Below are 72089 nucleotides of genomic sequence, written 5' to 3' on the forward strand. Positions count from 1 at the left end.
CGCCCTCTGGTTCACTGTGATATCTGCTCTTGTTATATTTGTTTACTCTGAAACGCGTCCCCCGGGCTTCACTGAAGGTGCACCGAGATCCTCCGAGTCGATATTTAACCTTAAAAAGCTTTTGATGAATCCCAGATTCCACATAAAATAACAGTTTAATCTCTGTGCCGCGTTCACTGAAGTTCAAGTCATTAAGAGTTTGTCTGAAGTGGAAACAAAAGATTCATCAGATTTAAAATCTCATCTCCTGTTTTTGTTTTTAAAGAGCCGAGAGACGGAGAGCTGCAAGAAGCAAATAAGACTGAACTAAAGACTGTAATCTGTAACATTTAGTTAGCGACTTCAGGATGTAATAGAGGCCTGTCAGCGTCTCGGAGGAGTAATCAGTGGACACAAAGTGCAGCCGTGTTCGCAGACTGACAGCAAAACAACAGACTTTAAAGACATCACTTCCTCCTCTTTCATGGGAATAATTTCTGTGTTGTGGGTTTAATCTCACAGTATTTAATCGAGGTTGTAACGTTTGACACGTTTGCATTAATTACAAACTTCTAGCTGCAGAAATAAGATGCAGCTGTCAAAAAAACAGACTTCCTGAGTGTCTGTTTTTGCAAAAATGCATAAAGCGTTGGAACTTTGAAAATCCAATGATAATTTCCGTTTGTCAGGTTTGTGGCTGTGATAAATTGGAATTGAAAAAAAGGCAAATCTCTTCTGAAAAAAAGGCAAACAATTTCAAAGACAAAAATCACAAAAACAAAATTTCTTTTTTTTTTAAAGAAACCCACTATTATTGAAGTAAAAACAGTTTTAACAGCCTGTTCTCTTTCAGTAGGAGAGCTGAAGAGTCCAAAATAGAGGAAGATATTTTAGCGTGTTGTCTGCGTGTCTCCTCGCAGACTCCAAACACAGTTATGAGACAGGAAGCTACAGACGTGAGTGTGTTTAAAGCACCTCTGTGAACTTTTGATACTTTTGTGACAGAGCCGCTTTTGAAGATCGGTTGGCTCAGTTCTTCCCTTCTTTATTAAACAAACTGAAGATGAATCCTGAGAGCGAAATGCCGAGGGGAGTAAATGTTCCCGTAGACAGAGAATAAAAGTAGTTAGTGGTAGTAAGAGTAGTCCACTGAGCCACCTCACAGTTTGACTTAAGACTCACGAAAGAAACTGTTTTTATTAGATATAATAGAAATATTAGAGCACTTTTCTGGCAGCACAATGTCTGTAACACAGAGCAGCCTTAAAGCGGCTCTTTTCATCCTTCTGTGAATGTTCGTACGGAGTTTGAGACGAGACGTCAAGGACTCTAAATGTTCTTCCTCTGAGGAAGACTGCAGAGAACGAGACAAAGCGCCGTCACGTTCGGTTCCTCCCGTAGGAGAGCAGAGATGAGGGATGGGAGGACGAGAGGAGAGAGGGTGTAAAAAACAAATTTCTAATAAGAAATATAAACAAAAATAAAATAATAGTTTGTCTCCTACATCCTCCTCCTTCTTTTTATGCTCTTCTTCAGGGGTCCTCAGCATGCTTTGTTTGGGGGCCACAGCAACCCCATACATGTTTCTAGGATTTTAGACCTTTTCAAGGAGATCAAGACTTTTCAAGGATCTTGTGACATTTGTAGGATCTTATCACGTGTCTAGGATCTTTGGGCATTTCTTGGATCTTGGGACATTTTTGGGATATTAGCGTGATTTTTGGACATTTCTAGGCACCCTATTGGGGGCCAAATTTGACCTGCAGGCCGTACGTTAAGTATCACTTTACCTTCCTCTCCTTTTATCACCTCCTATTCTCCTCCCTCTTCTTCATATTTTCCCTCACATCACCCTTCGTCCTCTCCTCCCTTTCACGCCACCTCTTCACTTTTTCTGCATCTCATTCTTGTCGTGTCGTTTTGTTTTTCCAGCCCCCTCTCTCCCATCATCCCTCGCTCCTCTCCTCCTGTGTTCTCCCTCCTTCTCCTCCTGTGATTTGTTATTAATCCCCTCCTCTGCCTACGCCTATCTCCGGAGGGATTTGTGAGGAATCCTTTAATTACCCCGTGCTTACCAAAACCACTTAAAAACTAAACTTTCCTCCCTCGATAACCACCTCGCCTAAGATGGCCGTACCTCAGAGAGAAGACAGGAAGGACAGTTTTGACTGCTTTGGACAAAAGTGTTTCTCAGTCAGCTGATGATTTAAGGCTTCAAACCTTAAACATGTTTGTAGTTTTTACTGAATGTTAAAGAGCCTTCTCTGTGGCCTCCTCTGTGTTTCTGCAGAGAGTGGAGAATATTGAAGTGATCGCCTGTTTGAATAATTTATAGCTCGAATGAAGCAGGCTTCAAAAAGAGGAAATAAGCGTGTATTTAAAGGGTAAGTGTGTGTGTGTGTGTGTGTGTCTGTGTGTGTGTGTGTGTCTCTCTGTGTGTGTGTGTGTGTGTGTGTGTGTGTGTGGAGCAGCAGGTGCATCAGTCAGAGCCGTCCTGCTGACTGACATTTCACGACCATGATTTACACACACAGAAAGCAGGCTGATGGATTCTGACCCACCCAGAGGATTATAAACTCATGAGCGCCTCCACACACACACACACACACACACACACACACACACACACACACACGCACACACACAGCGCCATTAGTTCACACACCACGCAGGACTCACAGTGTGTTTCTGAGTGTGTGTATGTGTGTGTGGCAGGAGGTTCATGTCAGCAGTATTTTTATCGACCTATGAGACGTGTGAATGGTAAATGGACTTCACTTGTATAACGCTTCTCTAGTTTTTTGGCCACTCAAAGCACTTTCACACTACGAGTCACGTTCACACATTCACACATTGGTGACGCGGCTACCGTGCAGATGCCACCTGCTACTCAGTAACCATTCACATTCACTCACGCTCCAATGAAGCAGCATCGGGAGCAATTTGGGGTTTAGTGTCTTCCCCAAGGACACTTTGACATGTTGCCAAGAGGAGCCGGGAATCAAACCGCCGACCTTCCGCCACAGCCTCTGAGCCCGTTCTCAGTCCAAACTCATAAACTAGCATGTATAGGACATTTCAATCAGAGTGTGCATGTAAACGCAAATATTAGTGAAATATTCAACTTCCTAAAAGCTTAGTAGGAACATTTTTTGTCAAAATAAGGGCAAAAACTGGAATACTTTGTGCATGTAAAGAAACACGGTGCACAGACATATTTTTCTGACGTGTTTTTTCCAGAATGATAAACACCAACTTCACATAGAATAAATATGTATCCACTTACTTATACTCCCAAGAATTATTTATTTCACCTCTTAAAAATGTCCCCGTAAAGCAAACCAACCCAGTTTGGTCCTCACACACACACACACACACACACACACACACACACACACACACACACAGTAACATAAATGGATCAACAAACATTCATATTGTATCATACAGGCTCAGATTAAAGCTGACTTTGTAATTATGACTATTCAGTGTGTGTGTGTGTGTGTGTGTGTGTGTGTGTGTGACTGAGCTCTTGGCCTGCACTATTTTAAACAGCAGAAGACAGATGGGGCAAAGATGAATTCTTCACAAAGACAAATTGGATGGTTGGACAGAACTTGCTGTGGGCGAATCAGATTAACACAATGTCTCCCTCTCTCTCCCTCTCTCATTCCCCCCCTCCCTCTCTCTCTCTCTCTGTCTGTCTCTCTCTCTCTCTCCCTCGCTCTCTCTTTCTCTTTCCAAATTTTCATCATAAGTTCCAGCTTGTGCTCTGACTGTATTTCAGTCTTAAGATAAATCATCAGTAATGAAGCAGAGGAGAGGAGGGTTATTAATATAAAGGCAGTGGTGTGTGTGTGTGTGTGTGTGTGTGTGTGTGTGTGTGTGTGTGTGCGGGGGGTGTTATTGTTCGGAGAGGACATTCTGTTGTTGGCAAAGCAAAAAAAAAAAAAAAAAAGGCGCCTGAAAATAAAAAGTAGAAACTGTAACCGAGTCAGTTCTACTCAAAGAAAAACGATTTCAGCCTGTTCTCATTCTGAAGTCATCACTTCGTCTGTGACTTGGGCATAAAACAAAAGGCTGGTTTCCATTACAGATTTGCACAAAACGTAAGTGATATTTTCAAAATTTCAATTAAACATAATTACAAGCTGACTGTGTTTCCACTGAGTGATGTTCTGCAGCTTCTCCTCTGCTGATAACATCCCAGTAACCATGGCGATGGATGTTCAAAACATCAGCAGCTTTATTTCTATTGCAGCCACCAAACTAGCCGTCATTATTTCCAATCCAAGGCCACGTAGGCGTGTTATGGAGCCATGATGGAAAGGCGAGCCCCTTATACGTGGGAGCGGCCACGTATGAGGGATTTCTGGGAGATGTAGTCCACGATTTCACAGAGGAATTGTGGATTCAAAACTTTCTCAGAGTTATGTGATGCAATAACAGCTTTTGTAGCTCCTGCTGCATCATGAGGGAGCCAGTTCATACTGACAAGCACACAGACACAGCATCATGTGACCTTACAGCATCATGTGACCCAGAAATGATTAAAAAGTGCTTCCATTAGGTGTGTTTTATATGTGTAATTTCAATTTGCACAATTTGAGGGTTAATAGAAACCTGCCTCGTAAAGCAAAAAGCCACCTGTCTTCCTTTGAACATATTTGGAGCATTTTGAAGCACAACAGAGACTCCAGACTGCTGACACACAGAATTTGGACATTGATGAAAATGGACTTCAAAAGTTATTGTCCTCTGTAGACGTACCGAGTGTTGTTTAGAGAAAAGCTGATGTCACACAGTGGAAACATCCTCCTGTCATAACTTTCTGAAATTCACAATGAGCGTATTCTTACATAAACCGACAGTTCGGTAGTTTGAACATTACATATCTTCTGTCCTTGGACTGTATTCAATTGAATATAGATAGAAAATGATTTGCAAATCATCACATCTTGTTTTTATTTGTGTTTGACTTTTTTGGAATTGGGGTTGTGTGCTGAAATACTGTAGTTTGGTGGTGAATCCTGATGTGTTTATGTGGGTCAGCCTGATCCACATACTGTAAGTCAGTTTTCACACATTCATTAAAAAAATATTCTGTCTCCAACCAAGAAATAAAAACATAGGAGAGAAGACTGGAGCATCATCCATTATTAATGCACCATAAAAACACCAGCTCTGGTTCAAAAAGAAGTGTTGGACGAGTGTAAAGACGGGTTTTTGCAGTCAGCGTGTTTCTGCAGAACATGTGAACACTGTCTGCGACTTCCTGTCCTCCGCCTGGTTTCTCCCAGTGATCCACTTTATTCAGCGTCTGTGAATGTGTGTGTTTGTGATGTTGCTTTAAAACACCACCGGCTGTTGTCTCTGAGGATCTGAGCTGGAAGTTATTTGGGTTCAGGGACTTCAAAGACCTCGGGACTTAACAGCAGAGCTGTGCTGTGTACAAACCTGGAGCTGCAGACCAGTACGGGGCCTCAGGACATCTGCTGCAGGGCCACAAATGAATCAGCAAGAAAGGTTGAATAACAACTGTATAACTTTTTATGCCGAATCTGCATTTATTACCTTGAATTTTACATTTTTTATGCCGTATTTTCACTGTCGCTCCCTCAACACCAGTTCTGGAAAACAGGGATCCAGCTTAGCGGCAGAAATTAACTCAGTGTAGCAGCTTTTATGCACGTGTTTGTCATGGCCAACAGTGAAATTACATCTGTCACATTATGTGACACTATAATACTTTTTCTGTAGGCTTTTATCCTGAACAAACAGCCCATTTTTTCTGAACTTGTAAAGTAGTGCCGTATTTTTGGTGTTGTATATTTTCAAATTGCATATTAGTTTTATAATTTGCAGTGTATCAGAGCGACTGTAACAAACCACAGTTTCCCCCTTCAGGGATCAATAAAGCTTTTCTGATGGTCCAGGGGTTGAAGGATTTTAAAGAAGATTTTGTTTTCTTGGTTTTTAGGTTTTGTGTTACTGCGCTCTTCCCTTCCTGTTTACCAGCTGCACAGCTGTCCTGCGTCAGCCTCATTAGTCCCTCCTGCTCTTCTGCCTCATCACCTGAGTCTCTTCACCTGTGCGTCTTCGCCTGTATTCTCCGGCTGCGTTTCATCCCCTCGTCAGTCCGCTTTGTATTTAAGTCCTGGTTTTCAGTTCAGACTCTGTTTGATTCTTGATTTGGTCGTAATGTTCAGTTGCTGTTTCCCTCAGAATAGACTGTGATCTTTTTGAGTTCTTGTTGGCTGCCATCGTCTGCACTTCGGTTCACCTGCACAGCATCACATGACACTCTGAACCGTTATTTTTCATATTGTCCACCACCGCAAAGAACGACTTCACTGCCTCTGCTTTTTACTTTCCATAGTAAAAGACCTATTTAAGTAGGGGTGGAAGATTGAGAGTCCAAACAGATATTTTTATTCCCATTTAAAACCCCATAGAAATACATATAAAAATGTCTATATATCGTGCACAGTGTCAGACTGGAGCAAGAAAATCATTGAATTATCATTTTTCTTTTTAAAATCTGTATTAGAAGAGTCTGGAAAATGTGCGTATGAAAAATGATTAAGATCTGATACTCCTAACCTATTGTTTTGGATGTGTTTTTATGGAAAATCAAAAAACAAGAAACCCCTTGAGATCAACAACAAAAAAAAAGTATGTGATGAAAAACAGGCGCTGTAGCTTCATACATTGACCGGTTTGAAAAATTCCAGCTGATATGTTCTTAAGGCAGGCTTTCTCTGTAATGTCCCTAGAAAATGTGAAAAGGCTTTTGAGATGGCATCATGCAATTTTTTTGCGTAATTTGAAAATTTTCAACTTGCATGAATACATTAGTAGTGTGAATTTTGCATGATCACGTCATTTAAATCACTTGTGTCGCCTGGAAAAAATTTACTTCCATTTGAATTTTTGCATGACTTTTTCTGTGCAAATTTTGGCGCATGCAGTCCAGAGAGACATTTTGTCTGAGTCGAGGAGGCTTGGATTCTTTGGACCAGCAGAGAACGTTCCAGCAACATTGACTAACATTACATACAAACTGCAACAGTATTTCAAAGAAAATATTTTAATCTCGTGTTCAAATAACATATTAAGGATGTTTATCTAATCAAATAATATTCTTGTGAAGTTAAATGTTCTTTTATTAAATTCAATTTCAATTTTACATGAGAACATTTGAAGAATGTTTTCAAAGCTTCATTCAGAACATGCTATTTTTAAATGAAAAGTTAATGTGATAAATTAAAAGAAAAACATATTCTGAACATTTTTTGATGTTTATAGAGAATGTTTCCCTAACTTTAAGATGAATGTTCTGGAAACATCATTACGGCATCTAAGCAGATTTCCTGCAGCTCCTGTGGGCGCAAACATAGTAATGCATGCACATTTATACTCTGCCCCCCTCAATGAAAATATGTTCCTGCATGCATGATCAACCCTGTTAACTCTTTTTTTACTCCAATATTTATTCATGCTCTGAAGTCTTGAATAAATAAAACTCTTACACATAAATGTTTCGTCTCCAGTTGTTTTACTTTGACAGAAAAAGGGAACCTGTTCCGCACAGTTGACATACAAAAGAAACGTGACTGTCACCATCAAACATCAATTTCCAAAATAGACACTAGTTTAAAAAAACAAACTAGAGTTGGGTTTGTGGGTCCAAAGTTACGTCAGCAGAAAAGTGTCATCACTGCAACAGCAAAGAGAACTACACAGAGAGCAGCTACGTCATCAGTGGCGGTCAGATCCATCAAAATCCACTAAATGGATCAGAATTAAAGCCAAAAACAATTTAAAAATATAAAAATCAACTGAATTTCTGATTGAGACACCACACACAGTTTTCTGGATCTAATCTTTCTGTGTAAACGCAGGTCGTGACTGAGCAAAAGAAAAAAGCATCAGTGCTGAATGGTGCTGTGAAACTAAAAGCAGCCGCCCGCTGAGCTCATATTTCTCCTCCTTCATTACTGTTGTTTATGAGCAGCCTGAATCTGTTTGTGAACCACAGCTCCCCACCTGCTGCCGGGGCGACGCTTTACCTCCACATAACTCACGGTCACCAGGCGGGTTTCCATTAACCCTCAAACTGAAATTGCAAATACAAAATATGCCTAATGGAAACATGTCAATATCGAGAAAACTCCTGTTTATCGCAAAAAAAGATTTTACGCTCGCATGAGGTGGTGTTTCAGGCAATTTGAAAAAGCCGTATTTTGTAAAACTGCAATGAAAACACCTTTCTTGCTTCAACAGCTCATATGATGTGCAAGAGCGGGTGGCGGTGATGCAACTTTATGGATGCCAACCGAGATCATCTTAACGGTTATACGAGACAAAGATATTAATTATAAGATTGGCCTTTTTTTGGCTGCAATAGAAATAAACCTGCCAAAGTTCTGGACTTCCATCACCGTGTGTTATATGAAATGATATCACAAGAGAAAAGTCATGCAACATTTTCAGTGAAGACATCCCTCAATGGAAACGCTGTCATCTCACAATTTTGTTTTATCCAAATTTGGAAAATATCGCTTAAGCTTTGTGCAAATCTGTAATGGAAACCTGCCTACTGTGTGCGACATGTAGTGCAACTCTTTGTACACCCTGAGCTTGCTGTCGCCTTCTCATCACATGTGAGGAGTTCTGCTCCAAAAAGTGACACTGATGTGAGATATATATATATATATATAGACACACACACATATGAGCCAGTTTGTGTTGCATCTGAGTTTTCTTTGACTTTGTTTGCAGTAGCTCAGCATCTACAATTCATGTGGTGTTCAGATTCAAATGCAGCTATGTTTAAGTCTATTTTGAGTTCTGGTCTGAGGTGCAGATTGTGGTAATACATCGATGGCTCATACATTAATCCATCGTCTGGCCTTCCTCCAGGTGATTCTGTCCTCAGTTTCATATCAGCACATTTTAAAATCATATTAAAACATGTGGCAACCAACTGCCAAACTGTAGAAAGACTGAAGAAGAAAACCCAATATTTCAGGAAAAGAAATGTCAATTTGTGCACGGCTCCTCTGAGGAGAACACAATAAAAAGTGACTTTTACAGTGAAAACATCTGCAGTTTGGTGCTCTGCCAATGTGAACTCATGTTCAGTCTTCATACTGCATCACACCAGTGACAGTAATCCTCCTGTCACCTGTAAATAACAAAAACCTCAACAATCATATACATTTATTCACATATATCTGCACAAAATACAAATATAGATCGATTTACGTCGTCTCTCTGTAACATCAGCAAAGAATATTTATTCTTCTGGTTATTTTCAACAGAAAATTCAGAAGTAGCGGGAGCCTTTTCTTCCCTTTTTCATATCTGACCTCTGTGAGGGTCCTGAGTCTCGCTGTGAGTCAGGCTCATCCTGGATCTCCCCCCTCTGACTCCAGCTTCTGATAAAGTGGCAGGAAATCCAGTCTAATCCCTGCTGATCCACCCAAAGGTATGATGGGAGGTAAAGGCCACCTGACTGATGCCAGGGAGGCGGCAGATTGAGGGGGGAGCCGAGGTCACCGCGGCTGAGCATCCGTGGAAAATGAAAAAAATGTGCGTTTGTCCAAAGCGTTCTTGACAAAGTGGGTAAATTTTGTTGCTTTTCTTATCGGCCAAAAAGCATCTCACGTCATTTCACATACCACCCCTCCTCCTCCTCCTCCTCCTCATCTCTCAGACTCAAAGATATCGACTCAATAACTTTAGAAAAAGATTAAGTGGAAAATAAAATGATATGTTTTGCTGGCAGTGTGGACGAGACTCTGAAACCTTAAATGCCTTTAAAGCCCCAGTGTGCAGGATTTAGAGGGATATTTTGTCAGAAACTGAACAGAATCTAATCAGTTTGCTTTCTTTACTGTATAATCATCTAAAAATGAGTGGTTGTGTTTTCATTGTCTAAAAATGAGCTGTTTATAACTCTCATCTTCTTCTCATCTTCATATAACGCCATATTGCACCGCCAGAGCGGACAAACCACACCAGCGCGTTCTCATTCCCAGCTCGTCAAATAGCACCACTTGGTCAGTGATTTTGGCGTCTGACACTCATGAGGACGTCTTTTTCTGCGTTCACGTGATGTCCAAAGATCGTAGTTTCCAAGTTGGAAAATCATTGTTCTGACTCGGTTGTATTCATGTGCTTTTAATGTGAAAAATGTTTAAACAAGAGGTTTTGTGCTTTTGGCCTAAGATCCAAAATGCCAAAATTAACCTTTGCATCCACATGATACGTGATACTCAGACTTTTGCTTCCTGTCTGAATGTGATGTTTTTACACTTCACCACGTGCCCTTTTTGCCTAAACATAACCACGTGCTTTTGCAGCAACATGTGACCACTTGGGATGAGAACACGTTGGCCATCCTCACAGCTAAATCCCTCTGAATCTGACACACTTTTCTTTAAATCCATGAAACAAGCACTGATCACATTATTATTAAAAGGTGTTTGTTGTAATTCAGCTCCAGATTCTGTCGCTGAGGGATCAGAAGCACTGAAATCTGAAGGTTCAGACTTTTTATTTTGACATGTTCGTGAACTCATGAGTTTTTTTTTTAATCCTGACCGGGAGGCACTTTGTCTTTGGCACTTTGACTTTAAACCTCTCTCCCACGTTTGATGCGACCACAGAAGTTAAAGGTTTGATCTGATCTGTGAGTTTCACGGGATGGCGTTCACACACAACTCTCGTCTTTCTCTCCGCAACTTTTATCCGGCCTACACTTCTCTGTTTCCTGTCCGGGTAAAGAGAAGTCCTTCATCTCGTTGCTAGAATGCACCACGCCGTTTCGTAACTTCCCGATGTCGCCGAGGGGCAGCTGGGTGGAGCTGTACGCCAGCGGCGGGATGGTGTTGACCAGTATGAGCTGGAGAGGCTTCTTCTCCGGCTGGTACCGGCAGCGGACGTAGCGCAGGAACGCCGCTCGGTATGTTTTGTTAAACAGCGTGTAGACCAGCGGGTTGACCGCGGAGGACAAGTATCCGACCCACACGAAAACGTTCAGCAGGCCTCCCATGAGTCCTGCGTCGCACACCGCCGGGTCGCACGCCACCACCAGCACGTTGGTGATGAAAAACGGACACCACATGACCACAAAGAGAAAAAACACCACCCCGAGGACCTTGGACGCCTTCTGCTCGTTGCTGATTGACTGCATGGTGCGGCGCCCAAACAGCGAGCCGGAGACGCTCCCGCGGGCGCCTCCAAGTCCGCCGCTGCTCCCTCTGCCGCCGGCCTCGCGACTGATCGAGCGTCTGAAGAGTTTCTCGGAGGACAGCGAGGTCTGCGGCAAGAAGCTCAGCGTGAACGTCGTGCTCCATTTGGGCCGCGGGACCAGCTGGTCCAAGCAGAGCGTGGCTTCGTTCTGCAGGGCGTTGATGGTCAGGAAGTACGTGACGACCATGATGGTGAGGGGCACGAAGAAGGCCACGAAGGAGCCGACCAGCACAAAGTTGTTATCTGTCAGCAGGCAGCTGCCATCTTTGAAGACCTTGGAGTGGTCTCGCAGTCCCAGCACGGGGATGGGCATGGAGATCCCTGCAGAGAGGAAGCAAGCAGACGACGAGAAAAGCTCAATATTTGTGGCTGTTTGTGTGAGAGGAGATTTAAACCGCTGAAACTCAGATCCTTTAACCCTTTAACAGGCATCGTTACCGCACAGTGGACATTTTTTGTGATCAAATTCATTTACTAAAAATCCAATTTCATTTTGTACAGATGTTTTTTAACGATGCGTTTTAGTATTTTGATTATTCCGTAATTCTATTCAGTTCTTTTTTTATCATATTAAATTGACTATTATTATTATATTATTTATTATTATTATTATTATTTATTATTATTATTATTATCAACAGATTTTTTATGGATTAATTATATTTGTATGTATTTTTGTTTATTTCTTTATTTCTTTTATTATAGAACATTCAGAATTTGTATATTTTATAATTTTTTGTATCTATTCATTTTTATATTTTTATTGTATGAAGTCACTTTTATTTTCAGATGTTTTATTATATTACATTGACAATTGCACTTTTTACAATGTATTATGCTTTTTTTTCTTACTGCTGCATTTTGTCAAAATATTCTGTAAACGCATTTCTTAGTGTGACTGTTAAAAGCTCTTAAGCATCAGCAGTGGAAAATTTCTCAATTACAAGTAAAAGAAAAATGTTCTCACACGTCTGTATGAATCTGCACGACATTTTGAAGCATTTTGAAGATGAACTTGTGTGACGAGTGAGAGGTCATATAAACCCTCTCATTACGTGTGCAGACATTTAATTAGTAGAAGAAGTGTCTCGGTGTAGTTCTGCTAATTTCAGAGTTCTTTGATTACAAAACTTAATAATGCAGCAAAATGACTTTCATACATCACAGTAAACGACTGATTTGCATAATTTAACAGTAATACTGTGCAGATGCTCTGTATTGCAGTATATCGAGATCATCATAATAAGAAGTTAAGGAGAAGTTAGTTAGAAGTTGGCTTGATGTCTTAAAAAACAGACATGGGAAGAACACAATGAGCAAGAACAGAAGAAATCACCCAAAAAATGAGCCAGAAGTCGTGGAAAAGGGCTCTGTGCACTGAAGCAGCTTTTTAGTTTGTCAGCATTTACTAATTCTACATTTTTTTTAAGTATGTTTATTATGAACCTTAATAACACCCTAGCCCAAAAAAGCATTTCTATCAACATAACTCTACCAAACATCGACTCTTGCTGTGTGTTTTCTGCGGTGGTTTCTGGCAGCTAACAGCAGCAGCACAGGTACAGTCTGTCAAATATTTCGGCAGAGGAGCCCTGCTATTACCGCTGCACTACCTGTTCACTCTTACATGTGTCAGATTTTCCATTAACTGCTCTGAAACTGTCCGTCTGTCTGTCTCTGAGTGGGAGGAAGCTGGTGTTTGGCCTCCTCGTCTCCCCGTCTGCAGCCTGTGGTCACTGCACCTCTTTGGTCTGTCTTAGTGTCTTCTACCAGTTTCTAACCTGCATTTTGATTGATTGATTGTGTGCATCACCCAAAAATAAAGAACCCTCATGTGTTTATAAGACATCAAAATTCATCACATTTCATTTCATTAAAAATGATTTTACAGCTCAGTCTTAAACAGAATATTCTGCCTTCTTTCCCGAATTTGCAACAGAAAAAGTTTCCTCCCTGAAGCACAGCTCAAGTTTTTTTTGATAATCATCTAACCTAAAGAAGTCTGCATAAATTGACGACATTTTAGTAAAAAGTACATTTCTCAAGTCATCGTGAACAACGCATCAAAACAAAAAATGAGCCTCATTCTCAAAATCACCCACATAACCCGACAAACATAATCTGTCCTCCTCTGGAGTGTCATTAAACCTACAGTTAACGGAAACGCTCCTGAACGTAACTGCACACAGCGATCTTTGTCCTTTGCTTAAATTATATTTATTTACATATTTTTCTGCATTTTAACCATCCTTTACAATAAGTCCTTAACTTTGGCTTGTACCATTTATCAACAGACCACTTTTCTTATGCATATGAGACATCTTGCTCCTCATCTCCTGAATATCAGAGTAATCTGTTCTGGAAAATATTATAAATATATAACTATATATAATATATTATAATATATATATAATCACGAAAAAAGATTTTAACTCCATCATCCAGGGATGACAATGTGAGATTAAATGTCTTTTTTCGTGAGTCTCTGATCAGACATCTTCACAAGATGTCTGATGTTTGGACGTTTCCATCCCCTAATCTCCACTAATGGCCAAAACTGAAGTAAATTTATGGACTCCAAACATCAGACATCTTCACAAGATGTCTGATGTTTGGACGTTTCCATCCCCTAATCTCCACTAATGGCCAAAACTGAAGTAAATTTATGGACTCCAAACAGGAGCGAACAGCTCTATAATGCACAGTGTTAGAACTTGTTGACTCCAGAAACACACGAGATGTAAAGTTGTGTATAAGTTTATAAAACCTAAACTGTCACGACCTTTAACCTTGTTTAGTAGAGATCTCAGAGCTCTATTTCTTCACGGGGAAGTCCAGGAAATAAGGTTACTTTGAGTCCAGATCTCCCCCTGCTATTATTTAATTTTCTCAGCCTTAAATTTCGGTTTTCTCAGATTTAATATCTGCAGTCACACATTAGCATAAATCTCATGATAAATTACCCCAAAAACTCCTGGATGAAGGTGAGATAGATATTCGCTCCACAGCAACAGGAAGCGGGTAGGAGGAGATAAACGCTGTGTTCTCATTACCTGTACCGGTAACAACCATGAGGGAGGTGAGAGAAAGAGCCGGAGGAGGAGGAGGAGGAGGAGGAGGAGGAGGAGGGATTGACAGACTCAGCGAGGGAGGACAGAAATTGTGGCTGCACGTCGGGAGCAGAGGGGTCAGAGCCGGATAATTCTCATTAAGTCTGGATGGTTTGACAGAAAAGCAGCCGGAGGGTCTGAAGGTTTTTCACTTTCCAGCCTCATAAACAAACATTTATTTTCCACCTCGGAGGCCTGATTCATTCTGGACAGAGAGACACCGTGAGAGTCTCCGGCTGCTGCTTCTGTAACGTGAGGACCAGTGCTGCCACATTGGAAATGTTAAACTATCGTACCAGAAGCTCAAAATGATCGTTTTTTGAGAAAAAACATCGTACCCCGGTCACAGTTAAATTAATGAATTTAGTTAACAAGTATTTTAACGACTTTTTGACACATCTACAAATCTACCCACTGCCTCAGAGAGAAGCTGTTTCTACGTCTTCATGGCTCGGCGCACAGCTGACGTCAGGTTAGTTTTCCCAAAATGCTGATTGACGTGATTGGCTGTAAGGAGATCATGTGATAAGTGACGCGTAAACACAGATCCAGGAGTTAAAATGGGACGTGTGAACTAAACTAAGTGCTTATTGAGAGCGTCACTTTGGTCAAATTATCGTACATTACAGCAATTTTGGAATTACTGATCGTAAAGAGGGTAAAAAGGTCCTTAAATCATAAAAATGTCTCAAAGTCCAAGAAACATGCTTAAATCCAAGAAATGTCATAAAATCATAGAAAAGTCCTAAAAATGTTCTAAAGCCTTAGAAAAATTCAAAAACCCCATAAATGTCATAACATCCTATTTGTCCTTATGTCCTGGACATGTCCGTAAATCCTACAAAATGTCTTAAAATCCTACAAAATGTCTTAAAATCCTACAAAATGTCTTAAAATCCTACAAATTTCCGAAGATATTAGAAATGTCCTCAAATCCGAGCATCGTCAAATCCTAGAAACGTGTATGGGGTTGCTGCGAGTGGCCCCTGAACCTCCTGTCAGTTTGGAAAAGTGGCTCCCAAGAAAAGACAGCTGAGTCTCCGTGATGTGTAAGACGGAGGACGTCATGGTCCCGCCCATGCTGTTTGATTGACAGCTGATGGAGAGACAAGAGTCATCTGCTCTTATTTAATCTCCACAGTGAAAATATTCAGACTGAGGTTGACTGTGTGAATACAAGCTGAAAATCAGACGACTGATGGCGGTCACGATTCATCATCACTCTCTGAAAGCTGAGCGGCTGACAGACTGAAGGTGAGACGGAGCAGGAAACACACAGAGACAGAAACTACCATCACTGTCTGCTCTCTATCAGCTGATCAGATGTTTTTTGTAGAGGTGACACTGTTGATACAAGCGTCTGCGTTCTTCAGATAAACGCCCTCGAGCACCCATCACACCGCGCTGCTGCACAACCCACAAATCAAAAGCCAGTTTTTGTCAGTTTTTGGGTCTTCCTCTCTTTCTCCCTGACGGCAACTGGCTGCTCTAAATACATGAAATCAGAGACATGAGACGGAGGAGAGAGGAACTTGACAGAAGTGGGTGAGAAGATGAAAGGGGATCAAGTGAGAGAAAACAGAGAGGAGGGAGACGCTGCAGACACAAAGGAGACGGAGGAGGCTTTCATTTCAAAATGCAACACAGGAGCTTTGAGAGAGAAGCTGCAGCCTGAAAACTGACCCTCATCATCCTCATCTCATGTCTTTTTATTGATTTAACTGCACTTTTTTAATGCATTTAAGTTGTTTTTTTACTTGACGGTGAGATCCACTCAAAGTTTCAAGGCCACGCATAACAGAAAATAAAACTCTTGAATGTTTCAATCAATTTTCACTTAAAACTCTTCATTCTGAGAAAATCACTCCTCAAAGTGCTTTTTATCGCTCTGCAGTCATGTTGTAAAAGCTGCCATTCGTTTCAGTTTTCTGTTGTAACGTCGAGGTGATTCACACAATCACATATTTCATTTATTTTATAAACCAGAGGGAAAAAAGACGATTCTAACTGCAGAATTCGCCTGAGAATCATTGTGTTTTTAAGTTTACAGGCAGCGTCACTTGACAATGTTGGCAGATGAAACCTTTCATGTTCACGTGATTCACCGCTTGATGGCATCACGTTGAAACGCTGCCAGAAACACCATAATATGAAAAGAGGTCCCTACAAGGTGGACAAGAGGCGGCGGATGGATCCAACAAACCCTGGACCTTCACCGGGCGGGTTTCCATTCCAGATGTGAGCAAAACTTAAGCAATATGTATTAAATGTCGATAAAACTCAATATGGAGCTGACTGTGTTTTCACTGAGTGATGTTCTGCAGCTTCTCTTCTGGTGATAACATCCCAGTAACCATGGCGACGGATGTTCAAAACATCAGCAGCTTTATTTCTATTGCAGCCACCAAACTAGCCGTCATTATTTCCAATCCAAGGCCACGTAGGCGTGTAATGGAGCCGTGATGGAAAGGCGAGCCCCTTATACGTGGGAGCGACCACGTATGAGGGAATTCTGGGAGATGTAGTCCACGATTTCACAGAGGAATTGTGGATTCAAAACTTTCTCAGAGTTATGTGATGCAATAACAGCTCTTGTAGCTCCTGCTGCATCATGAGGGAGCCAGTTCCTACTGACAAGCACACAGACACAGCATCATGTGACCTCACAGCGTCATGTGACCTCACAGCATCATGTGACCTCACAGCATCATGTGACCTAGAAAAGACTAAAAAGTGTTTCCATTGCAATTCTGCAAAATATGGCTTTTTCAAATTTGCCCCATTGGGCATATTTCATATTTGCAATTTCAATTTGAAGAATTTGAGGGGAGATGGAAACCTGCCTGATCAGGAGTCTGGTGTTCGCTTCCCATCTGAATATGATTCATGTGTTGACATCATGGTAGCAGCATCCCAAAACATCAACACAGACACAGACAGATACCTAGAGCGTAATATGTAGACGTGAAAGTCCACTGCAAAGCAGCAACATGTGATGACTTGGGATGAGAACACGTCCAGCTGCCAGCGACACACAGCTATGTTTGCAAGTGAAACTCAAATGTGAATTTTGGTTCCACATCCTGTGCATCAGTCCACAAACAGTTTATTCTGTGTGCAGTTGCATGTAGCGGACCGTGACCTTTAGGCGCTTACGGTTCTGCACGCACACACAAACTGTCACAGCCCTAATAAATACACTGACACCTGATGCACATCATGCACACTCTCACACACACTGACAGAAGGAGACACAAACATTTGCAACAAAAACAAACTTCAAACATCCAGTTTGAAGAGTTTTCCTCTTTTTTCCATCCTGATGAAAGAAATCAGTTTCTGGGTCATAAAAAGGAGGGATGGAAGGAAGGATGTAAAGGAAAGGAGAATTTAAACCTCGCACGAACACAAAAACTCTAGAGAGCCGAGCAACAAATACACACACACACACACACACACACACACAGAGCGGCCTTGTTTCTGTGATTGCCAGCCCTCAGCTCTGTGTTGTATCTGCCAGCCGGTGCGATTATTAGACTGTGGGGGTTCAGATCTCAACGAGCAGCCGCTCTGGACGGATTACAGCTTTAATTCCTGCTGTACAAATGTGCTCACACTCAAAGACGCTCTGATGACAGAGGGCCAGTGTCGCTCTCTTATTGTTTCAGCGTGAAGAGCTGGCAGCCTCCACTCCATCTTTCTGATGTAAAGTCTGTTTATTGTCCTCATTTACACGACGGTAAATGCACCGACTGCCCTGCCAGATTCTGTGAAGCCTCACATAATGTTCAATTATAAACTTCTTTTAAGATCAATGCCAACATTTTTGAAACTCTTTCAGCATTATCTGCAGTTTGGTGAAGGTCAGGGAAAGATGCCACATGCTAATTAGCTGTCTGAGAGTGAAATGTCCTCATGTTGGAGTATTATAGAAATATAATAAAGCAGCCTGTAATTCAAAATACACTCAAAATACATATGTACTACTAATGATAAAAAAAGACTTCCATCAATGAACTTCTGACATGCAATACGATATTTTGTGATTTTCAGCCAATTTCAACCCTTTGAAACCTTGACAAATTAGATTTCTTTGAATAACATGGATAGAAGGAAATGAGCTACTCAAGAAGAAATTACCCAAAATTTAGCAAGAAAAACAAGAGCTCACGAACAAAAAAAGTGAATGTTAAAGGAAATGCCCTGAGAAAGTACTTAAGTTGTGATAATTCTGTTAAATAATTTTAAATACACAATTATGATCATTATAAATATATCTTTTAGTTTTAGATATTTCTCCCTAGTGTTTAAAAAAAAAAAAATTTAATTGTTAATTTCTTACAAATTGCTTATTGTCTTTTCCCCCAAGTTTTCCACAGAAATTAAATCAAATTTGCTCATGTTTCAAAGGTTTGAAGGCTTATGAAAGGTGTCTGAATGCAGCACAAGAAAATAAATGTTGATCCAGATTTTAAAGGGTTAAATCAAATATGTTTTTTAGTCATTTTAATAAATAAAAATATGAACTATCTGTGAGTCAGAACAACTCGAGTAACACAGACGAGTACAGTATATGTCTGCTCATCTGTTTTCTTATGTCCGTGTGTGTGTGTGTGTGTGTGTGTGTGTGTGTGTGTGTGTGTGTGTGTGTGTTGGTCTCCTTCCAGTTTCTGGATGAGCCACTGTAACGCTCCCACTGGGAAACACTGAGCCGTCTGTCTGCCTACACACACACACACACACACACACATACACACACACACACACACAAACAAACACACACACACAGAAACAAACACACACGCACACAAACACACACGCACACACACACACACACACACACACACACACACACACACACACACACACATACACATACACACACACACACACATTGATGTGAAACACCTCTGTGCTGCTGCATGCAGAGTTTCACTCGGTTCATTAAGTCAAAGACAAACTCGGATCCTTGACTAAAGCAAAAGTGGAAATACCAGCCGCCCCTCTCCAAAGGTATCAGATACTGATGTTTTTGCAGTGATTTTGGCATGATATTATTGGGTGGTGTCAGTTGAGAAGGCGGCCGGACAGCCAGACACTACCGTCCACGGCAGCATGATATGCAAACGCGCAGCATCAACAACAACATCAACAGCAGACGCAGGAGGATTCGTGATGCATCATATGCAGATGTAAATGGTACAGACTAAGCTGTGACATTTGATGTTGGTTTTAGAGAGAAAACGGTGAGCTGGGAGGAAGTTTGGGGGTTTGGATTTGATGTGAAGGTTGATGTGGTGCTGCAGGAGTCAATTTACATCTCTGAACACACACACACTCACACACATTATGAATTCAGCAAACCGAGGCTGACAGTGTTTGTGTTTTGTGGTCAAGGATGAAGTCTGCCTCTGATGTGTGCGTCCTTGTTCACTGTGACGCTGTCCTCTCTGCAGAGGGACGTTCAGAGTCGCTTTGTTTGAACGAAATATAATGAATTCCAGTCCTTTGACTTCATAAATCGGCAAACCGAATTCTGTCACAGAAAGGAGAAGAGAAACTGTGAGGGGGAAAACAGAGCGGGCAGACCCTCTAACAGCGAGAGAAAGAGGGCGGCCGGCGGCTCCGGAGGTGTAATTTTCCCCTGTTCAAGACAAAAAGTGACGTTTATGACTCCATATAATTTTTATGGAGGTGAGGGAACAATCAGGTCCTGATAATTGGCTTCTGGCTGCCTGGCTGCTCTCCAGCTGAGCAGGTCAATGGAGCTAGATGAGCAGGAAATGTAATGATGGGGCTGCGGACGGTGGAGGTGGTGGGAGGGACCGGCAGAGTGCACATTAGCTCGCCGGCTGGAGGAAAATGCATGAAAATGTATTTCAGTTTGAGCTGACAACATTTCAAACTGCAGAAACAAACCATCACTTATCGTTTGATTGAAGTCGAATCATCCAAAAACTTTCCCACTTTCCCGACCTGATTGATTTGTTTTGCTGGTTGTTAGCCGACATGCTTTCACACTAAGCTAATTAAGATGAGGAATGGAGGAGCGCTTCATTTTTATCCAGGTGGCAGCGCGCCGGCCCTCAGATCGTATCTAATGAATGGATGGCAGCAACATCACAGCGTGACGTCAGCGCTCTTAATGACCTGACGGATCCTGATTTCACCCGATTAAAGACGAGCAGCGCTTTGTTCAGCAGAGTGACGCACACTTCAAATCTGCAGGAAGGAAAAGTGATATATGAAGAAACATCAGCTCAACAAATCACTTTTCATTACTGATGACAGGGGTGAGGGCGAGCATGCCTTGCTCATGAGTCACAGAGATCTGTTAAAGCTGTTCCTTTTGTGAGTTTTTTGTTGGTTTAAAATTTGAAATAGATGTGAAACAAAAAGTGATCAAATAGTGATCAATCCGTCCTCCCCAGAGTGTGAAATAAGTACATAAGAATTATTGGGGGGGGCAGATTACAATAACATAAATATTGTGACTTTTGGCATGAAAACATAGTCCAGCAGAACGATTATAATGAGTCCACTGAAGTCTGTCTGTAGGACAGGACGGCTAAACACGTCCAATTAAGCAAGTTTAAAGACATGATTGTGTCAAAAGCAGCTCGTCTTGTTCCCTGTCAGGGCGGAGCAGGTGAGTGGAGGACAGGGTCAGTGAGAGCTGGAAAAGTCAAAAAGAGCCAGAAAAGGAAACAAAATAACCCTCTTAAACTAAATCTCCCCTCCCCCGCTGACTGTGTGTCCCCCAAACTTTATTGACCATAAACAAACAGCACTAATTCGCTGTCGGCCTCGCCTGATGCCTGCGAGATGCTCGGCGGCCCCGAGCTCTGTGTTTGCTTCCTGTTGCCTCCACTTCATTAGCTCTGTCATTCTGCACTGTGGCTGCTAATGACCGAGCCACGCCGGAGCTGCACAGCGCTAATTCAGCTTCCTTCCTGCTGCAGATCCAAACGCGATAGCTGCGAGTCGCTCGGCGTTTACATTCTCCTCCATATTAATTAATGCAGTGATGTCATTCATCAGAGATCTGGAGATAAGTTTGGCTCCTCTGTGCAGATATAAGCACAGAAATACAAAACATTGGTTGAGAAATATTTAACTCTTTAACAACTGGATCGACATCAGTTTTCTTGTCCTGCATTCAGACGCCTTTCAATTATTTTATCCTCTAAAATGTGAAAAAACTGATATGATTTCTATCAAAAACACAGAAAAAGCGTTATTTATGAACTTCAATCGCATCGCGATTAACACGTTAATGCTAACAGCTCTACTTACCATCCATTTACCCTTTAAAACCTGGACTAATTGGCTTGATTTCCTTAAAAAAAAAAAAAACATGGAGAGAAGGCAAGAAATTAGTAAAAAGTACAAAAACAATGCCTAAAATGACATTTCTTGTCAAGTTGCTCAATGCCTTTTTCCACGTTAATGAAAAAAAATGCAACTTCAGAAAAGTGATGACGATTCAGGTTTAAAAGGCTTCAAAGGCTTAAAAATGCACTTTCATTCATCCACAAACACGTCACAACTCGTGAACTCTGAGACTCAGAAGATTTCCATTCATGAGGTCCTGAATACCACAAGAGGACCGCGTTCATGTGGCCTCTCCCGGTGAACTAATGTGTGAAATTAAAACTGGTCCTGATCACAGCTGTGTAACGACATACAGATGAATGAAATTATGACGTGAGCGCTGCGAAGGAGGAAAAACGAGCTGCTGCCTGAAGGCTGGACATCAGTCTGCAGGCTGAAGTTTCTCTGCGGTGACTCTCAGCAGTGAAGAGCACAGCTTTAGATAATTGGTACAAACAGCAGCACGGTGCTTCGATCGCTCTCAGTTTGTTCCACAGTAAAGTTCTCTTGAGCGGGAAGCTTTAATTAGTCCAGTTTGGATATTTTTGTATTCAGTCAGAGCGTCTCGGGTCTCTCTGACATCTTTATTTTCCTTAACGCTCGCTGTGAGCGCTGTGTTCGAGGCTCTGAGCTGATTCTTTGTTATGTTTCTAACATTTAAATAGCTGCAGCTCCACGGAGGCGACAGGAGGAAGAGTGCAGTAATGTGATGTCAGCATGGTGAGCGGCGTCACTGCAGGCCTCACGATACGCTGCATCGCCCACCAGCCCGACCAGATTATCTCAGGGTTCGTGTTTTAATTTTTATTCACACACACACACACACACACACACACGGCCTTGGTTTCCTCCTCGGGTTCGTCGTGATGTTTCCTCGGGGGAGTGCGGCGGCTGGCGTCAGGTCAAGCCTGCTCATGTTCCCGCAGTGAGTCGTGGTTACACTGTGATCTGATTGGACGTAACATCAGGACTTACACTTTGTTGCACAGAGGATGAGAGGGACTATATATACACACACACACACACACACACACACACACACACATGCGCACACACATGCTGACATGCATGAATGCATGCTGGTAGTGTGTGTGTGTGTGTGTGTGTGTGTGTGTGTGTGTATTTCTCCGAAATTACATGATCCAAACTGAAACGTTCATGCACTTCTTCATTAATGTGTTTCTCTGAACCAAACACCCTGACACACACACACACACACACACACACACACACACAAAAACACAGCTCTTGTAGCATTTTATCTGTTTTTAAAATTAAAAAATTTACAGAAGAAAGAAAGCAAGTGCTGCCTTAACCCTTTGAAACCTGGTTGGACATCACTTTTCCTGCTCTGTGTTCAAATGCCTCTCAAGTATTTAAACCTTTAAACTCTGTGAAGCAAATTGGTTTGGTTTCTTTTAAAAACATGGGGAAAAGGAAATGACTTGGTAAGAAATGTCTTGCAAATTGCATGCAATTAGATTTAGAAAATTATTTTTAAAAAGAAAACTTTTTTTCTAATTGTCACAAAAGAGAGTTCCTCTCTAATACAAAGAAACCACCCGATTTAAAACAATAGAAGTACTGAATAAAGACGTTTCACATTAATATCATGTGTGTTTTATAAAACAGTGATCAGTCCTTCTGATTTATATCATTATTAAAATCTTAATGTGAACGCTGAGCACTATAAGCAGAATAAGAGTTTAGATATTTCCACCAGGTTCATGCTGGCTCTCCTGTAGCACAGTGTGTATGTTTCTTGTCTTGTTGTGTAAGGGATCTCAGGTTAAACCATCAGCAGGAGGTAAAAATAAAAAACCTGACTTGCAGAGAGACGCAGATGTCTTCCTTCAGACTTCACCGAGCGGAAAAGTGAAAACAAGCCTCGCAGGAAATGGTTTGTAATGAATGCAGTTTGTGTCAAAAGACGTTTCCACTCCAGTGCATCAATATTTGTCATGTTCAACAAGCAGTGCTGCAGATTCACAACAGTGTTTTCACTTTGTTGTTTGTGCTGCAGCAGCAGAAGGAGCCGCACACTCGCACACGTTCACACACATTAACATGTTTATTACTGTCAGCTGGGAGCTTCAGCGTTTCCCTTTCCTGCATCCTTCACTGTCTACTTTCAGAAAAAAAGTAGACTTGATAGTGGAAAGGGAAGGAAGAAGGATGCAGGAAAGAGGAACCATGATGCTGGGACATCAACAAAAGCACGTGCTTAAAATTAGGAAACAAGGCACAAATGGTTTGGTTTAGGCAAAAGGGCACATGGTGAAGAGTAAACACCAGACTCCTGGGTAAAAGTCCAGGGTCTGTTTGATGCCTTTGTTACTGACAGCGTTTCAAACTGACACCGTGTCATACACACAGGACAGGATCCATCTGGCTGCATTCTCAAATGATGCCAACATATAAAATGCTGCCGCAGCAGGCACAGCGTAAAGTAACACCATGAATACTTTTGTCTAGCAGCATTCTCAGCTGACGAGTTCCAGCATCGTATCATGTGGATGCAAAAGGTGGAAATCACACAAAGCAGCAGTATTTGATGACTTTGGAATAAGAACAGGATGATCTATTAACTTGTGCAACAAAAGCAAGTGGATGGCTTTAGGAGAAAAACACACTTTGGCTCAGACACAAACAGAGGGGTCCTGGGCGCAAGTGTGCGGTTTGTTGGACCCAAGTCTCCTCCTGCTCGCCTGTTTCCATTGACGTTTCAAACTGATGTCATCCAGCTGCATCATAAACTTACACCGCTCGGTGCTGTATCATACCACTGTGAAAGGTGCAGTGTTGGTTTGAAGCCACCAGCATTTTAAATGTTCAGCAGAGCTGTAAACTGATGCTGCCTGATAGCATATCATGAGTCTTGGTATTTGATGAGTTGGGAATGAGAGCGGGCTGCTAAACAAACTCGTTGTATAAATCTATCTGTGTGTCCTCGTCTTAAAGACACATATAGATTTACAGACCTTTAAAAGGTAAACTCTGCAGGATGCTCCCAAAAAAAACATGAATAGACTCATACAGAAGTCATTGCTCTAAATCATCACAATGACCCACTAACAGCATGAGGACAATCTGCTGTGTGGAAGTGTTTGTTTCTGTATGTGTTTGTGTGTGTGTGTGTGTGTGTGTGTTGTGTGTGTGTGTGTTTGTGTGTTTGTGTGTGTGTGTGTGTGTGTTGTGTGTGTGTGTGTGTGTGTGTGTTGTGTGTGTGTGTGTGTGTGTGTGTTCTTACCCACTGAGATGGTCCACACCGCCATGATCTTGATGCGGGCCTTGGTGTGGGAGTTAAAGCGGCTGTGGTGGATCGGGTGGCGTATGCCGATGTATCGATCCAGAGAGATGGCGCAGAGGTGCATGATGGACGCCGTGGAGAACAGGACATCCAGGTAGATCCAGATGGGACAGAGGTCAGAGGGCAGCGGCCACCCGTAATCTGCAGGGGAGGCAAAGAAGAATATATAATATTCTGCACCTGATAATGATAATAATAATAATGAAAGCAAGCAGCAAATAACTCCTCCTGATATTTATAAATAATTCCATTCAAAGTCAAAGACTAAAACTGAAACAAAATAATCTGTTGAAGCCAAAAGAAGTCATTTTCCACTGCTGAGCATTTGACTGTTTGCTAATTCAGACACTTGCTGCTGCTACCTCTCTCACTGCGCTAAGTGTCGGCTCATGACCACTGATCAGCTGTGTGATCAGCTCCAAAAAAGTGTTATTTGTCTTTAATTTGGCCTATTTGTTCCTGAAAAATAGTCTCACTGGAAGAGGCAAAATTAAACCAGCCATGTGCTGCTCTTCAACGGAGGTTGAATACCAAAACTAGCTGAACACACACCTGATTAGGCATACTGAAAAATTAAACACACAGCACCTTACTGAATCAATATAAGATGCAATTTGTGACGTATTTACGTGCACAGAACTGTTAGTGACAATAATGTGGATGAATTTGCCCAAAATATTGTCAATGACCATGTCCCTATCGTCCATATGCAGACGTCCTTTAACGTAGCAGTAGCAGCTCTATCGCTCCATCTCTCTGTGTAAAAAGGGCTGGTGTCAACACAAAACAGACCAGAACTAAAAGTCCTAATTGAAGGTTTTGAATTGAATTAAAAGTGCTTTTTTCAGCTGGTCTCTTTCATATGAGCGCTCAGACACGCCGCGCTGGAGCAACATTTGTTTTAGTCTCTGCCTGTATTTGTTTGAATGTAACTGCTGCCTGTAATAAAAGGCATTAGCGGGGCCTAACTCATGCTTTTCATGGACTCGCCGGCCGTCCGCAGCCTCTGAAGAGCTAATTACACAGTGGCCACACAGCCATAAATGTACTGAGTCATACAGATGGAACATGGCCGAAGGCTTCAAAACCTGCCAACACGCTCCAGATACATCCACACGCTCCGAGCTGCAGGTGCATGGGCTGGAACCACGCATGCACACACATGTTACTGTCACATATCATACACACGCACACACACACACGCACACCAGCATTTCTCCCTGATGGCCGCCTACAGCAGCCGGCTCTAAATATAGTCCTGCAAATCGCTCTGAAACCATTCAACTGCAGATGGAAATGACTTTATACAATATTTTGAATGTTAATGTTAACGGAGGATGATTCTTTACATCAAGGTGACGCGCGTTTATTTATAGAGGCCATTTCCCACAAGGCCTTTCAGAGGCGCAGAGTGTTACAAATCACAGGAGGATAAGTTCATAAGAATTAGATTTTCTTTATGAAAAATACATTTTACAAGTTCAAAAGTGTACAGCCACACTCGCAGCCCTGTGAGGATGTAACACTCACAACACTGCAGAAAATAAAGACCCACTTTGATATCACACACACTCATATCACTCAGCACACAAAATACGCTTTTCAAAATCAAGCTTTAAAACATTTTTTTCATTAATATCATTTTCTACTTTCATTGAGGTATTTTTTTAACCATTAGTCTTAATCATAAATATCAAATATTCATTCATTTTCAGAATTTTTACCCATTAAATGCCACGTTTTTGTCATCGTGCCACTATGTTTTTAGATGAAAAAAATTATTTTCAATAAACTACATGCTAAGTAGATTTTTTTTTTGCTGCTGACAGTCTGGGATATGTCAGTGATCAGCAGCTACATTGACTGTGACAGGTCACCTAGTGGAAATAGCATGTATTTCCTCCATATGCCAAATATGGTCAAAATGACAGTGGATGGATCAAACAAACCCTGGACTTTCACCCAGAAGGCCAGAATATGTAGACGCAGAAGTCCACTGACAAAGCGGCAACATGTGATGACAGAATGAGAACAGTTGGTAATGTTTATGTCCACAGTGCTGTGTCTTTATTTTTTTGGGGACATTTTCATGGCAAAGGTTCTTGCATGAAATGTTAAAATTTTGTTGTGGTCTGGCCTTTAATTTACACCACAATGGTGTTTTTGGGAGCCTGAAAGCACAAACTTTTGAAACTGATTCAAGAGTGTAACCTTTGAAAAAAGCAACGCCGTCTGTTGCTGTGTAAACTGACGATGAGAATGGTGACGTTATAGCTGCTTTTTTGTGTGTGTGTGTGTGTGTGTGTGTGTTCTTCTGTGCTGTTTCATTACAACATTACACCACCAGCTACCAGCCTGGTGTGCATACTACAGCATTTTCGGCTGTTTCTGCAGATCTGTGTACTAAAGGATCGTTTTCATAAAGTTACCATATGAATGCAGATTTTGTTCAGCGAGGCAGCTTCAGATCGGAGCGCTAACACAGCAGAGTGTAAACACACAGAGACATTTTTTGAATTCAAACTCAGTCCGAGCAGATGAATGAAAAACACCTGTCTGCAGACGAGCCGTCGCCACCACTGACGGTGTGGACAAAAATAGAGCCGGAGGCGAGAGGATTAGAGGCAGAGCATCAGGGTCAGGACGAAGCATTTCCTCCTCCTCCTCCTGATTCTGCCGTCCCCTCCGTGAGACAGGTGAGGGACGACCTGGTCCAGCTTTTATTATTTGGGCGGTGATGACTCATCCATGTCGCTCGATGTCACCATGGTCACCGCCATTCTCAGCCTCTCCTCCTCCTCCTCCACCTTATCTCACCCGCTCTCTGGTTTCCTCTTTTCTCTCAGATTTTCATGTAATCATCCTCTGATGGTCAAATGGAGTTTGTCCTCCGTTTCTTTCAGCTTGTTTTCCATCTGCGAGTCTCTTTTAGTTTCAGACTCATTCAGTCATAAACAGCCTCCTCTCTTTGTGTCCTCTGATTCTCCTGCACTTCAGTCTGCATTCAGTCTGGGTTTAGTTTGTCCTCGTGCACTTCAGCTCGAGACATCTGGGTTGTTTTCATGTTGTTTACTGATGCATTTGAAAAAAAGGTTTTTTAGAAAAACGTACAGCCTAACCGAAAGCTATTTTAAAAAGAGTCCAGAAGTGGAGACGTTGACCTGGTGGTGCTGCTTGATAAAAAGTTACCACAAGTATATACATATGTATATACATACATATATATATATATATATATATATATATATATATACATGCAGCTCTCTACGAGAGCTGCATGTACGTATTAGAAATATTGCTTTGGACTATTGCTGGACATATTTTTGGCAGTTTGCAGGACATTTCTTACTAGGTTGCTCATTATCTTCAGGTTTCAGAGGTTTAAATGCTTGCAAATGATGTCTGACAGGAAAACCTGATGCTGAGTGTTTGAGGTACCTTGTAATCATGTTTGCTGAACCTAACCACAGTAAGTGTGTGAAACATAATATTTGTGGGGCACTTATTTCTGGGATATCATATGAACCAATGTTTAATTTAGTTTTCCAACTTACACAACTCAAATATACACAATGAAAGTTATAATAGTATGTCATTTGTTCGTGTCAGAGATCCACAGAGATCCTAAATCCAGGTCCCAGGTGTCCTCAGTAATCAGGAGCTATGTGGTGCAGCTGTGATGTTCTCCTCAGCTGCAGGTGATCGGCCTGCTGGGAGGTTTTATTGGGAGGTTTTCCTGCTCACTTGGTTTTGTGTCTCCAGAGAGTCGACACCTTCAGTTGGTTCTCTGTGTTTTTTCGTTTTTAGTGGAAAGTTGAGTGTGTTTGGAAGTGTGATTCTTTTGGCCGCTCATTTTGTTTCCCCCCTCTTCAGTGACTAATTTTGTTTTGAGACCAATTTTTCTGTTTTTCTATCATTTTGATGGAATCAAGAGACCACATTTTAATGATTTTTAAACATGCCTATAAACAAAATATTGTATTTTTTTTAAATCTCAAAATTTGTACTTTTCTCTAACTTTTTACCCCGCAAAAATTTAAAAAGAAAATTAAAAATTAAAAAAAAAAAGAATAAAAATCACCAAAAATGTTTAAAGAAAACACACTTTCCAAATATGTTGTTTAAAAAAAAATCAAGAAAAAACATTTTCACTGTTTATACAAGTGACAAATCACCAAAATGTTTTAAAAAAAACATGTCCCCTGTGAAGGATGACACTAAATGTAACTGAATGTAATTTAACTTACTGCAGACAGAAAATTTCCATGACTTTTCAAGTACTCTTTTTTTCTTGCTCAACATTATTTTAAACACAAGATTCAAACATAATTTCACAACACAATTTCAGCATCCCTCATGATGTGTTCAAGGACTCAGAAATGTGAAAATCCAACAATAATTTCTGTGTTTCTATTATAAACGGTGTCCTTTTGGTGAAAGAAGAAAGAAAAATGAAAAAATGTAAAGAAAACGTGCCCTCCATGAAGGGCGACACTGAGAAAATAAAGAAACCTTTGTGATGAACAAAAGAAAAAGCAAAAAGTGTCACATATTAGATCCACGTTTCATCGTCAGCTACAGAAAATGAACTCAGCGTTATGTTACATTAATGTGATTTACTTTACAGACAGCAAATTTCCAAAACTTTGAGTGATTTTTCTTTTTTTAACTAGTTCCATGACTTTTCCACGCCTGGGAAATGTGATTACGAAATTATAAGACTTTTCCAGTTTTCCGTGAACATGGGAACAATTAAAGATTACGTCATCATGCGTCATCATTTCTTCCACAAGAATGAACGTTGGATGTCAGAGTGATGACGGATCACTCGTGTCAGGCAGCTTTAAAGCTTCTGCGTGCAGATTTTCTCGGGATTGACTGAAATAAATGGCTGCACGGACGAGAGGAGATCAATTTAAAGTTTGGCGAGCTAAAACGTGCACTAACACGAGTTTGGTGCTTCAAAGTGGCCGACTCGTGTTTGTTGTTTTCACCTCTCTCTCTCTCACTCTCCTTCTGCGGATGATCCCGTGTCCTCAGTTCCCCCATCGAGAAGCACAAAGAGAAACGAGAACTCCCCCTCAGGGACTCATGGAGTATCACGGTGTTACTGATGCTGATGACCTGGAACCAGACTGAATTATCGCTCACACACACACACACACACACACAGAAAACTCCCACAGGAGCTGCTGAGACGGGACTTTTTGCTGCTGCGGTTTTACTCTCAACTCGTTGTGGCGTTGTCACCTCGGCCTTGTTCCCCTCACAGAGCCGGGGGCCACTTTGTGCTTCCTCGGCTTGTAAAAGGGAACGACTGCGACTGTCTCAGTACCTGACTGCAATTAGAGCCAGCCAGCTCTGCAGCAGGTTCAATCTGAGCAAACAAGCTCCTCTTTTCAGAGTCAGCGTGTTACAGACATAAACTGTGCATTTTATACAGGAGGCATCATTTAACCCCTTAAAACCCTGAACTCTGATCAAAAACATGTGAAGCAATGAAAATCTCCTTTACAGTTTAGTGTTTTTTGTGAAGAAATCTGTTGATTTAGCAGCATTTAAGTCTCACTTTTGTCCAGGGTCAAAGGTGATGTCTTCAAGTTGTGCACCAAAGATTTTTAAAATGAAAAACAAGAGATAAATAAATGTATAATAAAATAAATAATAATGTAAAAAAAGAGACTAAATAAATGAAAAATGACTAAATAAAATAATAAACTCACAACATAATAAAATGATAAAATTATGACAAAATAATAAAATTCCGACAAAATAAAATAATACAGTTATGACAAAATAAATTATTAAAATAACAATAAAATAATATAATAGCAAGACAAATATTTTCTTCCTTTTTAAATTCAGAAAATGTAAAGTGTTAAGTTACGGGTCACTGCAGTGCACAGTAACGTTTATTTGACCGTCATATAGTCATTGTCATCAGGTCAGATGCTTTACATCGTTGATCAGAGGCTGCAAGTTGGTGTAAAATGTGTCTGTCAAACCCCCAAATGGCAAATTTGCTCTTTTCCAACTCCAGAAAAATGACATTGTATCTTCGGTCATTGAGGCAGGCGTTTGGGGGCAGCAGTTTCTTCCACAGTAAAACTATTCTCCGTTTGGCTTTTAAAGAGTTAAATGAGATGACATTTGTTTGCCTTTTGGACCTTGTTGGGATTTCTCAAAGTCTTTGAGTCCCTCTAACCACGAGTTTTCCTGTGGTCAAACACTTCCTGCAGTTCCAGGATGAAGCCGAGGATCCAGCGAGGACAGCAGGGTGATTTTTGAGGATTTTCTGTTGGAACAGTGAAGGTGAACAGCAGGTCAGCCTTTCAGGTCTCCTCCAGCTTCAGACGTGTCGAGCCCACAGAGGGGAAGAAGCAGAACAGAGCGCGGCGGATCGATCTGATGAAGAGATTCGATCAGTTGTAGGTCTCTCGGGGTTAAGATCTGGGTGAGTGCAGACGGTTAATCACAGCTGAGCTTTCATGTGACACCACCTGCTGTGAGCTGACTGTAACTCTGCAGCTCTGCAGCACTTTGAGCCCCGAGAAACAACAACTGACAAACACGGAGACCTTTCAGCTCCAGCTACATACACACACGTCTGTGTGTTTTCTGTCCGTCCAGTTTTACCTGAACGTGTGCCAGCTGGGAGTTTTAAACGCAGCCAAAACTGCTCTCATTTTTGCATTTTTCAACTCGTTGAACTCGAGTTGCACCGAAACAAAACAGAGTGTGAAGCTGCGGTTTTGATCTGTGGGAGAATCAGAAGATTCACCAAGAAAAGAACATTTAAAGGAAACGCAGTCCAACCGCTGGAGACAAAGTTTCTCTTTCTGGAGCCAAAATGTGCAGTTTCCTGTTTCTAGGTAACCTTTGAAATTCAGAGGGACCTTGGTTTCCTTGTGCTGCAAGTTTTTCAAACTTTTTGAAACCTGAAATTGTCTTCAAAAACACATAAAAAGGCAATGAACAGATTGCAAGAAATTGGCAAAAAGTGACAAGAACATAACCTTAAAATTAATTTTTCAAAAAGTAGAGCAATACCAGAATATTATCCAAAAAATATCATTTAGTATTTTTATATAATATTATTATATTATTGTGTACTCAAAATGTGTTAAAGAGTTTTGTTTGTTTTTGTTTTTTTCAGATCATTTCACCTTTTTTTGTTTTTTACTGTTTCTTTTTTTCACGCAATTTTTCAGGTAATTTTCTTGTAACTTTTTTTTACTTATTTGTTGCTAATTTTTGCCTTTCTCTCATGTTTTTGAAATAAACCAAGTTGAGACTGATTAGAAATGGATCATGATTTAAAAAAGAAGTGTGAATATCGTTTTGGCTGATTTTCAGCAGCGAGAGGACACACAGAGCGAAGGCTCAGAGACGGCCTTGTGCACAGCCAAGTGTGCACGCTTTCAAAAGCAAAGAAATGTGAAAATAATTGATAGAAGAAGAGTGGGACTAGAGAGCGGGGGAATGAGTTCCCATGAGGGCAGAGAGCTCACAGAGACGCTGATTGGATGAAAGAAGAGCAGAGAAAAGATGAGAATCTGGAGAGAGAAGAAAAAGGAGGAGGAGGAGGAGGAGGAGGAGGAGAGATGAAGAGTCTTCACACACTCAGCATGTCGTCCACACACTTAACACAGGACTGAAAAGAGTCATGAAAAACCTGGAAAAGTCATGGAATTTGTAGATAGACCTGGGTAAATTTTGGAAAACTCAATAACTTCTGCACATCTTTAAGATGTTGCATTTTTCTTTATTTCATGCATTTTATATTCTCTGTTTGTATGTTTGTATTCTCTATTTTTATGCTTTTTTTATTAATAATGCCATGTCAATGTTTATTTATTTTATTTTCCATTTTATTTTATACATTCTGTGCAATCAGTTTTTATCCCTGTTTTATCTTACTTTTACTAAAATTATCACAAGGGTTTTATCCATCTGAAAATGCACTCTGTGTTTTCTATTCTGATCTTATTTCATTTTTACATGCAGGTTTTATTATGTCTTTTGTTTGACATGTTAAAGGTGCTATACAAATAAAGTTTATTAGTATTATTATTATTAAGGTTCTGGAAAAGTGTTTATTGTCAGGCAGAGAGTCTGAAAATTAAAATTCTGTTAATATTGACAGAATTTCAGAGAGAAAATGTTAACAAATGTTACAGTTGAAGAACAGCAAAAAATCTGTGCTGGTTTTGCATCAATTTTTCATTAATCTCTGAGTTACGTCAATGAAATCACGTGCCGCGAGCGCACTAAAGTGAGTTTGTGGAATAAGCTTTTCCTCTACAATCAAAGGCATTTTTAAGTAGCACTAATAAGTGACAGCAGATCACCATTTTCAAAGTCATAAATGTTCTCTGTGTTGTAGCTGTTACACAGTCTTCACCGTCTGAATTTGTCCGGACTTTTTACATGAAGGTGGAAAAAAGTTAAATTATCAAGCCAGTTTCATTACTTTACTACACCTTAAATTTTGTTTTAAATCAATTAACACAAAAAATGAGTTTAAATTTCACACAATATGGAGTCTGTGTAACTATCAACATTATAATGTCAACATAACTCTTCTGTATCTGCTGTTAAAGTTCTGGGATGAACTTAAAGTTCCCAACTCGCTGCATGGTGCCGCTCTGTCAGTGACCTTCTGCGTCTACTTATGACCTTTTAGGTTTCCTTCTGCATCAGCTGTTCACGTCTCCAGGATGCCAACAAACACACATGATGGGATGATGCAGCACGGTCCTTATGTTTACTCAACAGCACATGGTGAACAACACGGACCATCACGATGTGTAGGATTAGGCAACAGAGTCCCGGAGTGATAGGTTTTAGCAAAAGAGGCACATGGTAAGAAAAAAGCACACATCCATACGGGAAGTGGACTCTGCTGTCCTGCTTGAAAGCTGACCGTCGACCTCCCCGCCCGCCCTATAAGAGCACTTGCGCTCCTTATATTCTGTGGTTACGGGCAGTGTTATAACTGAGGCTGTTCTTCAGCATTTCATGCACACGCAACCGGATCCAACCGGCCGTGTTCTCAAGTGATGCAGTGATGCTGCCCGTGCACGTTGCATGTGAACGCACCCGGTGCCATCCAAACATCAGCTGCCGTATGATCGTATGGTTCTGTCTGAGTGCGTTCTCATCTGATGTCATGCAGCCATGTTCGGGTTGGACACAGGAGGTGGCTTTTGGCGTCACACTCGTACGCTGAAAGCAGTGACAGAGCGGCAGTATTTGACGAGTTCGGATAAGACGGTGTTTGGGAAACACCGGGTCGCTGTATGAAGCGTGCACATGTCCGTGGTCGCCTATTGGAGGATTTCTGCCAACCTCTGCTTTAATAAAGTGTTTCTCCTGTATGTCTGTTTGGTGCATTTTAAGCATTTTCAGTCTTCTTTTTGCAAATAAGTGGATACCTTCTACCAAAGAGTCCCTTAGGGGTTGTTGGTGAATATTTCGTTTTTCAGGCTGCTGACTCAGCTTCACATTCAGGTGTTTTCTCAGAAATGGGGCTGAAGAAGCTCCAATGAAATCTCCTTATTTAATTGTTGTAACTCGCAGCAGAGCAGAGAGACGGCCTCAGCCGGGTGGGAAGCGCCGCTAATTATTGTTCCATCCAAAGTATGTTTGTGGCGATAAAATAAGTTGATTATGTTGGTTTTTCAAGAGCGCTGGCTCTCCCGAGGCGGTGGGATGACGAGACGGCAGCCGAACAATAGACGGCAGAGAGCCGAGTGTGAAGAGAGGAGGCAGGAAATTAAGTGCTATCTTCACTGAGTTCACATCCAGGTGGCAAAACTCAAGTCAGAATCTGAAGCAGACAAAGAAGACACCAAACAATGCAGGTGATTAAAAACTCTGAGCAGACGCGGACGAAGACAAAAAATTTAAGATAAAGTGAAAGAAAAAACTATTTTCTCCTGTTTGGGAACAGTGATGTGAGCACCAGGGGGACAGGTAAAAGGATTCAGGTCTCTTTTTAAAGGATAACTCTGGTACTTTTTGATTTTCTTTTTTTAGTACCAACAAGAGGCGAAGTAATTAAAATAAAAACAACAATGGTAATAATAATGGCAATAGTCTTAATTTATAGAGCACTTTTTAAGATTCACATCACAGACTGCTTCAAGAAGGAAGAAAATTAAGTTTTAAGAAATTAAGAAACAAAACTGTTTGTTGCATTTGAAAGAAGTCCAGTGAAGATGCTGTCAGTCTGAACTTTGTCATCAGACAACATTAGCAAACATAACAATAGCCCACAAATGTCATACAGATCTGCAGCTTTCAATGTAATAATCCTACAAATGTAATACATTTCCCATAAACATAACAGCAGTTGCCTACTGTAAACTTAAAAAAAACAATTCCTGCAAATGTAATAGCAATGTGGGAAGTTTTCACTTTATTTTATGTTGCAGTTTTATGCTGAAATAAATGTGCACACACTGAGTCGCACATCATGACATGTGAGGACTCGGGATGAAGCGTGTTGTGCATCATTAGTGACGATGGGACTCAGCTCCTCTATGATCAGGCTGCTTTTCATTCTGCTAACTTTTGTTTTCTTCTGCCCTCTTTTCTTCCACAACCCACAGATTGTTTGGGATTGAGGAGACTTTTTAAACTCAAAGTCCAGGCTTCAAGATTTCCTGCTCCTCCGCCTCACTGACAGCAGAACATGGAGCTAACTCAGCTGTCAAAAGAGAAATAACAGAATAAAAAAATAAAAGTGCTTAGTGAAGCTTCCTTGAATATCTTTAAAATAATCTCTTCCTCTCTTTGTCTCGGCTCCGACAAAGTCAGAGGAAACTGATGTTATTAGACGAGACGTTAACTGACAGAAAAATGATTCAGACGATGAGCTGTCAGAACATCAGAAACAAAACGTGCAAACAAATGAGAGAGAAACTCCGCTGAGAGCAAAGAACATTTGTATTTTAACCACAAAGTTGCAGATTTCAGCGCCTGTGACTAAGAAAATGTATGCAAACTTTTGAGGAGAGGCTGCTGGGTTTTTGTTTTCCCGCTGAATGTGCATGTTAAGTGGTCGCTGTGGGTGGAAAACATTAATCTGTCATCACAGCACTGTCGGCACGTCTCTGTTGTGGCTGCGGCTCGCGCTCTTCTGATTACAGTCATCACAGCTGTTATTTGTGCAATTACATTAACACTTAGAGAGTGGGCTGCGAACTTTAGCATGCAAACAGCTCCGACTGCAGATGGAGAGAGAAATGACGAGGAGGAGGAGGAGGTTCAACACTCAGAGATCCTGAGAGAGTAATCACAGGTTTATAGAGACTTTCAGGTCAGAGGACGTCGAGACTCGAAGAATTACACTTTAAAGCTTCTGGAAACAATCTGGACTACATTTATGACATATGCATGAACACACACACAATTATCACAACATGAAGGATAAAAAGCGTGTAAAATGCACCAAACAGTCTCTAAAGGGTTAATCCTGATGATATCCAGCGTTAAAAACACACACAGTGTTTAAATCCAGATGCTACAGACAGAACAGACTTTCAGCTGTAAAATCATCTCCAGCCTGCAACATGGCCGCTTCAGTATCGCCGTGGTAACACTTCAGATGCACTCTCTCAACCTTCATCTCTGCAGAGTCCAGAGCTGCACCGAGAGCCAAACTGCAGTCTGTGAGCCATACAGTGGTCACATGACTCGCTCCCACTCACCTGATCCATTTATTATAACCTCACATACCTAGTGTGTGTGTGTGTGTGTGTGAGAGAGAAGCTACAGGAACTTTGTCATCACGGCGCTGGCAACTGTCTTTGTTGTAACAGTTCAGAGCCAAACAGGAAAGATGTTTCCACAATATCAAACCCATAACTAACTCACAGCGATGCAGCAGCCGCGGTTCAGCTGATGCAAGAGTTTACACAGTGCTGCTACCTCTGTGCTTCATGAGGCGAGTTTCCATCACAGATTTGGACTAAATTTTAAGCAATATTTTCAAAATACGGATAAAACACAACGTGGAGCTGACTGTGTTTCCACTGAGTGATGTCATGTGACCTCCTCTGGTGATAACATCCCAGTAACCATGGCGATGGATGTTCAAAACATCAGCAGCTTTATTTCTATTGCAGCCACCAAACTAGCCGTCATTGATTCCAATCCGAGGCCACGTAGGCGTGTTATGGAGCCGTGATGGAAAGGCGAGCCCCTTATAGGTGGGAGCGGCCACGTATGAGGGATTTCTGGGAGATGTAGTCCACGATTTCACAGAGGAATTGTGGATTCAAAACTTTCTCAGAGCTATGTGATGCAATAACAGCTCTTGTAGCTCCTGCTGCATCATGAAGGAGCCAAAGAGCCAAAAAAGTGTTTATAATACAGTTTTGTAAAATGTCTTTTTTGAATCGCCTGAAATACCACCTCATGCGAACGTAAAAACTTTTTTGCGATAAATGGGAGTTTTTTTTCAGAACTGATGTGTTTCCATATACTTTATATTCACAGTTTTGAGGGTTAATAGAAACCCGCCTCGAGTCCTCTTTATGCTCCACAGCATTATCTTTTGTAAATGTGTTTTTCACTGTGTAAGAAAATGGAAGTGTGGCGTGCAGACTGTGGCGTGAAAGCATGTGAAATGTGTCAGTTGCATTACGGTCAGTGCGTGAGCGTCTGCAGCTGCACCACATTACATGAAACGGGTGCATGTTGGACTGAAAATCATAATCATTTTTCTAAACTAAACTGAGCAGTTTTGTTGATTCACAACTTTACAAAAGGTTCATCTTTGCAGAAGATGTTTGCTTCTCATTTTCTCAAAACACAACAAACTGGAGGACAATCATATCTTGTTGATTTAATTTGGTTTGTTGGTTTCTGGTTTATTCTATTTGTTTGGGATTTTCTTTTTTTTTTTTTTTTTTCTTACAATGAGACAAAGCAGCTCTTCCCCTCAGAGACGGAGACATGTCCAGACACTGTAGCTCCACTAAAGACACAAAGTGTGTAATATCTGTTCAGTGGGTATTAATGAGTCGCTGGTTGCTGTTGTGTAAAGAAGCTGCTTCTGTAGCTGCTCGTCTCTTCGTCTCTTCAGAGTCTCTGTAAACACTCTGCAGCAGCCAACACGGAGCTCCATGTGTCACGCTGAGGAACATACCGAGTGCAACAAACAGTTCACACATGAGGACATTATATAACCAGCGAACACAATGACCTCACACATTACAGGAGTTCAAGGCTCTGCAGACTGTTTATTAAAAGATCCAGTGGAGGACCCCCCCCACAGGCCCCGACAGAGGTCCTGGCTTAGACCCTGATCAAATCCCAGAAACGTCCCAAAATCCAGAAAACTCCTGAAATCTGAGAAATGTCCCCAAAACTGAGTAATGTCCTAAACATCCTGAAATCCCAGGTACGTCATCAAATCCCAGAAACATCCTAAAATCCTAAAAATGAGATACATCCATAAATCTCCTAAAATCCCCAAAATGTCCCAAACTCTTACAAATGTCCCAAAAACTGAGAAATGTCCTAAAATCCCAATAACATCCTGAAATCTGACGAATGTCCTTAAACCTTGGTAACATCCTAAAATCTAAAAAATGAGCTATATCCAGGAAATCTAAAATCCTCAAAATGTCCCAAAATCCTAGAAATGTTCTCAAATCCTAGAAACGTCCTAAAGTCTAGGAAATGTCCTAAACTAACTGAAAACTCCTAAAATCCTTAAAATATTCTTAAATCCCAATTGAGTCTTAATTAAAAGGAAACAGTCTGACGGCAGTTTTCAGGCAGAGAAACTTCACAGCTGCATAGTTACTTATAATACAAAGAAATACGGCCTTTGTTGGTGTTCGTGTTTGCACCGAGAGAAGCAGAGAAAGGTGAAGAGGTGCAAGCACAGAGAGAGATGATGTCATTGCTTCACAGCAGCTTTACGGGCTTTTTTTTATATAATCATAATTAGAAGACTAACAGCAGCAGCGGTGATTAGAATAATCAGGTCCATATTTATTAGAGGAGCTGAGGGGAAAGTGTTTAACTGGAGTCAACGGCCGAATGTTCCTGAAGCAAAACACAATCCGGGAGGGAGCAACATGACGGGGCAGCAGAGACCAGTATAACTCAAATACACATGATTAGAAAATACCAGTGAAACCTGGCAGAGTGGAAATATGGCGTAGTGAAGGATGCGGCTGTAAACAGGAAAGTTGCTCAGAGAAGAACCGAACGACTGGAGGTCAATGAATCCACCAGATCCTGCACGCACCTTTAAACTCACTCATGGTGAAACGGTGTTTTTGCATCTGAGCGAGGAGCTGACGGGCGTCTTCAGTGGACAGAAAAGTGAGTTTGGGCTCCTGAGACCAAACCAAACGTGCTCGATCGAAATTACAGCGTGCCGCAGCAGCGTGTCATCATGAGCTCTAATTATTCCACATTAATTACACGCTGCTCTCACAGGACACAAAAGTTTCCACACGTGAACGTCTACAACCGTCAGCTGGGAAGACAGAGTTTATTTTACTGCAGTTTACACTTCAGAGGAAAAGGACTGTTCAACACTTTTTTAGAAATACGCTTTGTGGTGCTAGTGTTTTTTTTTTTTTAAAAGAAAAGTAATTTTTTTAATGCTGAAGTCAGTTAACCATTGTTGTATTCAGGTGCAGACGGATTTCTCAAAAGCAAAACTAAATTATTTTTACTGAGCCTCTGAGACGCTGCATGCCGTCACTGTCTCCTTCTAAGAAATCTTTACTTTGTTATATATTTGAGATTTCACGCTGAGAGACGAACAGCCCCAAAATAACGAATGCAACAAACAGTTCACACACACAGAGACATTATATCTAAGCAGAGGACACAAAGACTTCACACATTACATCAGCTCAAGGCTCTGCACTAGACTGTGTTTTTAAAAGTGCAGTGGAGGAGGAGGACCTAGCTAAGACCCTAATGTCCTAAAATACTATGTCTTAAAATTAGGGCCGGGACTTTAACGCGTTAATCACGATTAATTAATTACACAAAAATTAATGCGTTAAAAAAATTAACGCATTTTAATCACACCAATTTTTGCACGGCGGAACCTTTCTCACTTGATGAGTTTCCGGGGGACCGATTATACTAGCGCACCACCTACCGTTCATGACTTCAGACCATCCATGCTACAGACAACAACAATGAACGAAGAAGCGGATGAGACCGCTTTGGTTGGCCCCATGGATGGGAAATTTCGTTTTAAAAAGCGGGCGGATGGTAGCGTAGACATATGCGATTAAAATGCGATTAATTTCGATTAATTAATTACAAAGCCTCTGATTAATTAGATTAATTTTTTTAATCGAGTCCCGGCCCTACTTAAAATACAAGAAGTGTCCTGAAATCCTAGAGACCTCTTAAATCCAAGCAGTGTCTTTAAAAACATCCTAAAATCTTGGAAACTTCCTAAAATCCAAGAAACGTTCAAAAAACCTAGAAATGTCCTAAAATCTGAGAAACAGGTATATTAATGAATTAAATATATAATGTATAATATTACATCTTGTCTGCAGAGTTAATTATAACTTCAGTCTTTGTGTATCAGGTACATTTTAAAAATACATATGATTCTGTTTCTCTCAACCTAAACTGCGTGCTGCTGGATCATGGATTATATCACTGAGACACACTGAACCACGTCTTTGAATGCTGTGTTATGTAACCTGTTAGCTGTTTGCTGTGAAGCGACTTCAGAGCCTCGTCTTTATCTCTTTTGTGTTTGGTGCTCATACTCCTGCCCCCCCCCCCCCCCCCCCCCCCCCCCCCCCCCCCCCCTCTTAATTTTACATTTTCCTTCCACGTGGTGACCTTTTGGCCCGCTGTCTCACATCTGGCCAGCAGAGCCTGATAATGGCTCTGCCCTTTTGTTTGCATCTGTTTCATTTTGTTCCGTCTGCTCATGCGAGAGAGGAGAAGGCGCCCGCTTTGTGCTCCGCTCTGCAGCTCCGACACACAAAAACAGAGAAATCTCCTCCATCTCGAGCAGTTGAGCACAAACACGATGAGCACAATGCCGGCTATTTTCCGCTCGGGACTCGCTTTGTTCCCAAACCCACTCTTCATCTTTTCTACTATCAAGTGAGGAATTAGAGGTTATTGTTGCTCAGGGCGACGGCCTCATCCAGTGTCGAGGAAACCAGCGAGGAGGACGTTCTCTCTGTTGTATAAGACCTGTTCCAGCCGCCCTACTTCTGGACATACACTCCAGAGGAACATAAACGCTTCATCTATTTAACCTCCTCTGCTTCTGTCATGTTCAGTGATTCACCTGTTTAAAAGTCATGTCATCATGTGATCACTTTATGTCTCACCGACCGGCTGACAGAGAGGACGATAATGGACGCCTAATGGAAACATGTCAATTTTGAAAAAACTTCAGTTATTGCAAGAAAGTTTTCACGCTTGCATGAGGTGATGTTTCAAGTGCAATGGAAACACTTTTTAGTCTTTAATAGGTCACATGATGTTATGAGATCACATGATGCTGTGAGGTCACATGATGCTGTGTCTGTGTGCTTGTCAGTAGGAACTGGCTCCCTCATGATGCAGCAGGAGCTATAAGAGCTGTTACTGCATCACTCTGAGAAAGTTTTGAATCCACAATTCCTCTGTGAAATCGTGGACTACATCTCCCAGAATTCCCTCATACGTGGCCGCTCCCACGTATAAGGGGCTCGCCTTTCCATCATGGCTCCATAACACGCCTACGTGGCCTTGGATTGGAAATAATGACGGCTACTTTGGTGGCTGCAATAGAAATAAAGCTGCTAATGTTTTGAACATCCATCGCCATGGTTACTGGGATGTTATCAGCAGAGGAGAGGTCGCACAACGTCACTCAGTGGAAACACAGTCAGTTCCACATTGTGTTTAATTGATATTTCAAAAATATAGCTCAATTTTTTGTGCAAATCTGTGACTGAAACCCACCTTGGACGTGCATGCAGGTGCATCACCAGTGTGTCTCACTAATACAGAGACAGGCGTTTTTATAAAAGCACATACTAGCCAAGAGTTCGCCTCCCGTCTGAATGTGATGGTTTTTTAACGTCCCAGCATCCGTTGCCATGTGCTTTTGCAGATATGCTTGCTGTTGTAGAGGTTTCAGGTTTCAAAGGGTTAATCGAGATTGTTCAGTCTGTCCCTGATAATAAATCTAAAATCAGTATATCATAAAACTACATGAACAGCAAAGAAACACAGAATAGAGCAAGAAATGCATCAAAATAAACTCCAGAGAAGACAGCTTGACGTCATCTGACTGACAGCTGATCTGAGAGGAAATAAAAACAGATTTCCTGTTTGGCCTCATGTGAGACGATTTGTTCCTGAATATCTTCCCAGGATTTAAAGGCAGCGCTCGCCTTAAAACTGCAGAGATTTGGTCTGAATCACAGAGAAGAAACGGATCCTAATCTGCTCCGTAAATCTCATCCTGCACAGCTGCACAGAAAGAGGACAAAACCCGAGAGCTACGAGACTCAAGCGTTTGTCTTCTGTGTCACACAGAGAGGAGAGCCAGCAGCAGGCGGAGTGACGGATCCACGTTAAGTCTTATAGGACATTAACCCTTTGAAACCTGGATCGACTCCAGTTTCCTTGTGCTGCATTCAGATGCCTCTCAGAACCATTAAAGCCTCTGAAACCACAGCAAATTGCTGTAATTTTGATTTGGAAAACATTAAAAAAAAAAAAAAAAAAAAGCAAGCAATTATGAGACAAGAAAACCACCTGGAAATTAGTCTTTAAAGAGAGAGAATTATTTTAAAAAATAGTTGCTTTTTTGTTTTTTCTTTGAATGGGGAACATTGACCAGAACACTTTATTTAGGATTATTATAATAATATATTTAAATTATGTTACAGAAAATACACATTTATGTATTTACTGGATTTATTTTTAGCACTTTTTTCAGTAATTTCTATTTTCTTGCTGATTTCCAGGTAATTTTATAGCAACATTTGACTCTTTTTGCTAATTTTAGGGTAATTTCTTGTTAAAGTTGCTCTTCTTTTCATGTTTTCTAAAGAAATCTAGCCAGTTTGCTCAGGTTTTAAAGACATTAACGGCTGACAGACATCATCAGCTCAGAGAGAATCAGGTTTTATGTGTCTCTGCTGATCAGAGGAGGGACCGAGCAGGAGCAGAGCTGGGATCTGGCTGCCTGGAGGACTCAGCGAGCTTCCATTGAGCTCAGGCTGGAATACCATGTTCCCTCCGCTCCTCTGTTTTTTCACTGTTGCCTCTAGTGACCGAAGCACCAAAAGGCTGAGAGGCTTTACAGCGAGAGCCGCTGATTACTGAGCAACTGAGTCACAAAGGCTGCGTCCTGAGTGGAAGGAGGCGAGGGGTGGCAGAGTTTATGCTGAAAGCAAACTGTGTGAAGAGGTTTGCAAATTCACCTCAAACAAATACAGTTTAACAGCTGCAGCTGTTTGTTCTCCTCGATGAATCAGGCTGATTCAGGCTGCGTAATCTAAATGATGATTTCACAGCTTCTGCAGTCTCTGATGGCATAAAACAGTCAATGGGATTTAGTTATTAAAATAAGAAATAATTAAGAATATGTAAATCTTTACATAACCTGATCAAGATCAAGATTACAGCTGAAGTGAATTTGCAGCTCAGCTCCTACAATAAGTCTAAAATACACTGTGGAAACTAAATAGTTACATTCAGACTGTTCAGGTCAAAAAATGCTCCATTGAAACCCATTCAAACTGACATTTTTGATCCCACAGCCATCAGAGCAGAAAAACAGGACTTGTATTATTTCTGGGTGTCATTCTGGGCTTTTGACTCTGAATTTGTCATTTTTTGCCATTTTTGTCATTTCCACTAGATGACCTGTCACAATCAATGTAGCTGCTGATCACTGACATATCCCAGACAGTCAGCAGCAAAAAACAACAACAAAAAAAGCATGCAGTATATTAATAAATAATTCATTTTTTGTGTTTTTGTCATCTAGAATATAGTGGCATCATGACAAAAACCTGGCATATAAAGATATAAAATTTGGAAAATTAATATGTATTTGTTAATTTCTGATTAGGACTGATGCTGGTTTAAAAAATAATTCAATGAAAGTAGAAAATCATATTGAGAAAATATTGCCAGAAATAAGCAAGAAACAAACAAGAACGTTTTCGCCCCAGTCGTGGAACTGTGGACCAGCTCTGGACCCTTGGCAGGATCCTTGAGGGTGCATGGGAGTTTGCCCAACCAGTCCACATGTGCTTTGTGGGCTTGGAGAAAGCATTCGACCGTGTCCCTCGGGGAGTCCTGTGGGGGGTTCTCCGGGAATATGGGGTTTCGGACTCCCTGATACGGGCTGTCCGTTCCCTGTACGACCAGTGCCGGAGCTTGGTCCGCATTGCCGGCAGTAAGTCAAACTCGTTGCTGGTGAGGGTTGGACTCTGACAGGGCTGTACTTTGTCACCGATTCTGTTCATAACTTTTATGGACAGAATTTCTAGGCGCAGCCAGGGTGCTGAGGGGGTCCAGTTTGGTGACCTCAGGATTGGGTCCCTGCTCTTTGCAGATGATGTGGTCCTGTTGGCTTCATCGGGCCGCGACCTTCAGCTCTCACTGGATCGGTTCACAGCCAAGTGTGAAGCGGCTGGGATGAGAATCAGCACCACCAAATCCGAGACCATGGTTCTCAGCCGGAAAAGGGTGGCGTGCCCCCTCCGGATCAGGGACGAAGTCCTGCCCCAAGTGGAGGAGTTTAAGTACCTCGGGGTCTTGTTCACGAGTGAGGGAAGGATGGAACGAGAGATCGACAGGCGGATTGGTGCAGCGTCTGCAGTAATGCGGACTCTGCACCGGTCTGTCGTGGTGAAGGGGGAGCTGAGCCGAAAGGCAAAGCTCTCGATTTACCGGTCGATCTTCGTTCCTACCCTCACCTATGGTCACGAGCTTTGGGTAGTGACCGAAAGAACAAGATCGCGGGTACAAGCGGCCGAAATAAGTTTCCTCCGTAGGGTGGCTGGGCTCTCCCTTAGAGATAGGGTGAGAAGCTCGGTCATCTGGGAGGAGCTCGGAGGAGAGCCGCTGCTCCTCCGCGTTGAGAAGACCCAGATGAGGTGGCTCGGGCATCTAATTAAGATACCTCCAGGACGCCTCCCTGGTGAGGTGTTCAGGGCACGTCCCACCGGTAGGAGGCCCCGGGGAAGACCCAGGACACGCTGGAGAGACTACGTCTCACAGCTGGCCTGGGAACGCCTCGGGGTCCCCCGGGAAGAGCTGGACGATGTGGCCGGGGAGAGGGAAGTCTGGGTTTCCCTGCTTAGGCTGCTGCCCCCGCGACCCGACCCCGGATAAGCGGAAGAAAATGGATGGATGGACAAACAAGACAATTACCTAAAAATTAGCAACAAATTAAAATGTCAGAAACAAACAACAAAAAAGGAAAAAAAAAAAAAAAATTTTAAAAAAAAGTAAAAGAATGGGAAAAATTCTTCAATGATTGTTATTCTGTAAAGAAAAAAATGTTTAATATATAATTATTTAAAATTGAAATGATACAGTTAGAATCAGCGGCGGTCTGTGGTGCTGAATGGACAGCTCCTGGAAACTCACTTCACTGTACATGACGTGGTTTTTATCTGCAGCTGCTTCGTCCTTGTCGCTCTAACTGAGGTTGTTAGGGTTAGGGTTAGGGTTTGTTTTTTGTTTTGTTGCTATAGTGCTACTAAGGCTAAATTCACATTAAAAGCAAAAGTGTCCAAAATCTGATGTTTTTTTGTTTGCTGTTTTTTGTTGTTGTTGTTCAGGAGCGCTGCTGGAATACATATGCTGATTGGTTATATATAAGTGCAGCAGAATATCAAGCATATTAAAATTGAAAGTGTTGATTCTGCTGAATCTAAAACTTCACTTTCACTTACAAACAGCTGCTCCTCTGATCCTTCTGTGAGTGACAAACTGCTGCAGAGGAAAAAACAAAGCAATGGGAACCCTGCTGCTGCGCTGTGTTCATGAACCCGCAAAAACGTTGGATTTTAGACTGAACACAAAGAATGATATGATCATATGCTAATGATTTTTTTCAAATGTGACATTTTTTTATGTTCCAACGTGTGCGTGTGTGTGTGTGTGTGTGACGTCATTGGTTGCTTGTGAGGTGTGTCAGGGCAAAGATCTCTTCACCATGTTCAATTAATGTTTAAAATAACCCATATGTGACATCAGTTGAGGCAGAAAGTTTGGATCTCGGGGGAAATCAGAGGCGCATTAAGTGCTGTAATGTGAACGTAGTCTAGCTTCACTATCAGAGTCAGTGTTGTCACTGATCAGTCGGTTTAGAGCAGAATGCAACAAAAGTGACCAAAAATCAACACAGTGAGGTTTTGGAGGGATTATATTTGAGCTGACCTTCCAACACAAGAAATTCAGAACAACTCCGGCACGGTTTTTATTTGTGAGTTTCCTGTTTACAAGTCAAGTTTGCCAATTAGCTCGAGTTTCTCTGAAGGATTCTTTCACACTGCAGCAAATTAACCTCAGCTGAGTAACTGAGATTATTTCTGCCTCCAAAAGCAGCTCAGCCGCCGACAAATGTTAACAAACGGGATGAACTGCAGAAATCTGCTGACCTGAGTCACAGCCTGACTCACTGAGAGGAAAAAAACGATTTCCAAGTGCACTCAGTGTCTTTGGGGGAAACTAAACGTGGCCCCAAAATATGCAAAAAGGAAAGGAGCCGATCACAATCACACAGCTTTGGAAGCTCCCAACGGTATGTCTCCAACTATCATGGGTGCAGATCGTAGCCAAGTGAAACGCAGAGTTATTGAGCGGAGCGTCGGGGGGATTGTTTGAGGTGAGACGGCGCATCAGTCTGTGGAGTTTATGTTGACAGCTCGTCTCCGGGGAACGCACCGCGAAAACAAGGCGACAACGGGGAGAAACAAACCAGAACTCCACAGCAGGGGAGATGTTTGCCTTCTGTATTTTAATGCCTAATAGACAGGAGTCAAACTCTTTGTCCACGACAGTGTCCACACATTGTCCACGACAGTGTCCACAATGGTTAAGAGAGTAATCCCAAATTTCCCAGGATGCTCGAAATGCTCGATTTAGAACTGGATCTCTAAATCATGGCTGGGAAACCTGCCAAAAGTGGGCAGACAAGACAAACACAGCAGCCAAAATGTATCAGCATGTGGCTGGTAAGCTGATTAGTGTTTGACATGCTCAATATGTCCCCTCATATCGGATATGACTGTACTGCCTCAATGACGGAGAATAATCCCGACGACAACAACAACAGCCCTCATAATGTGTCCCACAGTGAGATTTATTCAGAGATGACACAGTTTGGGAGTACAGAAGGTCTCTGAGGTCGATGTTTGACAAGAGAAATCTGTTCAGTGTTGGATAGTTTTTAATTAGCCTCTGCAAAAACAAGATTAAAGGGCCGCCCACGCCGAGAATGATAACTACAGAAATATATCCTTTAAAAACTGTACCAACTTCAGCAGATGGTGGGAGTCGACACAATAACTGCTACAAGAGAAAGATGTCGTTGGAAACATTTCAGAGCGATTTGTTGAGTGATAGAAACTCAGCAAAAATAGACCTTGGCTTCTCACTATAGACGGCTTATAACTTTGACTTTTTATTTATTAAAGAGCAAATGTCCCCAGAGAAAATGAATGGGACATTTCCGTCCTCTAAAGGGCAGCACACATCAGCGGTGTTTCCTGTTTCTGAGCATCGATGCACATCAGCTCTCCAGGAATCCGACAGCCAACAAGCAGGGAACGTTCCCACAACGTTGGCTAACGTTACCTACAAGTTGCCATTTTAAAGAAAACACTTTAATCTAATGTTCAAAGAATGTTTTAAGGATGTTTAAATGCTGGCTAAGATGTAACGTCTGAACAGCAACACTCTGAGGATGTTTTGGTGATGTTGAGAGGAGACAGATCATAGAATGTTCTTTTATAAAGCGTTCCCACAATGTTACATGAGAACAAAGGAAGAACGTTTTAAAAGCAACATTCAACATTTTTTTATGTTTATTGAGAATGTTACCCAAACTTGAGGAAGAACATTCTGGAAACCGAAAGAAAACTTGCAGCAGAACACTATAACATAGCATGGGTTGCATTGTACCTTTCTCAGAATGTTTTTAGAACCAAAAATTGCTAGTTGAGCAGTTGCTGTAGACATGAGGGGATTCCTTCAGAGCTCAACAAAAAATCTGTTTGTTTGATTGAACAATAGGGTTTTTTCTCTGAATACTTAGAGAACTGCAGTTAAAATTCTGTTCTCCATATTTACTTTCACAGGAACAGCATGAGTCCAGCCCAGGGGGGTTATTAAGAGAAAAGCTGCAGACTGAAACAGAGATGAAGAGCCTCTCCAGCTGGAAGATGCTGTGGTTTCGGTCTGCCAACAGGAACATTGACATCGAGCCCTTTGGAAACAGTTCTTACCTGTAATCACTTTTTTTTTTTTAAATGTCCAGGAACAAGATGTTCTGTTTGGAGGTGGAAATGTTTCTTCACCATTTTGGTCCAGAAATCTCAGCAACCATCTGATGGCCATAAAACATGCAGACATTCATTGAAATATCTCGTTATCTTTTACGATGATTGGGACCAAATTTGGTCGAAATGTTCATGATTCATTCGTGACAGATCATAGAATGTTCTTCTATAAAACGCTCCCACAAAGTTACACGAGAACAAAGGAAGAACATTTTTTGATGTTTATAAATAATTTTATCTGAACTTTAAGAAAAACATCCTGGTAACTCAAACATTGCATTGTACCATTCTCAAAACATCTTTAGAACCACAAATTGCTAGCTGGGGGCGTAAAAAAGAAAAAAAAGCATGCACCCATCTTCTCCGTCTGTGCTCTCAGTCAGCTGCAGCTCTGATTGCTGATTCCTGACACCTGGTCTGATTACCTGAGTTAAAAGCGGCTCCTCCTTCAGCGGCGGCAGCAGCACATGCTCCTCTCAACACCTGATTTTTCATTTTCCTGTTTTTTAAACAAACCTGAGGTTTCTGTTTCTCCCCCTTGAGCCCGAGCCTCAGCGACCTGCTCTGATGAGTCCGAGTCCTCCGAGTCTCCCGAGTCCTCCGAGTGCCTCGTGTCTCTGAGTGTTAGGAGTCGACCGTGGTGAGCTGGTCGTTGAGTGGGCCAGCTGAACTGCTCAGTTTCTCTGTCAGCCCACTACTTTATTTTTTGCCTTTTTTGTTTTGAGGTAGTCCTGGGCAGAGACCTCGGTCTCTGGTGGGGGTACGCTTTTAAGAACCGTAGGTCTCTGTGGGAGGCCGCCGGTTTCTGGAGTTCAGCGTTCAAAGTCGCCTCGAGCCCGGCTCGCCTCACAGAAGCCGGTCAGGCTCAGTCCGTGTGCGCAGGCAGGAGTAGGAACCAGGGCGACTCTACCCAGCTTCAGGTTCTGGTTAGGGCGGCAATTGACCACTCGTCTCACGGAGCTCGCTGGAGGGAGGACGGAGAACTTTGTGTTGGTGCTCTGATCCGCAGCAGTGACTCTCTTTTTGGTTGACAGATTTTGTGAGGCATCTATAAGAATAATTATTGAGGTATTTAGTGTTTTTATGCCTCCACACCGGCGACAGTCAACAGCAGAGGCTGGATCCCAAGTCCCTTAAATTGCATCCTTGCTTCCCTTGCAAGGAAACCATGAGAGGAGAGAGGAAACGAGCACAGACGGTTTTAAGACACGAGACATCTTTTCCTTTGAAGCATCATGTTAAGTAATGCCATTTCTAATGAACACAACAGCAGATCAGCTGATTGGGCCACTACTGGTCTAAGCATGATGTCCTGCTCACCCAAAACAGAGGAAAAGTCACAAAACTTTACAAACTCTGCATATATGTTCCACTACAGCAGAACTGTAAAACTGGCATTTTCAGCCACTGCTCTGCAGAGGAACATGTGTCTGCATCACCATTTCCCAATTTCTCTTACACCCAAAGACAGAGCGTGCACATCCTCCGACACTCAAAAAGAGGGCGTGTGAATTTTCTTTAACCCAAAGAAAGAGCGCACACATTCTCCGACACCCAATATAAGAACGTGCACATTCTCCGACACTCAAAGAGATAGCGTGCACATTCTTTCACCCAAAATAAGAGCGTGCACATTCTCTGACTTCCAAAATAAGAGTGTGCACATTCTCTGACACCCAAAATAAGAGCGTGCACATTCTCTGACACCCGAACAAAGAGCGCGCACATTCTCTGACTCTGCTCGCTTAGAAAGTCATTTCACACTCCTGCTGCTAGAGGGCGCCAATCCTTTGGAGCTGTGATGACGACATTTACAGTTGCATTTACCTTATTTACCTTATTTATAATATTTAATCAGATATGATCTCAACTGGTCTAAAATAATGACGGCATCACTGAAACGATCACCTGTGACGTCACCTGCTATTTCATGCATGAGCGCCTCTGACCTCATTAATGACCTCATTAATCATATAATTTTCACAGCTATGACATCAACCACAAACTAATCTATAACCTCATTAATATCCACTCACGGCCTCGTCTCTGGATCCCCCTATAATCTTCTTTTTGACATCGATAATAACCTCTCTGGTGGTTGCCGCCTCTCTGTGTGATATTACCGCTGCGCCCTCTCACCCCCGACACAATGCTGTTTGCTCTCTGAGTCGCTGAATGAATGTGAGGCTCGGCGACCGTGCAGCAACACAAGAGAATAAATGCTGTGTGTGTGTTTGTGTTTGGCGTCGGCGTGGCTAATGACTTCTTTTGTCTTCTCATTAAAGGCGAGTAATAAGCACTGGAGGTCGTTCTTTTTGGAAGCGCTCTTCCTTCTGACTAATTTCCCGCCGCTCGTTCTCATGCAAATGAATTTGCTACTTAGGGCTTAAAGCTCCTTATGTGAGCAGCGGCTCGTGACATTTCCAGAGACACGGAGAGGAAGCTGAGGGAGGAAGAGGAGCAGATGAGGACGGGCGGCAGTGAAGGACAGAGAAGGGGGTGTGTGTGTGTGTTTTAGAGGTTTTGTGTGAGAGTGTGTGTGTGTGTGTGTGTGTGTGTGTGACAGATAAACAGAAAATGAGGAAACATTCAGCCTCCTGAAGCTGGTCGAGGGAAGCATTAATCACCTGAAGCACCAGGAGAGTTTTCAGATGCAGAGAAGAGCTGCGGGATCTGAAGTTATTGTTCCCAACTGTAAATTCAAACTTTAAAGATTTATCCACCGTGGTTTTAGGGATGGCAGTGTGAGTCTGCCCACAACTTTTGATCAAGACTGAAATATCTCAACTGTTGGATGATGTTTCCTTGAATCTCCCTGACTTTTCTTCAGGTGTTCATATTTGTGGCTCAGAGTGAAATATCCCGCCAACTTGGATTGCAACAAAATTTTCTGCAAATAATATTTGTGCTATATAATATGTTTATTATTTTAACCAACATCAGTCCTAATCATGAATATCAAATAGTCATTGTTTTGTTTTGTTTTTCAGAATTTGAATACTTTAAATGCCATTTTTTTCATGATGCTACTCTGTTGTTGGATTTTAAAAAAAACACAAAAAATGAAATGTTTTTAATATACTACATACTCAATAGAATTCTTTTTAAATTCTTTTTTTTTTGCTGATGACAGTCTGGGATATGTCAATGATTTGCTGCAACACTGGTTGTGACAGTGCACCTGGTAGAAACAGCATGTATTTTCTCAATATACCAAATGCCAAATTTATGCTTTGATGGCTGTGGGATCAAAAATGTCAGTTTGAATGGGTTTCAATGGAGCATTTTTTGACCTTAACAGTCTGAATGCAACATTTAAGTTTCCACAGTGTGTTTTAGACTTACTGTAGGAGCTGAGATGGAAATTCACTGATTACACTCAAATACACAACTTGCCAAAATGTTTGACATATGCATGAACACAGCAGAAATTATCAGAAAATAAAGAATGAAAAGTGTGACATGCATCATACAGTTCTTTTTCTTCTCTAATTTAAAAGCTGCAGTTGCCCCTCAGATAAATACTGAACTTGGTCAGACTGCCCTCCACTACTTTTTTCCTCATTAAACAAATCAGTTATAGATTATTTTAAAAAAAAATCCCACCAGACCATTTAAACTTTGATCTCAGAGTCACATCTGTTGTCTCTGGTGCTGCTTCTGTATGTTCTGTGTTTTTCTCTCACAGTGAGACAGCCTGATTAAATAAAGGTTATTTATATCCTGCTCTGCATTTTCTTTATGCAAAGGCAGAGTACAGAAAGTGTTTACCCCCATATGGACTTTTGCCTCAAGGCAACGAAACCAACATCTGGTTGCTGAGAGGAGGTACTGCATTATTAAAGCAGCGACAAGAGTTTCTAACTGGTTATGAAACAGCTTCAGTTTAATTCTGATGCCTCTGAATGACCCACAAATAAGAGCATCACTGAGCAGATTGGTCATCCTGCTCCCAGGTCTTCCTGCCAAATCAGAACGATTTACGATGAACCTATTTAAATTTCCACAGACAAAGTTTGACTGTGATAACCAGTTAAAAGTAGAGGAAGATTTTTCTTTATTTTTTTACGTTTTGTGGTTATGGCTGATACTGAAATAGAGTCAGCAAAGAGAAAAAGAATTAACCAAAAAACAAAAAGCTTAAAAGGGCAGTTAGGGACCACGGGTGAAAACGTGAGTCAACCTCGGTCCCTCATTCAGCACAAGGAGAGAATTGATTTTAAAAAAGGATGTTCCTTTTTTTTGCCTTCAATCTGAGTTTATATTGATTATCTGGTGATACCGAGACCCATTCTAATGCTTGGATTACTTTAGATAATAAAGCTGCACAGTGCACACTTTAATGAGGTTTCTTTAAAGTTATTGAAATCATTTGGATGTATAGCCTTTGCATGACCATGTGAATAAATGAAAAGCTCTGCAATACATCAGCTTTTTATTTACTTTTTCATGAAATAAAGTACAAAATGACGAACCCTCCCTTTATGTTTTTGGCATCATTGCTGTTAAGAAAGCATTCTTGGTGTTTGTTCCTTTCGTGCAGCCTCTGTCTGAGTTACCTGAAAAAACTGCATTCAGCTGAGTGTTTATTTCCGTTGCTCGCACATCTTTTGAGCAGATGACGCTTCGTTAATGCATGAACCGTGTTGGTGTTTTGCTCGCACACCTTTTGTTGCACTTGCAGAGGTGTGGTGAGTGAGGTTGCGCTGAAATGAGACCAGTGCTCAAAACTTCAGTAAAAAATGTAAATAAACAGCCTTTATGACTTATGACTTTCACAATCCTAAAAAATTCTGAAAAAAAACTGTGAGTATACACTAACTGACAGGCTGCCGGTGATTTTTTTATGACGACTTAAAAACAGTCGATCATATATGTAAAGACTACGCCAGAGGACTGAACACAGACATGGCTTGTCACTCCAACTGAAGTCAACTGAACCTCACCAAAGTCTCATAACAACACTTTCGAGAGCAAGAGTAAACATAAAACTGTCATGAAGAAGAAGAAACAAACATGGATGCAAGACAGGCAGCAGCAAAAGAGACTCCACAGACTGCAGACGTGCATGAAGGCATAACAAGAGAACGTACATTGACTGTTGACGGTACACGTTTCCCAGTTGGGTTTGTGACGAGAGTACACCATACATCAGCGTCCAGAGTCTGCTTTGAAAAATCAAACATGTTTGATACGCTCCAACTAATGACTGTCTTACAGATTTCTGTGCCAAATCGCCACGCCAACCGGCCACAACTCGTGCTGACTACAGCAGACTAGGACAGAGTCGTCACAATGGTGAATCCTGTAAAAATTCCTGTCAAAAGCTGTTGTTTGTATCCCCAGCTCAACAGGTACATCTGGAGATCTTTTCCTGCCACCCTGTGTCTTTTATTTTACATGACACTGATTTTTTTTTTTCTCAAGAAACTTTCTCAAGTATTGCAGCCACATCGTCCCGTGGCCCCTTCATTCATCCCGGTGTGACCTCCGTCTTTGTGCACTGAAGCAGCTCTCTGAATAAACACATCACTGTCACCAACACTGAAAACCTCCATCACAGAGTCACAAGTCCTGACACCACTGAGGTCACATCAACACAGTTCACACAGCTGATCTCAACACACGAGAGACGCCAAAACAAAGGAGATTCAATTTCTTTTTATGGTGTTGTCACTACCATCAGATCTGTCCCACTTTGAGAGGACGGAGTCCAAACATGCCAGCAGGTGGTCACTCAGAGAACAAGTCAGACACTTCAGGGGGGAGAAACTGTGCCGACTCGAGTCAGCAACACACCAAATGTCAACTCAATAAAGCCCAATATCAGCGTCGCTCGGAGCTTACCGTACAGAATGGTCACCATGGAGACCGGCATGACCAGGATGCCCAGGAGCATGTCAGCCACCGCCAGGGACATCAAGAAATAGTTTGTGGCGTTCTGCAGCTTCTTCTCCAGAGAGACTGCCAGGATCACGAGGATGTTGCCCATGACCGTGACGGCAATGACGATTAAGATCAGCAGCGCCGCCCAGTTCTTCTCCACTGCCATCTCCTTTTGGGGACACTGAGAGCCGTGAATCCTACCAGCCTCGTCGCCGTAAACTCCTCCGACGTTTCGGTACGACCAGTTCCCTAACTGCGCGTCATTCCCGTGACACCCTGTCAAGTTATTGAATCGCAGGGTGCCTTCCTCGAGTCCACGTGGGGACCAGGTGTTGGACTCCAGAGCGGTGGCTGCTCTCACTGTGTTCGACATCAACTCTGACACGTTGCCACCACGCAGGTTCATGGTGTCGACTCGGTGACGGCGTCACAGCCGGAGACAGAAGTGCCTCAGGGCTGCCGCCTGGAAAATGGGTCAGAGTAGAGGAAGAAAGAGGAAAGTCTTGTCATCATGCACTCGCGCTCCGTTTCCTCTCCCCAGGTGAAAGCCACAAACATAACACCATTTATCACTTAATCGTGCTTCAATATCTGCTATTCACGCCGTCATCTCAGAGGAAACTCTCTGTCTGAGCATCAACAGATCGTCTCCGCACGGGGAAACCAAAATAGCAGACTGCTGAATTCAGCACAACAAAAAGAGCAGCTGTTCATTTTCAAAGAACAATGCTGAATGGATGAAAATGAAATCTCCTGGTTAATATGGTGACCGTGCAGCCTCGGCCCACAGTCCCGTAAAACTGACACACACGTTCCCGATGAGCAAAATGTTACAGATGTTGGAGAGATTTTGCCTCACATGTTTTCAGTTTTTTTTGAGAAACTCTTCTCATCTTCTGATTATAGAATCCATTTGAAGCCGGAGCACCGGGGGACACAGTTGCAGGTTTCTCATCCTTGAAGCTGCGCTCATGATAAAAACATCAGGCCCATCTCAAGTCTTCCCGATCTGAACCAAGTCTCTCCTCACACAGATGGAGTCTGAACTTCAGGCTCTCAGTTTCAGGATGCAAACAGACGAAAACGTAAGAGAAGAAAATCTTTGCATTTTTAAAACTTGTATCAGTTTGCTGCAGATTTGAAGACTGTGTCAAGGTGTTTCCTCTCCACTACATACTTGCACAGATGACATCACTGTGTGTGTGTGTGTGTTCATGAATGAGTGTGTAAATCCTCGAGTGTCCTTGCCGTCTCGTCTCAGCTCATCCCTGCACCTGTGAGAGTGCGTCGGCAGCTGACAGAGATTGATGATGAACATGATGATATCTGACGTGTGCGTGTGTTTCCCAACTCGCTAACTTTCTCCTCTTCCTCCTCTGCTCACACACACTCAGTTTGGCGATAAGAAAGTCCTGACTCATGGCAGAAATATTCCCCAAAACAATGACAGCCCCTCAAGAGATCTTAAATATTCCTTTTAATGTTTCCTCCTTCTACTGTGTGAACGAGCCCTCGGTGGAAAACGTCAGTCACTCTGATTCAGTATTCGTTCAGCTCCATAAATCTTGAGTTCTGGGATATTTCCACGTCTCTTTCCTGAAAGAAAACAAAAGAAGAAATGTTCCAAATGTCAACACCAGACGCGACACAGACGAGGTTTTCGTGCAGGTTTCCAGATTGAGTCTCTAAGTTGTTGAGTCGTCCTCAGAGCTGATCAGGAGCTGAATGATTTCCTGCGTTCACTCTCCTCTCTGCTCCTCTCTGCAGCTCTCTCGCTCTCCGCTCTCTCTCTCCCTCCTACCATATTGGCTCGCTCGCTCTCTCTCTCTCTCTCTTAAGCGCCTTTTGGTCTCTCTTGCATTCATTGCATCCCTTTCTCTCTTTTGCTGAACCTCTAAGTCCTGTTCTCGCTGCTTTTTCTCGCTCCTTAAGTCGGCTGCACTCTCTGAACCCTTCAGAGTCTCTCTCTGCCGCTCCGGATGAGTTTCCGTCCGATCGTACCGACAGAATTTACTGAAAATCTGCAAAGAGCGATGCTATTGTTAGCTCTCATCACTGTTGTCTTATTAGTCAGGTTTAAATTCAAATATAGGTTAGATTTGAAAGGATTTCCAGGCAACAAAATGCAATTTGTTTCCACCTACCAAATAACTGTACTGTTGCAAGACAGCAGGCTTGAATTTTGAAGGACACATGGTTAATTCTTTACTGTAAATAAGGACTTGGGAATTGGATTGACTTGCATTTGTCGAGTACCTCTCTGGTCTTCACACACACTCATACTCGGAAGACCTAAAATCTAAAATCCTAAAATCCTAGAAATGTCATAGAAACCTCAAAATGTCCAAGAATTCTGGCAATGTCCTAAAATCCTGGAAACGTCCTAAAATCCTGGAAACGTCCTAAAATCCTGGAAACGTTTGAACATATTATTGTTTCTGTCCTTCTGCATCTGCTGTTGATGTTCCCAGATGCTGCCACCGATGTCAGGATGTCAACAAAAGCATGTGGTAACCAACACTGCGATACAACAAAAGCACAAACATGGTAAGGTGTAGAGAAAAACATCACAGTCAGATGGGAATCGAACGCCAAACTCCCACATGAAAGTCCTGGGTTTGTTGGATCCATCCATCGCCCCTCCCTCCAGCCCGCCCTATAGGGACATTTGTGCTCCTTATATTATGTTGTTACCAGCAATGTTTCAACCGCACGTTGTCCAGTGGAGTATCGTACAGACGTGACAGGTTCCATCGGGCTGCGTTCAGAATTGGCACAAGACCGTGTACGGATCATGCTGCTGTGGTAGGTGTCGTCCAGCCGTCCAGCAGCGTATCATAACACCACAAACAGTTCTTTCCAGCTGCACTCTCAGCTGACTCCACCCAGTAGTGTACCATACAGCCACAGAAGGTGGTTTTTGATGTCTGGATCTTATGCCGAAATCACTTCAAAAGTCGTATTGTATACACCAATGGTACCGCCTCTGTGAGCATGGAGAGGTTTTGGCATTTAGCATCTAAAGAGACACACATTTCCCTCAGGAGACGGTGGAGACCAAAAACAGAGCCAAAATAACCCTTAAATTGCGCAAATTGAAATTGAAAATATAAAATGAGCCAAATGAAAAAATGTGAGTTTCAAAAAAAAAAAATTTGCGCTCCCATGAGGTGGTATTTTAGGTGACAGGAAAAAAAACAAACACATTTTTCCAAACTGCTGTGGAAACACTTTTTAGTCTTTTTTAGGTCACATGATGCTGTGAGGTCACATGATGCTGAGAGGTCACATGATGCTGTGAGGTCACATGATGCTGTGAGGTCACATGATGCTGTGTCTATCTCTATCGCTATCTCTTTAATGACTTGTTGCAGGTTTTAAAAGTGTTTTTTTGTTTTTTGAAGCATTATTTGTGAGACTGCTGCTGTCCCCCCAAGAACTGTAAAATAATATATATATATATATATATATATATATATATATATATATATATGAATATATAATAACCACCACCATATATCAGGACTTGTGTAAGAGAATATACATAATCCTTGTTAGCTGAGAGCCGGACACGACGCTGTTGCTAAGATATAATTAGTAGAAATGTATGTCAGTGTGAATTCGTCATGTGACCTCAGCATAATGAGCAACCAGCCTTATTTGTCGGTGGTTAATGGCACCTGTAGCTGTCTTCCTCCAGGACCCTCAGATGGTTAATTAACGTCTTCATCACAGTCAGGCTCTTTGTATTTGGTGTCTCAGCTTCTACAAACTGCCTATTTAAATCATGTTATTTTGTCTCTGCTGACATGCTCCTTTCATTTCCCTTCAGGTGAAGTAAAATGTGTTTTACGCTCCACAACAGCTGCCGGAATAAAAAGCCGTCATCAGACAGATGCTCTTCAATGAAGCAGAAAGCAGTTTAAATCACAATGAAGATTATAAAACCTTTCCTCCTGTGACTCACACACTCTTAATGGATGCTATGTGTCTTCACTGACGCAACAGAAGCTGCATTTCTTTCCTTTTTTTCATCGTGTATTTCTCTATTTTTAAAAATATATATATGTTTGAAATAAAAAATATTTAAATTAACATTTAAAAAATAGGACTGTAGTTCATTCAGTTTGTTTCATAGTGTACACGAGTGATACTCAACTTATGGCTCACAGGCCAAAAAGTGCCAGTGGGGATCCCTCACACCCTGACGAGGTCCTAGCTGAGACCCTACTGTCCTAAAATCCGAGAAATGTCCAAAAAACTTCCTAACATCCGAGAAACAACCTTAAATTCTAGAAAAGTCCTAAAATCCTAGAAACATCCAAAAATCTCAGGACTATCCTAAAATCCCAAAAACGTTCCAAAAGCTTAGAAACATCCCGATACTCTAGAAATGTCCTAAAATCCTAGAAAAACCTGAAAATAATAGAAATGTCTTAAAATACTGGGAGAGTTCTAAAATCCTAGAAACTTTGTAAAATCATTGCAACATCCAAAAAACACCAAAAAATCCCCAAAATGTCCTAAAATCCTAAAAACGTCCCTAGATCCGAGAAATGTCATAAATCCTAGAAATGTTCTAAAATCCTAAAAACATTGGAAAATCTAAAGTCCAAAAAGTAGCATGATTAGCAGCATGATTTACTTATTGAAAAAAAACTTTATTTTTGCTTCTTTTTTTTTGCATCAAATTCAGCTTTGGAGAATTTTGATTTTGTGACATTAAACATCTTGTGTTGTTTGAGAAGAATCCAAAATATAGGAATCTATCTTGGCCTGTGTTAGCATTGCACACATTGTCTTTATTTTAAATTTGTGACCTATTTGCATATTTGTTCTCGTTTCACTCTTCCCTCGTTGTGCTGTAAATGCTGCACAGCAGTTTGCCCTCAGAATAAATAAAGTCAAATCTACTGGCTTGTTGCTGCGTCCACCTTCACTCTGCTGTCTGTCGAGTCTCAGCTGCTCCACAAATGTCCAGCAGACTCTTATGAATACAAATCTTGACATGATTCCTCAAACTGCTGCATATTCTGCTGATGAATTCAGATTTTTTTCAGTTTAAAACCACATCAGGGACATTAAGCATGACTCAGAGTGGATGAATGAAACGGTCTGACGGCGTCTCTCTCTCGCTCTCAGTCTGAAGGGTAATTACTGTCTCCCTCGTTCACTCGCTCAGAGTCTCTTTCTCTCTCTGTCATTCACTGAATCTCCCTCTCTCTCCAGCTGACTGTCTGTCTGCCTCTCTCGCTCCGTCTCTCTCCATTTCCATTTTCTGATGTTTCCTGCGTCTCTCTGCTGTGCAGCGACAGCAGGAATCAAACCATTAAAGAGCCTGAGAGCTAAAAAACTTTATTCATGGATCAATCAGCTCACATCGTGGCCATGACACTGTTTACACTCTCTGATACAGTGTGTGTGTGTGTGTGTGTGTGTGTGTGTGTAAGAGTGAATGTGCACCACATTCAACTACAAAGTTGATTAATGATTACGGTGACAGATTAACAGCTTAAAATGTGAAAAAAATTCTAAATCCTAGAAATACCCTAAAATCCTGGAAGCGTCCTAAAACATAATAGAGATGTGAGAATTGGCTTGATTGCTTTCAAAAACATGAGAAGAGGGTGACAAGTACTTTAACAAGAAATGGCCGAAATAAATAGCAAGAATGAGTGAAAAGTAAGAAGAAAATTACCTTAAAATAAAATTCAAAAAAGTTGAAAAAAGAAAAAAAGCACAAAATGAATACGTTTTTCTGGACATTTTCCCTTTTTTCCCTTTCTTTAAAATATGTATAAATATTACATACCCCCCCCCCCCCCCCCGCTGATGATTCAGGTGTTACACGTTTAAATGTAGTACTTCCTGTCAAGTTTCCCACCTTTGTGATTGCGGGCCCCGCCCCTGACATGTTGCACCTGTGCGTGATTGTCTCCAGGTGCATTTAGTCTGAGTCCTCCCTTCGTTCTGCTTAGATCTTTGTCTCGGTGTCGCATCTCCAGAGAAAACCTTGAAACCTCCTGCTGCAGGAAAACCAGAGCAGCCTGAAAACTTACGCGACGTCTCACATCATTTTTATAACGTGAGCAGAGCAGCTGCACAGCGAGGACTGTCAGGAGTTTGGGTCTAACATGAAAGACTCAGACCAGAGATTTCCAAACTTTAGATCATGTGAAAATACCTGAAGGACAGGTACAACTTCAACTCCTGAAGGCGGCCATCAACTTTACATTTCTTTGCTGTAGTCATGTCTGCTATGTAGCAGGAAGAAAAAAAAAAAACAGAAAAATAATGAAATTAAATTAAATTAAATGGTAAAAAAATAAAATGAATAAAAAGAAATAAAATACTATAAAATAAACAGGAATGATAAAATAAAATGATAAATGAAATGATAAAATAAAAATAAATATAAATAAAATGAAACAGCAGGAAATGTTTGCTGCTAAGTAACTATTCTGTTTGCCTGTTTGTGAAAACACATACTTACGCCTGTTTGGTGCATGTTTACAAACTGCATTACAATCCTGCCACTGTGACGTAAAACGAAAAATGCAAAGTGATCTCCCTTGATTAACGAATGTCGTGCATCAGGTCACATATAAGAACACATTCAGAAACACAAGCCATGGGGCCACAATCGGCCCCCGACCTGGAATTTGGACCTGACTGACTCAAAGAAACGAACTCAGCAAGACGATTTTAAAACTTTCTGAAACATTACATTATTACATGAGCATTAGATTGAAATGTTTTCTTTAAAACATTATTGCAACTTGTAGGTGACGTTCCAGCGCAGACAGTCGGAGGGAAATAAAGAGTTTTTGAGCATTAAAGCATGAAAATGTGTCGTAGTAGAAACCAAGAATACAGGTATGAAGCTGAGAATGAGCAGAATCGGTCCTCTTTAAATAGATGCTGATTCTGAGCTCTATTTTGTGTTTGGATTGAAGGAATGTCTCTCATCCAAGAGATAAGCATCCAGGATAGACAACACACACACACACACACACACACACACACACACACACACACACACACTACAGACGCCGACCTGCCTGTAACATTAAGAGCAGACGGGAAACAGAGATAAGCGGCTGCACATAATTCAGCAATAGATGGACAGCACAGATAAATATTCAGAGTCAGCAGGAGGGAGGCGAGATAAAGAGTTCGGAAGAGACGAACAAAATCTAAACACACAGTCGATGCACTTTTAGTTGTCATAAATATTCTTCAGCTCTGCAGAAAGGAACGAGAAATATTTAAAAAATGAAATAGCAGGTAGAACATTTGCTAAATGCTTCAAAGAGAAAAACTCCTGAGTGTAATTTGGTTGATTTTCATATTTGGGCTCCATCTGAAGGATTACGTGCTCTCACTGTGGGAGGAATCATTCGGCCCTGCAGTGTCACGTCCTTTCAAACCTCAGTGGATGCAGAGAAAAATGCAAACTGAGCGCAGTGTTTTTCTTTGTCTGGAAAGCTGACATTTCACAGAGACCTGAGTCGGGTTTTCAACAGATGTATGTACTCCACCTCGCTGACGTGTTTTCAGTATTAGGGGAATATTACTGTTAGTATCTCTGTCTTAGCTGTCTGACATCTTCCACAGAAAAACAGAGAGCGAATAATTGTCATATTAACCCTTTGAGGTGTGAGCAAACTGGCTTGATTTATTTCAAAAACACGGGAAGAAGACAATGAGCAACTAAACAAAAAAAGACTAAAAAATTTGCAAGAATTTTTAAAATTTTTATGTTGTAAGAACGTGTTTGAAACTAGGCAAAAAAGAAGCAAGAAAATTATCTGAAAATACAAAAAAAGCAAAAAACTAATAAAAAGAAGCAAAAAAAAAAAAAGAAAATTGAAACAAGAATAACTAAGAAAATGGCCTTAAAATGCTACAAATGATTTTTTTCTGTAACATCATTTTAAATATTTAATTACAAGAGTTATAATTTTCCTCATTATTTCTTGATAATATCACCCCGTTTTTTAACCTTTTATTATAAGGCATGGGACATTTCGTGCCGAGTTGCTCACTCAAAGGCTGCACAGGTTTCACTGCTGAAAAAAACTGACTCAAAACTGATGTCGATCCATATCTTAAAGTATTAAAGCAGCTCGAACATAAGCACAAAACTAAATAAATAAACTGTCTTCCTTTCAGGGATTTATCATGAACAATAGGGGTGTGAAATAAATCAGTTTGTAATTTTCTTGGTATTTTGTAAAATTCTTTGTCATTCAAATGCAAACGTGGAGGATGTTGTGGTTTTCATTGTGGCAATCTACAAATAACAAGATGTCGAATTAAAACAAAAACAAAAAAAAATAAGAAAGCATAAAAAGGCAAACGTTTAGAGGACGGATCTTCAACTGTTGGATTTGAACTGTTTTATTTGGTGTTTATGCACAACAGCCTGATATAAGATGCAGTCGCATGGAGAATATAATCCCATATTAACTGGGATTTTTTTTTGCTTACTCCTCGCATCTGAAAAATCTGTAATAAATTTCTTTAAAAAGCTCAGCATGTGTTGTGTTGTTAATCAGCAGCATCCTCACTCCATAAAAATACATTAAAGTCATTAAAACGGCGGATAGAAGACATTTTCCATCACGAGCTGTTCATTTCCTCACACATCACACCGACAACCTGCGGCAGGAAATTGCTTTTTGCAACGTAAATGACACAACCCCAATCTGAATTGTGTTTGTAGCATAAAATGCATCGTAGATCAATGGTGTGTGAGGAGGCTTTTATACTGTGACTTATCTGTGTGTGTGTGTGTGTGTGTGTGTGTGTGTGCTGTGATGTCGAGCAGGTATCATATTTACCAGGTGGTGTTATGCCGTTATTACAATAATTCAAAAATCTCAACTGAAAAATGTCCCATTCAACCAAAAGCCTGTTTTCTTGTAAACAAACACGTACTGTGAAAATTAACCCTCTCCCTGCTGTCAGACAGATCTCTTCCTCTAAACGTTTCACACCCTGTTTTGCATTTATCGGGATCAACTAGGCCAGTGAAACTCAACTTGAGGCACAGGGGCCAAATCTGGCCCCTGATAGGGTGCTGAGTGGCCCCTCAACCATTTTTTAAATTCACAATAAAAACAAGTGATTCACACTGTGAATAGTTTTTGTCCTTTAAGTCTCCATAAGGTGTCAGAGACATAAAACAGCATCGAAATAGAGCTTGTTGATCAAAAAAAGAGCCAGTTGAGGATCCCCCACACCCCCGACAGAGGACACAGCTGAGACACTGATGTCCTAAAATCCAAGAAGTGCCCTGAAATCCTAGAAAAGACCTAAAGTTGTAGAATCATCCGGAAATCCAAGAAATGTCCCAAAAGTCAGTGAAACAGCTGAAGATCTGAAAAATGTCAGAAAATTTGAGAAATGTACTAAAATTGCAAAAATGTAGTAAATGTTTGAAATGGCCCAAAATCAGAGAAATGTTCTAAAATCTGGAAAATGTTCTAAAATCCGAGGAGTCCTAAAATCCAGGAAAAAAAATCCTAAAATGTGAGAAGTGTCCCAAAATTGTAGAAATATCGTAAAAACATAGAAACATCCTAAAATCAGAAAAAAATGTCCTAAAATCAGAGAAACAAGAAATTGTCCTAAAATTCTAGAAATGTTATGAAATCATAGAAACACCTTAAAATGTAAATGTAAATGAAATGAAAATGTAAATTCCTTTCATTCGAAAAATGTCCTAAAATTCAAGAAATGTCCTAAAATCGGGAAAAACGTCTTAAAATGTGAATAATGTCCTAAAATCTAAGACATGTTGTGAAATCCGAGAAACGTCCTAAAACCCAAGAAACATCCTAAAATCTGAGAAATGTCCCAAAATCCCACAAACATCCTAAAATGGAAACAGGTTTGGGGCCGCTGTGACTGGCCCCTGGCCTCCTGCCATTTTGCAAAAGTGGCCCTCAAAGCAAAGCAGGTTGCTGCTGCATTCATGGTTCAGCATGTTAGCGGACAAAAACCCTCCATTGGGACTTCCCCATCAGACGTATTTTGCAGCGAAATTTTAAAGATTGCGCGACAATCTAAGAGTTAACAGATATTTGAGCGATAACTTCGATCTTCACATCAGCTCCCGAATAGCTTTTTTACTTCTCTCCTCGTTTTCTCGGCTTCATTTTCATCAGCCACCTTATTATTTTTCATGTGCATATGTACGTGCAAATGAAGCGTATTTACATTATTTCTTTCAGTCTGCAGCCTCGAGTCTCGGCCAATTAAAGCTGTCAGTCAGCTGAAATGTTGACGGCATATTTACCTCAGTGACGGGGACACACACTCGTTTGAACAGCTCACACACACACACATTTACACACATGGGCAGTGTGTACATTATGTGTGTGCAAACATTTGCTCCGTGTTTTGCTCCGATCTGTCGGAGGTTTGAGCACAGCCACAGAAAAACAGTTTGGGAGTACTGACCCAGCCTTTTTTTAAATTTTATTTTATTTGCCGTGTTTTTCATAAATGCAGCGATGTTTTTCTCTGTGGCTGAATCACTGCAGTGTGTCGCTCGTTTTAAACACCTTTTAAAGTTGATTTAATGAGCTCTCGTTAACGCAGCAGAATGAACGCTCGATAGAAACTCATCCAAGCTTTACATCATCTGAGCACATCGATTCAACACAACTTCTTATTAATGGACTCTGTGTGTGTGTGTGTGTGTGTGTGTGAGGCAGAGGCAAATAAAAACAGATAATTTCTCCATAAACTGCCTCACATTATAAATACCTCAATATTTGAGAGGTGTTGTAGTTTACTTTTTAAACAGTAAAAATACAGCAACACTGCCAAGTCATGAGTCATTTTAAAACAACGGTACAAAACAGCAACAGTGGGACTGTGTCCTGCTCTGAATCCTGTTTACGAGGTCGTGCAGCTCTGCCGGTTTCCTGCAGAGAAAACGCATAAATAAAGTTTATATTTGACAGTTAAAAAAATGCAGCTGCCGAGCTGCGGTTCGATTCCTGCAGGAGAACTTTGATTCATGTCGGGATCTACTATTGACTAAAAAATAAAATCTGAGAATTATAATGAACCAAAGATGCTCCAGTGAGGTCATGGGATCTGAACACTCAAAACCTAAAATCTATTACGAATCTTTCTCCAGGTTGTCGCCACCGATGCTGGGATGTTAACAAAAGCACATGGTGATGTTTAGACAGAAAGAAGCAGATGGAGAAAAAAAACTACACATTTAGACAGGAAGCAAACACCAGACTCCTGCATGACAGTCTGGGGTTTGTTGGATCCGTTTATCGCCCTGCCCGCCCTGCAGGGACCTTCATGTTCATGATATTATGTCATTACTGGCAGCGTTTTAACCTGACGCCACCCAGCGGCGTATCATGCAGGGGGGGCAGGTGCACTCACTCCATCCTCTGAGTTTTTGGGTGCTCCCTGGCTACATTTTCAAATGGCACCGCCTGTCCACGTATCTTGCGCCATGTCAGTTACTGTCTGACTGGTGGTGTCCAGCTGTGTTCTGATGGCGTCCAGCGGCGTATCACGTGGACGTATGGACGTGAAAGGCTGCTTTTGGTGTCGGGATCTCTTGTCTTGCCTTCGATCATATCACACAAATATGTTTCTAAGGATCCAGAGGAAGATCATGTGTGACAGTAAAAAGCTCCTTGTTGTGAGATTTTGCAACAAAAGTCAGTTATTTGTGGGACCCATCTACCTCCCTATCCGCCCTATAAACACACTCACACTCCTTATATTATATTTTAATCGACAGACCGGGCGTGTTCTTCGAGTCTTCAGAGAGAACAGGCTGGATTTTGTCAACACTTGCAATTTTTACGTGCTTTGCGTAACAGTGCGGAACAAATACTCATCGTATTTGTTTGTATTTGTCAGACATTTGTTAATGTAATAAAATAATCAACACAAAGCTGCTGTTTGTTAACAGATTTAGTTAATTAGTTATTTGTGTTTGTCTTCAGTGACACAGACTGTATCTGTGTGTGTGAGTCTGCAGATATAAGCCGAATGTAAGCAGAGGAAATACCCAGGAGAACAAACACTCCTCACACACACACACACACATACACACACACACACACACACACACACACAAATGTGCTAACACACTGAGAAGATGAGTCAACCATCGGCAGCAGCAGGAGCCTTTAATACCGAGCTGACACCACGTCGCTCCTTAATGCTGCTGCAACACGTCACCGCCAGCTCCCATAATACCGCAGTGTGATCCACCAACTGTCGACTGACTCACCTGAGCGGATCCTCCTGAGCTGAGCTGGTCCATCTGAGCTGAGCTGGTCCACCTGAGCTGAGCTGGTCCACCTGAGCTGAGCTGGTCCATCTGAGCTGAGCTGGTCCATCTGAGCTGAGCTGGTCCATCTGAGCTGGTCCACCACCAAAAACACAATCAGAGACTGTTGGTCCAAACTCTCTCCTGGTTCACAGATTGAGTCTGTAACAAATGTTTTCTGTGTCAACATCTCAGAATGAATCATCACCGTTGTGATGCTTATTTTAAATCACTTTTTTGTCCTCTTTGAACTTATTTAACCCTTTAGGGCCCGCTTTAATATCACACACACTCATATTGCTCTGCACACAAAATACGCTATTCAGAATCAAGCTTTAAAAAATATTACACATTAATGTTATTATTGACTTTAATAGAGATCTTTTTTTTCACAAATATCAGTCTAATCATAAATGTCAAATATTCATTCATTTAATTTTTTAACCGTTTAAATGCCAGGTTTTTGGCATGCTGTCACTATGTTGAAAACAAATACACAAAAAGTAAATTATTTTTCAATATCCTCCTTGCTCAGTATATGATGTATTTCCTCCATATGCCAAATATGGTCAAAATGACCTCATCAGGTGGAAAATAGTCAAAATGACAAATTCAGAGTCAAAAGCCCAGAATGACACCCAGAAATAATACAAGTCCTGTTTTTTCTGCTCTGATGGCTGTGGGATCAAAAATGTCAGTTTGAATGGGTTTCAATGGAGCATTTTTGGACCTGAACAGTCTGAATGTAACTATTTAGTTTCCACAGTGTATTTTAGACTTATTGTAGGAGCTGAGCTGCAAATTCACTGATTACACTCAAATACACAATCTGGACTACATTTAGGACACATGCATCAACACACACACAATCATCACAACATGAGGGATGAAAAGCGCATAAACAGTTTCTAAGGGTTAACCTCGTCTTTACTTTGTTTTCTGTGCATTTTAAATTTAAATCTCATGTTGGATCGGCCTTTTTCGACAGACATGACACTGACATACAGAAACTGATGACGGAGCTTTTTTAAACATGTAAAAAAAACAACAAAACAGACAAATTAAAGCAAACAAGTTTTATGACCAAATTCAATGAACAAAAACAAAAAGACAAAAAAGTAACGAAACCTGTACGTCAGATTCAATAACTGGACAAAGTGTGTCTCCATCACTGTATTAATCCTCATCACATCCGGCCCATTAAACATGACATGGCAGCTCCTGCATCATGTTTCACATCAGTAATCAGTTCTCCATTACTCTGAGAGCCCAGAATCTAATTAAAGCAGGAATTAATTGAAGCCGAGGAGATTTAGAGCGATGGACGGGAACACTTGAACTCTTTTATTGTTTCTTTCTGGTTGAGAAAGAAACTGGACTTCAGCGCTTCTTCCTCTCCGTCTTTGAGCTGCATCATGTTTCATCATTATCTTTGTGCCCGGGTGGTTTTATTGGAGGCTGTAATTAGGCCGGCGTATTAACACGCTGTCTGCACGAGCTTTGTTACACCACAATGATTACTGAATGAGGAAAAACTAAAAAAAATCAATGAGCAATGAGTCAAAGTCTCAGAGCCTCCGAACAAAGGTCACGCTGCACATCGCCGATCCGTTAGAAACACGCGGTCAGGGGGTGTGGCACTTCAAAAAAATTTTAACATCATCTTCCTAACTTTGAGCAGTTTGTGTGTGCTGCAGGATGAAGCAGACTGCACCACCTTTATCGCAGGTTTTCTGACATTTTTGAGCAGCTGAGAGCTTTTAAGCCAGTAAAGATAAAAATGATGAAATTACACACAAAATCTCAACAGCAGGAGACAACCGTTCACTTCTGGTTCCCCGCCAGCAGACAACGCTGGAACGACTAAACTTATAGCGGAAATATGCAAGTCTTATGTCGTGAAGTAAATGTGGATTGCACAGTATAATGCTTATGGCTTTCAGATTTTTGACTATAAGAATCACTTTTACGATGCAATTCTGTCTGCCAGGAGAAATGAAGGCTCCATTTTCAGTGCACGAGGCGATTTCCATCACAGATTTGAACAAAAACTATTTTGGAAAAGTCGATAAAACTTAATGTGGAGATGGCTGTGTTTCCTCTGAGTACAACGTCTCCTCTGCTGACATCATCCCAGTAACCATGGTGATGGATGTTCAAAACATCAGCAGCTTTATTTCTATTGCAGCCACCAAACTAGTCGTCATTATTTCCAATCCGAGGCCACGTAGGCGTGTTATGGAGCCATGATGGAAAGCCGTGCCCCTTATACGCGGAAGCGGCCATGTATGAGGGATTCTGGGAGATGTAGTCCACGATTTCACAGAGGAATTGTGGACCCTTTCTCAGAGTTATGTGATGCAATAACAGCTCTCTTCTTCAGACCTCCGAATCAGCTGCAGACATTTTTTTGTGTCTTTGCCTCTGCAGTTTCTGGTGCAAAAACCAATATTTCAATTTAATATTTCCCTAAACTTAAGTTAACCTTAGCTGCAATGCACGGCAAATGGAAAAAGAAATAATTTTTTAAAAATAGTCTGCAAACAAAACAGAGTTTTGCAGAGCATCGTCTCTGATGAAGTTGTACTTTCACTTCAGTTACTCGCATGCTGTCAAACACACATCAGTCAAGGACATTTTGGTCTGAATCTATGATTTCCATGCATTTTTTTTATCTTGTATTCATCCATCCATCCCTTTTTTACACCCACTTGTTGCTTGCAGAATCACTTTGTTAAACTAAACTCAAAAACAAAAAATGAAAATGTAACTTTCAAGTTTGTCTGATGCACAAAGTGGGTTTTGATTTAATTTAACTTTTAAAAGGGTCACAAAGTCACCCAGAATGAATTTTGCTCAGAAATTAAAGCTTCGTGCTGTTATTTTTATTTTTTTACAGAATCTCAGCATCAGACTCCTTCTAAATTTGAATAAATGAGTGTACGGCAGACATTGCAGGCTGCGTGTTGAGACTCTTTGAAGTGAGAGTGAAGAGGTCGGAGCTTCAGGAATCTCTCCATCATCTTAATCAGCACCACACTCCTTAATGTTTTTCAATGAGGCAGAAAACGAGACGTCGAGTGTTTCCCCGAGATCTTCGAGTCATTTAAACGCACCCGAGCTCTCTGCAAGAAACCAAACCACACTCTGGCCCCCTGACCGATTTTCAAAATAAAAGCTCAGCACACACACAGCTGTTGAAAAGCTCTGAGGCAGAAATCCTTCTTTCAAACGCAGTCTCTTATGTAATAACTATATGAACGGACTGTACACATTTCTCTGTGTGTTTCTGAAGAGACCGGCCGAGCTCACTTCCCTGCAGGACCAATAATAACTCTCCGCTGACACACATCTGTCCGTCTCACAGCACGTCCACTCTGTTTCTGTGAAGCTCATGTAAATGTCCTCCGTCAGACGTCCACCGATAAAAGCTCTGATCAGAGACTCGAACACGAAGAGCTGACGAGACTCATCCGTCAGACGCTTTGAACTTTGTTCTGTTTTTTGTGACAGCGGCAAATTCAAGGGCTCATACGATCACGGAAAACCAGGAAAAGTTATGAAATTTTGTTTTACAAAACCCTATAATAATATGTCATGTGTTCAAGGATTGTCAGAAATTGAAAAATCCAACAATAGTTGTTGTCAGTTGTGTCCGACTGATAAATCGTACACTTTTTGGTGATTTTTGCACCACCAAGCATGTAGGTTTGGAAGGCCTTTCTAAAACATCACCCAAACATTTTAAGGGGAAAAAAATGCAAATTTGTTTTTTTAAAAATTGCCCAATTTTTTATTTTTTTTGAAATACCCTCAAAATATTCTTTATAAGTTGGCAAAAAAAAAAACATTTTAAAGAAGAAAACTTTTCTATAAAAATCACAAAAAAATTCAAAGACAAAACTTTGCTAATTGTCCTTTAAAAAACAACAACCACAAAAAAAAACATCGCCAAGTAAAAGTACAAACGTAGGGGAACAAATTACTTTGTAAAGAGATCTCACTCAGTACCAAAGAGCTGAACCAACCGTAGAATGACATCAGCGTATAAACTGACCTGTGTTTGACCTCTGACCTCCGAGCAGCAGCTTCAGATCTGGAGAGTTCAAGTTTCCCATCCAAAGACGACTAATCGGCTCCAGTAGAAGAAGAAGCTGGTCGTCAGTTTGGAGAAGAAGTCGTGATGAATAAAGATTACATCGTGGATTAGCTCAGACTCCATCTGTTCTGCTTTTTAATACTCAGTTCAACACGTTTACATTTTAGCTGTCAGTCAACAGAGAAAGCTCATATATCCGACTAAAACCCCAAATATGTGTCTTAATATCATTAAACCTCTCTGGTTCCGTGTTTGACCGGATCCTAGAAAAGCAGATTGTTTCTAGAGTCTGTTCATTTTGAACTTTCTGTCTCGTTGATTTAAAACTCGTATTATTTGCAGGACTTTTGTCGGGTCGTGACGCAGCAGTTTGACTCCTGATCTTTTTTTAATGAGACGCTTTAATCGATCAGCTGCTTTACATCATGTGGAGAGTTTAAATAAAGGATCAGGATCGGGATCAGGATCAGGATCAGGGTCGTAATGAGCGACATGGAAAGCGAAGCCTCGGGGAAATCCAGCAGAGATTAGTCAGCTGACGGCTGAGTGTGAGTCGATCCTCCGTCAATACTCAAATCATCTGCGTTTTGACAGATTTGTTGTTACAGTCTGAACATTTATCGTCTTGAATCCACACGATCTCTCTTCAGTCTCTCTAAGCAAAAATACATTTTAAACACTCATTTTTATAAACTGGGTGACTCCTTTTAGTTACCATTTTAATGCGACCTTGATCGTCTTTTTCAATGACTCAGAGGACACTGCACTTTAGTTTTTGGGATGCTGTCAATATCAGTATTTTTTTTATTTTATCTGTTTATTTAATTTAATTTAAATTTCATCAATAATTTCTCATTTTTTATGTAAAATCATAATTATTATTTAAATGATTTTTTTTCATCCATATCTGTATTTTATCGCACATCAAATGTCCTTTTTTATATTTTATGTATGTATGCTCGGCTTAACTGTTGTGTCTAAAAATGGTGGATTTGTTTAGCATTACTGCCGGCCTTAAATTTTCAAAAACAATATGTAAGTTAAAAAAAAAAATTTTTAAATTGTATTTTCACCACAGAAAACCCATGTCAGGTTTCCATCCAGGTCAATAAATAGTGTTTTAAAAAAACACATAATTATTTTTATTTATACTTTTTATTTCAACTGAGACATTTTTTAATTTTATTTTTTGTTGCTT

The 72089-nt window shown here is 41.2% G+C and overlaps 1 protein-coding gene across 1 annotated transcript; it reads right to left on the bottom strand.

The window, feature by feature from the left end:
• Positions 1-10353: 10353 nt before the first annotated feature.
• LOC121949271 (5-hydroxytryptamine receptor 2A-like) lies at positions 10354-55381 on the bottom strand. Its single transcript, XM_042494916.1, has 3 exons — positions 54429-55381; positions 24976-25176; positions 10354-11562 (listed from the first exon to the last, which is right to left on the bottom strand). The coding sequence occupies exons 1-3, from the start codon at positions 54871-54873 to the stop codon at positions 10700-10702; spliced, it is 1509 nt and encodes a 502-aa protein (XP_042350850.1). The 5' UTR covers positions 54874-55381; the 3' UTR covers positions 10354-10699.
• Positions 55382-72089: the final 16708 nt, after the last annotated feature.

Source organism: Plectropomus leopardus, chromosome 10 (assembly GCF_008729295.1).
Source record: "Plectropomus leopardus isolate mb chromosome 10, YSFRI_Pleo_2.0, whole genome shotgun sequence".
Lineage (NCBI taxonomy): Eukaryota > Metazoa > Chordata > Actinopteri > Perciformes > Serranidae > Plectropomus > Plectropomus leopardus.

Coding starts and splice junctions, on each gene's coding strand:
- LOC121949271 (XM_042494916.1), bottom strand. CDS start 54,873: ATGAACCTGCGTGGTGGCAACGTGTCAGAGTTGATGTCGAACACAGTG. Junction 25,177..54,428: donor CATGGTGACCATTCTGTACG/GTAAGCTCCGAG, acceptor CCTCCCCTGCAG/ATTACGGGTGGCCGCTGCCC. Junction 11,563..24,975: donor GGTGTGGACCATCTCAGTGG/GTAAGAACACAC, acceptor TCCTCTCTGCAG/GGATCTCCATGCCCATCCCC.